This window comes from Miscanthus floridulus, chromosome 1 (assembly GCF_019320115.1).
Source record: "Miscanthus floridulus cultivar M001 chromosome 1, ASM1932011v1, whole genome shotgun sequence".
NCBI classification, from domain to species: domain Eukaryota; kingdom Viridiplantae; phylum Streptophyta; class Magnoliopsida; order Poales; family Poaceae; genus Miscanthus; species Miscanthus floridulus.
In genome coordinates this window covers 45,968,419-46,040,507 of record NC_089580.1, presented here as the reverse complement: position 1 = coordinate 46,040,507, position 72,089 = coordinate 45,968,419, and the positions used below count along the sequence as shown (strand labels likewise).

Here is a 72,089-nt window from a genome sequence, read left to right as displayed (position 1 = left end):
CCCGGTGGGACGACATTCGGCTTGGTTGAAGGCGGGGCGATGTCCACTTCTGACCCAGGCTCTATGCCATCCATAGGCTGGGCGACGTCCCCCCAACGCACGCTTCTGGCCATGTCCTCACTGTGGGCATCCATCACCCACTGCGTAGAGACTTGCTCTACCACCAACCTTGCGTGTGGCAGCAAGCTCTCCCTGAGCGATTAGATGTCCTTCATGCTCAAGCCGTCAGCATACCCGCTGCAGATAGTGGCAAAGTCTAGGTTTGGGTGGTACGTCGCCACCAAAGTCAACACCCTCGATGCTCCGTAGAATAGCCCGTGTGTGATAAGGGCCCGGACCTCATTCGGGACCTCCACCAGCTAGATGGCAGGCGCATTGGTACCTGGCGCCGACCCAAAGACCTCCAAGATGATGAGTAGGGTAACATTGTGGATCTGGTCAAGTTCTCCCTTGAGAGCACATCGCTCTTCAAGGGACTTGGCCAACACCTCTGCATTTTGGCCAAAAGTTGCTTTGACCATCTCTAGTCCCGCTCCAATGACTTTACCTTTTCGCCTAGCTCTGGAAGAAGGGCGACAAGCTTAGAAACAAGCTAAAGGAAGAAACCAACACGACAAAAAACAGAAAAGGTACGTACCGAGGTGGAAGTTCTCGAGGACGGAGAATTCCTGCGCCTGCCGGGCCACCTGCTCATGTAGCCGGGCGTTCACCTCCTTCATCCCCATCACCTGGCCCCGAAGCGCGAGCACTTCCTGGTCTACCTCTGACCAGGCCTTTTGCTCTGACTCTAGGGCCTTTTGGGCTGACTCCAGGGGGTTCTGCTCCGACTCATGGGTCTCTAGGGATTTTTGGAGCGCTGCCTCAGTGTCCGCTAGGGATTTCCATAGCCCTGCCTTGGTCTTTGCCTAGCGGGCCTTCGCCACCTCAAGCCCTCACTCGGCGGTGGTCGCTCGCTCTGCCGCACGCTGCTCCTCCACCCACATCGCGGTCACCTCGGCCGCCTAGTCCTGGGACTCACGGCTATGGGATCCTCTAACTCAAGCTCTGACTTGACGTCGCTCCTTCTTTCCCCAGCCTTCACACGCCGGGTGACCTCCTTCTCCTTCTCATGCTTCCGTTGAGCCTCCTCGGCTTTCTTCTTCTTCCTAGCATCTGCCGCCTCCTTCTAGGTGGCCTACCGAGCCATGCCCTCTGGCCCCTTCAGGAGGTGTGACCCAGGACTTGTAAGCATCAAGTCCCTACAAAAATAGGCAACTCAAAATAAAAAAAAGCAGGAAAGCAGAGGGGAAAAGAACATGGAGTAAAGAGAGGAGAGCATACCAGTTTAGACACCACCGAGGTATTGAGAGGTCCAGGCTTTCCATCAACCCTCTCTTTGGGCTTCAACTGCAGCACCCAGTCGAGGTGACTCTAGACCTCATCATTCAGCAGCTCCTCCGGTGATGCACGATCAGGGTCTGATGGGCCGCCGTACCTCCACATCGGCCATGTCCTCTCCGCCAATGGAGCAACCCAGCGGTGATAGAAGGTGTGGAACACCTGCGCCCCATCAAGGCCACGCCGCATGAGCTTCTGGAGCTCCTCCTCAACGATCTCCACCTTCTTCTTCTCTCGACAGGAAGGGCCCCATGACCAACTATCCCGCTTCTCTGGCCTCTCGCCGATGAACGCTGGGAACGGTGCCTCCACTAGGTTCCTAATATAAAACCACTCCCCGTGCCACCCACGGTTGGAGTCATAGGGGATGTATGCAGGATACAAGCCTCCCACGCTCAGTTTTCTCAGCAGGGTGAAGCCCCCCACCGGCGTGACCTCGGGTGGATTCCCCACCGGCAAAGCTCGCCTAGAGAACAGCCGCCAGAAGAAGTCTGCGTGCGGCTCCATCTTGAGGAAGGCCTCACAGACAGTGATGAAACTAGTGATATGTAGCACCCCCATCAAATTGAGGAGCCCACGCAGGAACCAGTGCACGGGCTATCCTAACCCGCGCTCATGGAAGGCAAGAAAGTAAACCACCTCGCTGGGCTAAGGTTGCGGGAACTCCTCCCTCCCGGGAGCCCTCCAGTGCGCCACCTCCTTCGGTGGCAGAAACCCCTTCACGGTGAAGGCCTTTAGCACTGACTCCTTCATAGTGGATGACCTCCAATCCAACATCTCCCTCCGGATTCATGAAAGGATTTGTGAGTTTTCTCTTCTCCCTCGCTCTCTCCCTTTTCTTTCCTAGGAACCGCCATGGCTCTCACAAACGCTCTCGGCAAGAAGGAAAATGAGAGGAGGCGGCAAATGAGGAATAGGCAAAGGAATAGGGTGAAAACCTTCTCCCATCTCCTACTTAAGGAAAAGGGTGCAATAGTTAGGGAAGGCACGCCGATCAGGAAAGTTGAAATGATGGAGCGAAAATCCTCTCCCTTTCCATTTAATGCAGATGGAATACAATGGGACACGCCCTGACCGATGAGACATGCCCTACCCGACGGAACGGCACTGATGAGACATGCCTTGGTTGTCTCTAGGTCCCACTCTAGCACCTCCACTTTTTTTGCCCAGCTCTGTGAGAAGAGCAACAAGCTCAGAAACAGGCTAAGGGAAAAGCCAACACAACAAAAAACAAAAAGGGGACATACCAACATGAGAAGCCTCAAGGGTGGAGAGATCCTCTGCTTGCCAAGCCACCTGCTTGTGCAGCTGGGCCACCTGCTCATGCAGCCGGGCACTTGCGTCCTTTGTCTCCACCTGGCCCCAGAGCACGTGCATCTCTTAATCTGCCTCTGACTGGCCCTCCGCTCCACCTCCAAGGCCTTCTCCACCGACTCCAGGGTGGCGCACTCTGGATCAAGGGCCGCTAAGGCCTCCTGAAGCGCCACCTTGGTGTTCGCCAGGGACGCCCGCAACTCCGCCTCAGTCTCTGCCTGGTGGGCCCTTACCGCCTCGAGCCCTTGCTCGGCCGCAGTCACCCGCTCCTCCGCACGCTGCCCCTCTGCCCTCGCCATGGCCACCTCGGTCACCCGGTCCTAGGACTCACGGTAAGTGGACTCTGCCTGATGCTCTAGCTCGGCCATCCGGCATACTCCGACCGGAGGAAGTGGGACTTGCGGACGACGTCTTCCTTATCTCCTATGAAAGGTAAGCATGCTAAAAACAGCCGACGAGGGATTCAGGGGTAAAAGACAAGTACCAGAAACTCACCTCCGCCGCGAGCTACATGTCACCCTCAACCAACTGCTGGGCGAACAAAGCCTGCCTCCGGGCGCTTTCAAGCTACGCAGTCAGCTTGGTGAGTTCTGATACCGTGACATGCCCTTGCCCTCCGAAGATGTCCCAGAGCTGACGCTCCCGGGAGTCCTGAAGGACGAACCACATGCTCGCTAGGTGCTCAGGGCAGGGCCATTCTAGGTCACCCTCTAGCACTTTGCTGGAGAGCCCAGCCTCCAACCGTGCCACCACCAAGTCCTACGGTGACACCATCGGCCCGCCAGAGGTCCTAGCCACCGACCAGACCACCGCCAGGCTCCGCGACGGCACCAACGGCTCTGCCGTAACATCGCCGGCGGGTTGCTGCAACGGCACCGACGGCTCCGCCGGGACATTCGCCTCGTCATCAGATGGGATCTCCACCACCTCATCGACCTGGGCCACCACCGGGCATCTCGACCCTAGCCCGGCCACGTCTTCCCTTGGTGCCTTTGGCTCCGATGGCAAGGGTGAGCCGCGCGACCCTCTACCTAGCAAGGCAGGAAGCTCGGTTTCCCTTGCCTCCGCCGTGAGAGTCACCTCCGATGCCACCGCTGCCATCGGCACCAGGATTGCTGCTAACACCGATGCCACAGCCACCGCCTCCTCGACAGCCGAGCCGGAGGGCACCATCCCTAGAACGGAAGGTCTTGCCACCGTGACACACTGCAGAATGGGCTTCCAGGTCTCCTGCACGGCAGTCGGGGCAATACTCATCCCCGGCATCCCCAAGCCATTGACAGAAGGTATGGGTCAGTCACACTCCAACAAAAAGCTTAGCCAGCAAAAAACCAAAAGAAAACAGAGAAAGACATACCGGCTGGCGAGCGGCACAACTCTAAAGGCCGACCCCGACCTCAATGCGCCCATAGGACGAGGACCGCTCTCAGACTGCGACCCACACCCCCTCACTTCGGATGGGGTCAGGGCCGACCCAACCTGCTCTTACCTAGCCTGTGGATCACCATGACCTCCGACTCGGGGCTCCCCGACCGGAGCAGCGACCAGGGCATTCCCCGACTGTGAGTCGTGCGTTGACCAGGCGCCAGTCTGCCCCTTAGACTGCCTAGACTGTTCAACCGCATTCACGATAGCCGGGGCCTCCTCCGGCCACAAGTTCGGTGTTGGCACCAGTCCCGCCACCGCACATTCACTGGGCCACCCCTCAAACCGCTTGGCTCGTCCCGCTGCATCTGCCACAGGTGACGGTGGAGCTGGCAACATCGCCAAGGGGCGTGGTGACTGCATCCGCTTCACCGCTCGCTCGCCAACGGCATCCACACTGGCTGCACGCTTCCTCGACATAGGAACCTCCACGTGCCACGTGGCCTCCTGCTCCTCGCCAGCAAACGTCGCCATAGGGTCATGACGCACCGCTGAGGTCACAATGACCTCCCAACTCTCCTCCTCATCAGAAAAGGCCATGTCATCCAGATCCGTAGGATCATCCGATGCGAGTTCCGACTCAACATCGCTCACATGTTCCCTAACCCTCACGTGTCGGGCGACCTCCTTCTTCTTCTCTTCCTTCCGCTGAACCTCTTTGGTTTTCTTCTTCTTCTTCTGGGCGTATGCCGCCTCCTTCTGGGTGGCCTGCCAGGCTTGGCCCACCGCCCTCTTGGGAAGGTACAGCTAGGACTTATACCTCCCAAGCCCCTACAGAACAAATGAACCAAAATCAAAAAAGAAGAGGGGAAGAGGAAAAAGCACGAGCAAAGTGAGGGAGCATACCAGCGAGGGCACGATCGAGGCATTAAACGGTATGGGTTTTCCCACCACCGTCTCGTTAGGCCTCAGCTACAGCACTCGGCCGATGCGACTCTAGATCTCATCGTCCGGTAGCTCCTCCGGCGATGCGTGGTCGGGGTCTGACCGGCCATCATACTTCCACATCGGGTGCGTCCTCTCCGCCAACGGCACGACCCGGTGGCGGTAAAGGGTGTGGAACACCCACACCATGTCAAGGCCATCCCTTATGAGCTTTCGGAGCTCCTCCTCGATGACCTCCACCTTGTGCCTCTCTGTGTGGGCGCACCCCCATGACCAACTCTTCTGCTTCACCGGCCTCCCATCGGTAAACGCTAGAAACAGCACCCCCACCAGATTCCTAATGTAGAACCACTCCCCATGCCATCCCTGGTTGGAATCACATGGGGAGTACACGGGATACGAGCCTCCCACGTGTGGCTTCCTCTACAGGGCAAAGCCTTCGACCGGAGCAATCTTGGCCGAACTCCAGTCCGCCATCGCTCTCCCGGAGAAGAAGAGCCAGAAGAGGTCCACGTGCGGCTCCATCTCGAGGAAAGCCTTGTAGACGATGATGAAGCCAGCGATGTGCAGTACCCCCATCGGATTGAGGTGATGTAGTTCTAGACCCCACTCGTTGAGGAGCCCGCACAGGAACCAATGCGCGGGGTATCCTAACCCGCGCTTGTGGAAGGTAAGGAAAGACACCACCTCATCGGGACGAGGTTGTGGGAACTCCTCCTCCTTCCTGGGAAGCCTCCAGTGCACCACCTCCCGTGGCGGTAGGAACCCTTTCGCGACGAATGCCTCCAGCACCGACACCCTCATGGTGGACGACCTCCAGTCCAACATTTCGGTGAGTTCTCCTCTTCTCCCTCGCTCTCTCCCCCTTCCTTTCCTAGAAACCTCCGTAGCTCTCAAGAACACTCTCAACGAGGAGGAAAAGGAAAGGCGGCGGTGGTAGATGACGAACAGGCAAAAGAATGAGGCGAACACCCTCTCTCTTCTCCTAATTAAAGGAAAGGGAGCAGCGGTTAGGAAAGGGCATGTCGATCAGGAAGGCAAAGTGGTGGGGCGAGAAACTCTCTCTCTCTTTTCATTTAATGTAGATGGGACGCCCCCTGATCGATGAGATATGCCCAGCGTGACGAAATGGCTCCTAATAAGACGAGACACGACCGGGACATGGCCCACCACTACCACATGACCAGCCACTACCGCACGCCGGGCATGAAAACCAAAGCATCACCACACACGGACAGCTCCCCATCTCCCTAGGCATGACCTAGAGAGATCCAACAGTGAAGTCTCCGCCAGGAGAGACCAACCGGCCTCCTGAGTTGATCGATTCACTCAGGATAAACACCTGAGATACAAGTCCCGATCGGATGGCTCCGACTAGAGCTCTTCGAACCCCGTCTCTCAGGTCACCAAGGTGAGCATGTGTTCATTAATACATACAGTTCACACAAGGGCTAACCCATGATTGACGAGTGCAGGTACCGGTCAGACGTCTCTGACTAGAGCTCTCTGAACTTCGTCACTCCAATCATGCAGGCGCCACCACATGAAATCTCCACTAAGAGACAACCAGACCTCCCTGAGTTGATCGAGTCACCCAGGATAGATCAACCGGCCTCTTGAGTCGATCGATTCACTCAGGACAAGCACCTGAGATACAGGAAGGAAGCGAAGGGACGTCCCATGCGGGCCATGTCGACTCCATCTCGAATGATGAGCACGGGTCTTGGTCGGACATTTTTGACTAAAGCTCTCCGAACCCCGTCTCTCAGGTCATCGAGGTAAGCATGTGTTCATTAAATACAAAACTGTTCACACGAGAGCTAACCCACGATTGATAAGCGCAGGTCTCGGACGGGCATTTCTGACTGGAGCTCTTCGAACCCCGTTGCTCCAATCTTTTGGGTAAAACACTATCAAAGCCCCTCTATTTCAATTTAAAGCATTCATACATCCATACGCGCATTCATCTCATACGCCTAAACCCCCCAGACGGTTAGGACATGAACCGCCCGGGGGCTCGGGAACTAAGCATCACACGTACAACGAAATGCACCAAAATGCTCTGTGTTGCGCCATGAAGCGATGGCTTGCCTCATTCGACATGAGCAACCAAACAGAGCTAGGGGAGAAAACTATAGATGAGCACCGTGCGGCCTTCGCCCGGTCTGACAAATCGGGTCATCTCAACCTTCTCGTTCGATCCTAAACCTCTCGCCAAGCCCACAGAATCTCCATCGAGGGAGAGGCCATCAGGCCACCTAGGTCGGTCTATGGAACGACCTAGGCATCTATCGGGCTATAGGTAAAGGAGTAGTGGAATGTCACAAGAGGACTATGGCGACCCCATCACGAACGATGGACCTGGATTCCACTCGATCACACCCGTTAGCGAGCTCACCGAGCTAGTCTTCGATCCCGAGCGATCAGGATAGGCGACGAAACTCAGCCCCTCTGGTTGTGAGGAACCGGATGGGGTAGCGCAAAAACTACTCAGCCCCCACAAAGGCCCGATAGGGCACGGGGGTTTAAATGACATGGGACCATGACTCCGAATTTGCATCGACGGGATAGGCAACATCTGGCTATAGCTTGGGACCGCGACTCCTTAACTCGCGTCAACGGGATAGGCGACATCTGGCTACGTCTTGGGTCCACGACTCCTTAATTCATGTCGACAGGATAGGCGACATCCGGCTACGGCTTGGGACCGTGACTCCTTAACTCACGTAACGGCTTCAGACGGCTTCACTAACTAAAACTAACTCTTTTGATCCACGGTGAGCACCGACGCCTGGGTCTACTCGTGACTCCACCTTACCTAATCCCACGGCATGCACCGACGCCAAAGATCGAACTCTGTTGCATCCAAAACTAAGTTATTTCTGTTTACAGCGCGCACCGATGCCAGGGCTTGTTTCAAAAACTAAAAACTTCCTCGTCCGATCCTCGGCGCGCACCAACGCCGGGATCATTAAGTTCTGTCTCAATCCAATCCCCGTGCTTAAAAACACCTCGGCTGCACAATGACGCCATGGTTAAAATTCCGTCTCAAACTAAAAAACATGCATACACGCCCGCTGAGACAACACCCCCAACCGGTTTGGCCCGAACCGCCTGGGGCTCTCTGTCTGAATCGCCCGGGGGCTCGGGGGCTCCTGTCGGGTTCATAAACCTGGGGTCCCTCGGGGATCGGCTTCCACGCCAAGGCTCCGCCCAGAAGAATGGCCTTTTCTTCTTCTGGACTGGCCCAAGAGTCTGAACTCAACAGACTAGAGCACTCGCTTTAGGCCCAGGCCACCTTCGGCCCATCTCTCCGACCGGAGCACTAGCTCAGGCTCAGGCTAGCTCCGAACGGCCTCCCCAATCGGAGTGCTAGCGTTAGGCCACGGCCGCCTCCGCACGGCCTCCACTCGAAAAGCCTGATCCGAGGACCGCCTCCGACTTCGACCCCGTGTCTTTGACCAGGATTCATAGAAAACCCTGCTCATCGCTATTCTCCAATAGGGGACCATCCGACTGGGGATGCCCGCTCAGAAAGAACCAGAAGGTGTGCGAAGAAAGGCAAGGCATGGCTCACAAGTCAAAACCACTGTACCAGGGACCATACCCTGCACGAAATAGTGCTCTACAGCCACTCTGATATAAAGTATTGTAGGGGCCGCTAGAAACTCCCATATGGTAAGCCCCCTCCGCGTGTCTCTGGACACCGATTGTGGTATGGGCTCTAGGATTTGCCATACCGGGTGAACATAGCACAACTCCTCACATGCCACTAGGCATCTAGAAGTATTTGTAGGTACCGGCATCCATCCTTCCTAAAGAAGATAGCTCGACCCCCCATGCACATCTGACATCCTACAGCGACATCGATAGTATTGGGAGGCTTCAACCATTATCCAGTTTTCATCACCATAGGCAACAAGGCTTAGAAATATCTGTACTCTCTCCCTCTCACCTGTAAAGAGCCATCCCCTTCATCTATAAAAGGGGATACACTCCCTTCAACTAGGGGAGATCGACTTCTTCAAGCTCAGATTCACTAGATTGACACCAACCCCTTACAACCGCAGCACTGCAAAGTTCCGACCGCGACCCTTCTGGTTAGAGCCGACCGAACCTCTTGTACACCCCCTTCCTCCTCCTTCTTGTTTGTACCCCCACTACAGACTTTGAGCACCTAGGCTCAAGAATAAAGTCGCCGATTGACCCTGACTGGACGTAGGGCACGTTGCCTAAACCAGTATAAATCATGAGTCATTGAGTGCTAGGCCACCTCTGATCACAACGTACAGCAAAACTACAAATATTTACTAGTTGATCACTTTCTACACCGACATCATGGATGCACCCTGTATTCTGGAAAGTGGTAGATCGTGTGAGTGACATAAGTTCTATATAGCATGTACCATATAGCTTCATTGATCCTTTGTAGTCCACCTCTCATCTGTAGGAGCACATAGGACGCGGTTATGAAGGAAAGCATCCTCTGCTAGTGTCATTCCCTAGTAATATCCCTAGTTGAATAGTAGAAGACATAAGCTTACCCAAGTTAGAACTAGAGAACCTTCGTAATCCTCTCTATGCTCCTATTTATCTTAACCTTGTTGCTACACCTAGTTAAGTTAGACCATAGTTAGTCTCACACGTTTCCATATGGATACGATACTTGGAATACCTCAGGCGAAAGCTACAGCGGTATCCGTGCTCCTGTGGATTTATCTGTGTGCGTTAAATATATCAATAAGCTTTCTAACGCCGTTGCTGGAGACATGGTTGTGAATTAACTTTGAGCCTAGCTTAACATTTTATCTTTTATTCTTTGTTTTGTTTTACTTTTCCTTTTAGCATGGATTCCACTCCTATCTATCAATATGCTAAACCCACGAGTGCACGCCTAGAGCCACCAAAATCTTTAGAACCTATCATAACACCTGGCTATGAGCAGTGCCCGTGTTTTATAAAATTGATTCGGGAACAATTCTTCTTGGGAGAAGGCGATGAAAACCCATAGTCACACCTATTGGAGTTTGAATAGACATGTGCATGCTTGCGTATCGCTAGCATGTCTAAAAAAACCTTAAGATGGAAGTTGTTTCCGTTCTCTTTTGAAGGGAAGAGCTAAACATTGGTACAGTCAAACCGTAGGAAGTATGCAAGGATATTGGGAAACATTATGCTCTAAATTTTATTTATGTTTATTTCCCATCTCTAAAGTAGTCAGCCTTCAAAAAGAGGTTCCAAATTTTAGACAACTAGAAGAAGAATCCCTTGGTACATCGTGGGATCATTTTAATGAACTCATCATCACTGGCCCGAACCTTGCCATTCAAGACCCTGTACTTCTTCAACATTTTTACATGGGTCTTAGCAAGGATTCAAGGGAATCCCTTGATGCAGCCTCTAGAGGAGCATTCCTTTATTTGTCTGCTAGTGAAGCAAGGGCGATGCTTGATAAAATTAGTGGAAAGACTCCTTGCACTAGCATTCATAATAAACTCCTCAAAGAAGAGAAGGAATCCTCTCCTGAACAAGAAGAGGAAGTTTTGATAGCCAAATCACAACCACTCTGATCCTAAGATTTAGCTATCAATCCTGAACCACCAATACCCAAAAAACGCTCCAAGAGGAGGAATTCCACCTTTGGAAATCCCTGTTAAAATTAAGGAAGACCTCTTTGGTGCTGATTTTGGGAGAACATTAAATTCTCATAAGAGACCTTCGAGTGAATATAATTCAAATCCTCTCAAGAAGGGATTTGTTAGGAAGCGTCCTTATTCCCATATAGAACATTGGGAAGAATTTAAGGATGGCATGTCAAGTGATGCCATAGAAGGAGAGCCAAGCCATTTAGAAGCCACTCCTATTCCCTCCCCTTCTATGCCCACATTTGATGTCTTATCTAAACCCATCTCTTAACCCATCATTGACCCCGATGATCCCTCGTATGCTCTTTCTCCTAAGTCTCATGATGACCCTAGAAATCCACTAAGACAACCAAAGCATAGGAATCATGAAGACCAAAAGGATGACCAAGAAATGCAACGACAATGGCTGGAATGTATGAAGAACTCATGTGCCATTGCTAAAGAATGGATGGACAAGGACAAAGCCTTATGGATAGAATCCAAACTTGGCCTAGATTCAAACGGTGAGTTTAACTCAATTCCTTTTGCAAACATGACTCGTCCAAGTTTGGAGAAAGCCTTAGACAAGATCAACCCAAGAACCCCCCATCCATGGGAACTCCTAGACAATAAAACATCCAATGAATGTCATAGGCATGGAATGATGGAGACAATGCTGTCACCTATAGACATTCATGAAGAATCAACCCAAGAGCTTGAAAAGGAAGATTACATCAGCGAGCATGAAAGCTATTTCATTAACACATCATCAAATCCTTGCTCACATGAGAAATCTCCTGAAGCAATTGGTCTCTCCAACATTGCCACACATAAGATCTTCAACCCCCTCATGCTTCATGTTCATAAAGACTTTGGAAGGGTGGTTGTAGATGCATATGTTTATCATAAATATTACAGATCTCATTGTGTGAATCTTGAGATAGGTACACAAAGGTTGAAGTTGGAGGAGAAACCACTTCACCAAGTTGAAGCAAAGGTTTCCCAAGGACGAGCTTTTGTCCTAAAGCAAGCACCTTTGGAAGATAATATGAGTTTTCACCTTCCGCTGTGATACCATTGTGAAATAAGCATAGAAGCATAGTTGTGAAAATATACCTTTAGGCATTTTTGTCACTAACCATTGCAGGATTGAAGCAAAAAGAATCCTTGCTGGTATGTCTCTGTTCTCGTTCTCCTCTTGTGGGGGTGGTTTTCTTTTTCTGTGTCTCTGGTGTTGTCACAAACGCAAGGAGTGCATAGAGTGTTGGGGGCATCAGTGGAGGAGCTAACATGTACAGTAAAAAACCAGTTGTTGACGATCACTGACAACAATTATAAACCGTCAACATAACTTGCATATATATTTAATTCCATCACCAAGCACAGGTCTATTGGTTTAAACTAATAAAATCCACGAGTTTTGGTGAATCTGTGTTTTCAGCAGGGTTTATCTAGAAAACCATCAAGAGGAACCTATTCGTCAAAGGAAATTACGGAATTCCGCTGCATAAATAGCATGGGAAGATTCTAGAAGACTCTAGGAGGAGGCTCCCGCTAGCTAGATGGACGGTGCAGATAGCCCATGTAACACCCTAGGCCCGGCACACGGCCCTGGCCCACTATACCGAGGGGTGAGCCCCACCTACGTAGCAACTCGCTTGCACTTTCGTCCTCGCTTCGCACAAAACGGTTAACCGAAGGTTACTATGCGTCCTTGGTCTGACTATTTAAGCTGGTCCTGTCGTCCCTCAGTTCCAAGTATGGTACTAAATCTCAGGTGAACAGTGCTCCGTGATGATATAGTAGCCCACATGTACAGTTTTCGAGCTACAGTGACCGATTGTGGCCCCGGTCGAACCCGGCGCTACTGTGCTCACGGTTACAGTACCCCCAACTACAGCCGTGACCCAACACTATTCAATTCGGCCTAGCTCGACCCATTTAGGCGGAGATGTTACATCCCGCACAGCCACATACACAAGCGGCGAGGCTTTTCCCCTGAACATACGTGTAAGTGGTGTACATGCACACACCTGGCGGGCGGTTGCAACTGACCAATGATCCGTCCGATCAACTGATATCTAGAACACTGATCACAGCGCGACCACCTAGCTGACAGCACTGCACTACATCTCCACTAGAGACATCGACGACTGATAGCCAGCCATGGAGGCCCTCCTCAGTAGGAAGTTCTTGTTGGCAGTGTGTTTTTGAATTGTCGCTGGCAGCCAGAGAGCATCATCGTCCAAGAAGCTGGTAATGGTACATATTGCAAGGAGGGCCATCCCCTTGTCTATATATCTTTCACATCGTCTTCATCAGTTAATGAATCCGTACATGCATGCCGGCCTGCAGGGACTTTAGAGGAGAAGGAATTCAAGCCTACGACGCCATCAAGATTGAGTACGACGTTGCTCGGGGAAGCTTTGTTGGCCTTCACAGCCACCTCCATGAGGTGCTGGCGAGACTGTGGATGGCATCCCAGTCCTAGTTGACCAGTGCTCTCTGGGTCGCCCCCTACGTGGATCCTCATCACGATCACCAACGGGAGTGCCAAGGTGACGGCCGCCGTATGCAACGACTAGGGATGGATCTAGGGGGCTCAAGCCCCCTACCACCGCTGGTTTCATGGAGGACCCTGGACACGTTGATGTGCCTAGCTCCCATTTTGTACGCGTTGGTAGGATCTCGCCGCTCGTCTAGGATACGATAGCTAGAGTTGTCGATGATGTCGACAGTTGTCATGAGTGTAGACCTACAGATCATATAATCCAAAAAAAAATGATAAGTACGATTGTAGCGTGTTTTCTTTTCTTCGATTGCTGCCTAGTTTAATTAGTTAGTGGGCAGGCTCCCTGGGCCTTCTTACTTGATTGCGGCGGGACTCCAGCTCTGATGCAGCCTCTTCAACAGGATGGCTGCACCGCTAACATGTGGCACTGCCATTATATATAGTGCATGACTTTATGGTGCCCGACTTGAACCTGGGTGGACATGTTCCACCATAAGAAACCCAACAACGTACTCAGACGATGGCCTTCACAGCCACCTCCATGAGGTGCTGGCGAGACTGTGGATGGCATCTTGGTCCTGGTTGCCCAGCGCTCTCTGGGTCGCCCCCTACGTGGATCCTCATTACGATCACCAGCGGGACTGCCAAGATGACGACTATCGTCCACAACGACTAGGGACGGATATTGGAGGCTCAAGCCCCCCTACCATCGCTGGTCTCATGGAGGACTTCGGACACGTTGATGTGCCCGGCTCCCATTTTGTACGTGTTGGCAGGATCTCCCTGCTCATCTAGGATACGATGGCCGGAGTTGTCGACGATGTTGACCGTTGTCATGAGCGCAAACCTGCAAATCATAGAATCCAAAAAATGATCAGTACGATTGTAGCGTTTTTCTTTTCTTCGATTGCTGCCTAGTTTAGTTAGTGGGCAGACTCCCTAGGCCTTCTTACTTGATCGCGATGGGACTCCAGCTCTGATGCAACCTCTTCAACATGATGCCTAGTTTAGTTAGTGGGCAGACTCCCTAGGCCTTCTTACTTGATCACGGCGGGACTCCAGCTCCGATGCAGCCTCTTTCAACAGGATGGTTGCATGGCTAACATGTGGCACTGTCGTTGAGGTGCCCGACCTGAACCTGGGTGAACAGGTTCCACCATAAAAAACCCAACAGCATACTCAGTTTTGTGTATGATATTGTATTTAATTGGGTATCATTACATACTGCAGCTTAGTTTTATAGCGTTGCTCACGTTTATATGCAAAGATTGAGGTGTTTAGAATTTTTTTGCATGACACTGAGTGAATTTTTAGAATTAGGCGTTGAAAATCGCTGCCATTTTGTAGGACACTATGTGAATATTTAGGATTAGTTATTTAAAAAGTGGGACTTTTGCCACGCAAATATATCGCTCAATACTGTGGTGAATCCTTATAAAAAAATACTGTGACGAATGGAGGTTTCACCCTAGCAAAAATGTTGTGGCACATCGTTCTTAGCAAATATATCTATTATCTCAGTATATATATATTTTTCAAATCACATATGTTTCTCTTATCTTGGCAAATCATGATTTGCATAGACAGAAGTTACTTTCTCAACTGAAAGTGATAAAAGGAAACATTTATATATATTTATATTTTTTTCTCTAAATGTTTGAAAAGTGAAAAATGAACCTAAGTACAGTGTATGGTCTTCTACCCAGAAAGGCAGAAACGTAGGAGCAAAAGTCGTCAAGATTGGGGGGAGGGGGGGGGGGGGGGGGGGGGGGGGGGAGAATTTAAAGGAGGTTCCGGCACTATATATAAATTAATTCCACTCGATGCTGGTCTGTGCCTTAGCTGCAAGTTCTCACTTCTCAGATAGGAGTAGCATTTGATGATGGATCCGCATGTTGGACCGCCGGCGCGACCTGCGCCGCTGAGGACGGCAGGGCGTCGCTCCTCCCTCCCCACTCCCTCACCCTCTCTTCGGCCCGCATAGCCTGCACCGCCATCCAAAGTCCACACAGTTTAATTTCTTCGTCAGATAGATAATAAACTCTCTTAAGTTTTTTGAATATACGTAATTGACAGTGACGTTAATGAGCGTCGTTGGTTAGTGTAGTGTAGTACTGCACCAACCTGTTTCTCCCACTTGGTCCTGTATGAAATGAACACGAGGATAGCCGTCTGAAGCAGAGTTCCCAGCGTCATGCCCAACCAAATCCCCTGCAACAGATTTCATCTAATCAGAATTTCATGTAATTATGCAGACATGTTACAGCTACATTAATCAGAATGTACATTCGATTTGGTTCACGTACCATCGCGTCCATGCTGAGCTTGAAGCCGAAGAGCGCCGCGAGCGGGATGCCGACGAAGTAGTAGCTGCCGATGTTGACGAAGGCGACGAGCGCCTGCCACCCTGCTCCGATGGCCACGCCCGAGAGCACCGGCTGGACGCTGTTGAGGAAGATGGAGCCCGCGAGGAGGTAGCCCAGCCTGGAGGCCTGCCTCAGCACGTCGTCGTCCTCGCTGAAGAAGCGCGGCAGCCCCGTCCTCCAGGCGAGGAAGACGACGAGGAAGACGGCGCCGACGGAGCCCGACGTCAGCACCGCCACGATCACCGAGAACTTGGCTGCCTTGGGCCGGTTCGCGCCCAGCTCGTTGGACACCCTCACGCTGTAACAAATCCCATGCATTGGTTAAGCGTCAGTGTCAGCTTAATCGGTTGCATTGGGCGTCATCAGTGAATTTGGAAATTGGAATTGGATGAGTAGTCAGTCCATGGTGTCCTTGAGTTGAGTGAGTTGTTAGTTACCTCACTGCTGCGTTGAAGCCCAGTGCAACCATGAGCGTCCACAGCTGGTAATTGATGCTGTCAGATTTATCAATTCAGTGGTTAGTGAAAAAATGTGATAATCTCAGAAATAATACTGGCTAATTGATGCATGGGTTTCTTAATTAGTTAATTAATTACCAAATGGACATGACGTCAATCTGAAGCTGTGCGTTCTTTAGGAAACCCACAAGGATGAGCACCGCAGTGTAGTACCACAGCTCCAAGCTGCAAGAACAGAGTATTTTGCGATCGAGTTATTAATTACATCATCAACATGTAGAGAATTAATTAGAGACAATTAGGTGTAGGAAGCATGCAATACGGTAGCAAACTAGCAACCAAGCATACCAGAGCATGACGGCGGACGCGAGCGACAGCTTGACGAAGGCGGAGAGGTTGTTGAACGCGAGCCTGGAGAACCCTTGCCACGCCTCCGGAAAACACCCAGAGACGAGGTACCCCACCTGCGCGACGATGATGAGCCACCAGGTGACGTTCCCGACGACGGCGGCGGCGAGGAGTCCGTGGCCCAACCGCGCGACGAAGACGTAGTTGAGGACCACGTGGACGGCGAGCCCGGCGCCCGAGATGGCGGTGACCATCCACACCCGGCTCTGCGACTGGAAGAACTTCTGCAGCGGGAAGTTGGCGGCGTACGCGAACAGCTGAGGGACCACCCAGCGGCAGTACGTTCCGGCGACGTCCGCGATGTCGCTGGGTTGCCGGAGTGCGCGGAGGATAGGCGCCGTGAAGAGGTACGTCGGGGTGAGGACCACCGCGGTGGCGCCGCAGATGAGCCAGGACCGCTGGATGTACACGCCTAGCATGGACGCCTGGCCAGCCCCCACCGCCTGCCCGCACAGCGTCTCCAGCGCGCTGCCCATGCCCAGCTGGTGCCATTGCCATGGATCACACGGCGCGTCACTTGTTAGTTTAGTTTGTGGCTTTGAGCGCGCTCGCGCGGGAAAGTTCAAACGTCGGCCGCAATAAGTTCAAATCCGATTAAATCTTACTAGTAGTCTTGTAGAATTTTTTTCTTCTTCTTTCCATCACTAAATTTTACTATCCTTTTTGGACACTTAAATTTTCCCAGCTGACTTGACTATGAGTCACCTGTATACGTGTTTCATGACGGGCACATAATAATAGCAACGAACTTGTGAATCTATTTAATTTATTAGTTTGCTGTATGTATGCATGAAACAAGTCTGGGATGGACAAATGAAGTGATGATGAAGCTTCCGTGTGTTTCCTATCTGCTACGCATGGTTTACGTAGCTAATGTCATGTCATAGTCACATAGTCTAGGGTCTCGAACGTGAAACCCATATCCATGTCCAAAACATCGCTATTAGTATTTCGTAAGGAGATAGGTAAATGTAGTACATATATTGATCGGTGCTCACGGATCATGACGGTACCCTAGCTAGCTAGCCGACAGAGCGCAAAATGCCACGGGGGGGCTCTTACAAGTTACAACTGGTACTGGTTTGTTTGTTTGTTTTTCCCTCTTGCAATGCAAAGGAACAAAAAAAATGAATGCATGGTTGCCATACTTTTGCAACAACAACAATATCGTGCAGCGCGTGGAGAGATGGTCAAAGAAATGAGAAATGCTAGCACCTTTGCATCGTTGCGGCGGCAAGAACGCCACCACGCACTTTTATTTGTCATGTCAGTGGATGGAGCCGAGACAGACGTAGAGACAGAGGTCGCCTAGTTCTCATCGGATTCAATTCATCTCCGATCCGGCACCTAACGATCGAAAACGACCACCGGGAAGCTGGAAAGCATGGCGTTTCTCGACGTGTCGTCGCCATCGATGGATATCGGATCCGATGCTTGCATTGTTGGTCAATGCGACACGAATTCTTCGTCGCCTTTCATTTTGGTTGATGCTAGCTAACAGAGACACGCCAGCTACTCAGCTCGCTACCAGATGAGACTATGAGATGACGTACGCCACAACTGGCTGGGCAGAGGTAGCTAGCTATACCTTGTTTTTAAATCAAATCATTTTATATACAAATATATAAGTGTCATGAGATTCATCACAAATACGATGTTTCTAATAAATTTGGTGGAATTTAAATTGGCAAACCTAATAAAATATTAGTTATTTGTATGATGGATGGAGTAATGATTAACTTTGTGTGCTAACTAATGCTAGGATAGTACGTACTCTGTATCTAGTACCCTTATACAAAAGAATGTAATATAATGTCTCTAACTAGGTGTACAACGAAAATATATTTCCTATTGATCTAATGATATTTATTTTGTCATAAATATTAATATCTTTTCATATAACTTTGATCAAATTTTAAATTGTTTGACTCTTGGCAAAAATTTTGAACGGAAAGAGTTAGTTTGGAGGGAGACAAGTGTACCACCGCGTGCTGTTTGCTTCTAACAGCTTATTGCACCGTACCAACTTCCAGCAAGCGTTGAGACAGCTAGTAGAAAATTGTACACGGGTGGTGTGAGTTGTGTGCGTGTGTTGTGTAAGCGTACGTGTGTATGAACAGATTCTACAATTGTACCCAGATGAGAGGCAATAAAAAAAAAGCTAGTAGAAAATTTGGCCGGAGCGCAACGCACTCATCTCTACATGTTGCTTCCTTTTTCAGTTTTGGCCTTTGTTGTGGTTTGCCTTTACTAGTTACACATGACACGTGTGCTGCGATGTCTGCCATCACCACCGGCTCTCTACTTACGTGCTAGGTTTTTACTACTTGGCGTTCCATCTGATGCCACACATGTACATATGCATGTCACGGACTAGCTAGCTAGCCGTCCATGTATGCTATATATGGTTTTCTCATTAGCTTTATTCTGAGAATAAATAATGTGATCCCTAGCTAGCAGCTATACTGATGACTTAGTTTAATTTATTTCGTTCGTCCTAATAATAATAATAGAATCGACATTATCTTTTGACCAAAACAGAATGAGGAGAAGATTAGATTCACCAACACTAGCAGTGTGTGGCTCAATCGATGGCTTCATATTAGCTATACACTTGGCCCGTAGCTATCTGATCCACCGAAGAAGATAGATGGATCGGACCCATTAATTTCAATTCAAAGTGTGGTGGAAACCATACACGCGTGCACGGACAAATTGAAGTGACATGTAGGTTCGTGAAAACTAAAGCACATATAATACATATATTGGAGCACAAGAATTTCCCCTGCTCCTGTCCTGTCCTGGATAACCCTCCATGCATGGGAAGGAACAAATCCTAGTTAGTTGTATATAGACGTGAGAACGAGCTAGCTATTAGCGACGACGGGGACGTGCAAACCACACACCATTCTTCATCGATCGATCTTCCAGATTTATTTATTTATTATCCTTGTTTTAATCCGACCAAAGTCGATCGTTGTGTTTAATTAATTTTCTAATGAAACGAAACTAATAAAAACGTATACTAGTAGTTTTCTTTCCCGCTAAAACCGATGGAGGATGGGAGTTGCATGATGGGTATGTATGTACCAGGACCCCGTAGGCGAAGCCCTCGATGACGTTCTCGACGACGGTGACGGCGGCGAGCTCGACGGAGCCGATGTGGCCCACGAAGCCGACGGTGACGAAGCCGATGGAGAACTGGAAGACGGCGGTCAGGATGGCCGGGAAGGCGATGTGCCACAGCAGCTTCGACTCCTGCCAGCTCTTGCTCAACGCCGCCTTCCCCATCCCCATGGACGACGACGACATGGAGCTAAGCTATATATATGGATGGATCGATCGATCACCTGCACTTAGCTAGCTTTCTCTTGATCTATATATCTATGTATGGAGATAGGGGCAGGGAGGACGCTTGCGATGGATCGAGGAGGACGCTTGGAAGCAGCCAAGCCAGCGGACACAAGTTGTTAGCTGGAGCTCTCAGCTCTACCAGCGGCTACTTAGGCTGGGCTGGGTGGTTATATATAGGCCTCTCTCTCTCTCTCTCTCTCTCTGCTGGAGTACTTACAAGTGTATGTAAAGGAAGAGGCACCAGATATATAAATGCTGGTATTAGTACAAGGGTAAGGTTGGGTGGTCCTGTACATGTACAACAGGAAAGATCGCATGAAAATTTCAGTTGCTAGCTACGCCGCGCCGCGGGGAGATCTGGCCAGGGCCCAGGCGAGTGTGAAGTTGGTGGGGGAAACTGGTGGTTCAGGTCAGGACTCACTGCATGCACTGGGGACTGGCTCCGGACCGCCACAGCCCACACAGCCTACATGCGGACGCTTGGTTAGGTAGGAATCTCCGGCCCACACACTGCAGTATACGAGTAGCGGCACCTACTCCATTCTTTCCTGTATGTGTTAGGCCAAATCCATGGGAACGCCGTCCTACCCGTACCCGTACCCGTACGTGCTGCTGCTGGTGCCGGCCGTCGTCGCACCACCGCCGTCATTGTTGATGATCGATTCTGTGCTTCTTCTCCGCCTGCACTGTACGTACGGCTTGCATGCCATTGGACATTGGTGGGTGGTGGGTTGGGCGGAATCCGGCACCGTTCCGGTGATCAGGAGCGGCCGGAGTTTTGACACTGTCTGCAGCGCCCCTGTCCCTGTCCGGCCGGCGGTGGTCACCACAGCGAGACTGGCCGAAACAAGAGGCGGAGGCGCTGTGCCTGTGCGTAGCCGAGCCTCTCTTCTCAAGTGTTCAATCCAAAAAGGCAAGCTAGTGAAACCAAAGCTTAGCACAATGTGCCGTGCTAACACATACGGGTACGGCTTCGTGTCTGGGCCAACAGATACGTGTGCAAGTGCTTAATCATGTACCGGACCTTCTTGAGAATGGATCGGCCCGGTGGGAAGCATCAGATCGAAATATGGGTTGGGGGTTGTTGGGTTGGGCCAGAACATGCGGCTTCTCATGAAAATATTTGTATGCGCTCATCATTCGACCCGACTCATCGTATTCCAATTTTTCTCCTCAAATTTTAAAACCGGATATCTTACCCACTGAACTCGTAAAACCGTCCAAATTACTATCCTGATTTGAAGTGGTTTTGACGCCAGTTTTGTTGTCTTTAGTTAAAAGAATTCGGTAAATACTTGACAAGGTTTTTAAACCACAGAAAATGTCCCTAACCTTCCAAAAAATCTGGAAAAAAATCGTAAGGATAGATTGGGATACGAAAAATTCCAAGTTAAATATCTAGGGTCTTAAATATTTTTCGAGTGCCAAATTAAAGCTCCAAGTTTACACATGGTCTTGCAATTTAAGATCCTTTTACTCATGGATAAGTTTATGTTGTTTGCGGTGTACAAGAAAAACAAGAGGAGCAGATTGGAAAATTCTACCATTAGTTATTGTCGGTGTTTCAAACCACTGACGGATAAATTTGTATCTGCGCGTCTGGCCCCGATGGTGCGATCGGAGGACACAAGGATTATACCGGTTCGGGCGGAACGTCCCTACATCCAGTTTGAGGCTGCTCGTGTTACCGGCGCTTGGTTTGTAGTAGGGGTTACAAACGGGTGAGAGAGGAAGAATGTCTCAAGTCTCTTGGTGAAAAGATCGAATGGAGTTGAGTCTTGTTGAGCTCGTTCAGCCGTGTGCTCATGCGTGTGCGTGCTTGCCCCCCCATAGGGTGTCCTGCTTCCCCTTTTATAGATGAAGGGGAAGGCGCAGGTTACAGAGAGACAAAGAGAGAGAAAAGGAGAAAAGCGATGGAGAAGAAGGCCTCCAGGGCGGGGACAGCTCCACGTCGCGGCCCTGTTCGTCACTGGCACCATACGCAGGCGTCGTCAGCCGGTCGCGGCGCTCCACTCCGTTTCGGCGGGCGGCGTGGTCAACAGGTACTCCTGTCAGAAGTCGTACGGGGATTAGGCAGCACAACGCCGGCACGCCCGACACTGTTGGCGACGTGAGCCCCCAGGTATGGTCTGTCGTGGCCACGGGTCACGTTGAGATGTGCCCGCTTCCCTCCCGGTGTCAGAAGTTTGATCCTTGGGTCGTACCCTTAGACCCGTAGTGGTTGGAGGTGGTATGGACCCCGTCAGGCGAGACGGAATCCGCTCTCGAGGGGTCAGGCGAGGCGGAGTCCCCGTCGAGGGGTCGAGAGAGATGGAGCCCGCACCCTTGGGGTCGGGCGATACAAAGCCCGCGCCCGAGGGGTCGGGCGACATGAGGCTCGCGCCCTTAATGTTGGGTGACATGGGGCCCGACTCCAAGGGTCTGGCGAGACGGGGCCCGCGCCCTCGTGATTTGGCGAGACGGAGCTCGTGCCCTCGGGGTTGGGCGAGATCTTAAATACGTATTGGACCATCTAGGCGAATTAACGTTCGTGGCCGTTAACTTTCTTCCTCCGGGTATCCCTAATATCGATACCCGACAGTAGCCCCGAGCCTGCGGAGGAGTAGAATACTCTTTTGAAGGCTTTTTTCAGGCAGGAGGACTCTAAGGGCCTCGGTCTCCCTTTGTAGCCCGCAGGGTGTCTTGGTAGGGTTGCGATTCCCTTTTGTCGCGATCGGACTCCTTGGGAACATGTAGCTGTGGGATTCGGAGGGCTGGAGAGGATTTCTCTTAATTCTGACCCCTCGGATCGATCCATCATGGCCATGCGACCACGTATTCAGTCTCTTTGCGAGTCCAATTTCTCCTGAGCCTCCACACGTAGCATGGAACCAGTCGAGGGGTCAGCTCATCTTGTAATCGTCCTCATTCAAGGGTTTTTTTGATAAAATGGAGGGGTTGAGCCGTGCCATGTTTTCCTCGATGGTCAAATCATGGAGCTCGGTGAGCTGTTAATGGGCTGGTCCGAGTGGGGCCTCGGCGTCCCATTCACGGGGGTCCGGCATGGATCAGCTGGTGACTGACTCTAGATTTCTAGTGGCTAGTCCATATAGTTCTTGGGTATGTTCAACCGGTCCCAAGGGCTCACTGCCTTTCTTCAAGGAAAACCCATGGACTGTGAACCGACCAAGACTCAAACGTGGGCCAGGATACCTGCGGTGCCCATGCACCTGAGTACTGGCCGCTAGCGGGCCCATCCCTTTCCACCCCTCACTCTAAAGACGCCTTGGAGCGGTTGTGAACCCATCGGTGGGTCAACCTTCGAACCCCTAGGCCTAAATGGGTCGTGGGAGCGTTTTTAGCTTCGTATCCCTTCCTTACCTACGATGATAAGCCAAGGCTTCGCGCCCAGCTACTCTGACGCTGAGCTAGAGGACATCGAGAAGGAGGTGGCCCGGCATAGGACTTATCTGCCAAGATAGAGGATGAGATCACCGACCAAAAAAATAATTAGTTGGATAAACGAAGTGATGGTCTTGTAATAAATGAACAAGTTTTAGTTCTTTTGTGTTATGAAAAGGTTATTGTATTCTGACCCTTTTCCATTGTTAAGGCTACAAAGCTTAAGACGCGGATGAAAGAACCCTGATCACGCTGGTGAGCAAGAACGCCATAGCCGCTGGGGCGTAGGTTCCTTGCAGTCCGACCAACTTTACTCAGTGTTCGTTTGCACAGCTCTCGCTTTTAGATCCTAACGTAAGAAGGGGTTAGGCACAGTGATTGTTTCTGAATGGGTATGCTCTTATCAGCCCCCCGAGTGAGGCCCGACCCCTTGCCGTTGCTAGGGTCGGGTGTCACTAAGGATTGAGGATGAGATAGCGAGAAAGCATTTTTTGTATTTTAGAAACACCGTTCTTAGTTTCCATGGGCCGAGCTACCACTGGGGTGGCTCGGGTTAAAGAAGACAACTATAGAAATAAGTGAAGCAAGAGGGTTAGGAGGATGGGACTTATCTTGGTTTTTGTTGTTGGAGAGGTAGGCCGGCAAAGGAGGTCGGTAGGCGGGCCTTGGCTCGGGAGATGACACTTTCTAGGCGGATGGCTCGGTGATGGCATTCCCTCATGGGGAAAGGTCAAAACTCACCTCGATCAGGTCAACCCCTTCTAGGGGGGTGAACGCCTAGATGGAGGGGCCAGCTAAGCCATCGCTGCCACCAGAGGTCATGACCGCCTTGCCGATTCTCGGTTGGTTGAGCACCGCCACTGCCTTGGTTGCTTCCTCCACCGATGCCCTTCCTATGTTGTGGACAGGGCAGTCGGGAGCATAGGGGGCGACGAGCGTAGCCGCTTAGATGATGCAGTCTTGCTCGTAGTGGTAGGCTTGCTCAAATCTACCCTCGATAGTGATGACCCCCTTTGGGCCGGGCATCTTGAGCTTGAGGTAGGTGTAGTTGGGGACAGCCATGAACTTCACATAGTATGGACATCCCAGGATGGCGTGGCAGGTCCCATGGAACCCAACCACCTCGAAGGTAAGGGTCTCTGTCCTGTAATTGGTCGGATTCCCAAAGGTGACGGGTAGATCGATCTACCCGAGCGGCATGACCTGCTTTCTAGGCACAATGCCATGGAAAGGCAACCCGGTTGGCTAGATGCGTGATCGGGTGATGCCAACGGTGTCAAGCGTCTCAGCATACATGATGTCAAGGCCACTGCCTCCATCCATCAGCACCTTGGTGAGCCGCTTCGTGCCGACGATTGGGTCGACCATGGGCGAGTATCTTTCTGGTTGCGAGACGCTTTTCGGTTGGTCGGTTCGATCAAAGGTGATGGTGGACTCCAACCACTAGAAAAAGGAAGGCATGGCCAGCTCGGCCGTATAGTCCTCATGGCGCACAAGCTTCTGGCGGCGCTTAGAGTCATAGGCTGCTGACCCCTCGACGATCATGAGGCAGCCATCCAGCATTGGAAAGTTGCTATCCTTCGCCTTGGTGTCGTCTGCTGCTAGCTTGGGCTCCTTCCTATGCTCCCTTATTGGAGCCACCGGACAGGAACTGCTTCATAAGGGAATAGTCTTTGTATAGGTGCTTGACGGAGAAGGCATGGTTCGAGCATGACCCTTCGAGCAACTTCTCAAAGTGGTCTGGGGTGCCCTCGGCGGGCTTTCTATCCTCCTTATGGTTGGCAGCGGCCATAAGCGAGCCCTCGCGCCGCTTCTTGTTCTTCTTCTTACTGGGGCGGTTGGAGGCACCTTCACCGGCGTCCTCGTCCCGCTTCACCTTGCCCTTGGAACGGTCAAAAATTGCTCTGATTGCCTCCTTGCTAGAGGCATGGCTGGTGGTGATGTCGAGGATCTCCTTGGTGGTTCATGGGCCCTTGCATTCTAGCTTGTGAACCAAGGACTCACAGGTGGTCTCGGACAGGAAGGCTCCTATAACGTCGGCGTCGGCGATGTCGGACAGCTCATTGCATAGCCAGGAGAAGCGTTGGATGTACTTATGTAGAGTTTCCCCAGACTTCTATTGGCAGTTTCTAAGATCCCACAGGTTCTCAGGACGCGCGTAGGTGCCCTAGAAGTTTCCCACGAAAATCTCCTTTAGGTCCGCCCAACTTTGAATCCAATTGGGCGGAAGGTGCTCCAACCATGTTCACGCCGAATCAGCCAGGAACAATGGGAGGTTGCAGATAATGAAACTGTCACTATCTACTCCACCAGCTTAGCAAGGTGGAATCCACACTCGAGGGGTTAGGCGTGGTGGAGTCCCCATCGAGGGGTCAGGCGAGACGGAGCCCGCACCCTTGGCATCGGGCGATACGAAATCTTAGAAAGTCCCTGTCAAGGTTGCATTTGTGATTAGAAATCTTAGAAAGTTTATGAAGAAGAAAAACAACCACAAAACCTATGGTGATGGAAAGAGAAGGTTTAAAAAGAAATTTTGCTATGGATGTGGTCAAACCGGTCACTTCATAGCTGATTGTCCTAATAAGAAAAAGAAGCACAAGCATGACAAGGATGAAGACAAGAAGAACAAAGGCAAGAAGAGAGGTGAAGCTCATCTTGGGGAAGAATGGGAGTCAAGTGATAGTGACTCAAGTGATGATGAGAAGAAGAAGAAAGGAGTCGCAAACATCGCCATCCACCACTCTTCTTCACCGACCATGATCTTCCCCGACTCAACTTCACCACCAAAACTCTTCTCCAACCTATCTTCACCACCGAGGCTCTTCTCCAACCTCATCGACAACAACTACTATACCCTAACTTGTCTCATGGCAAAAGGGGAGAAGGTACATACTACACCCATTTCCTCTAGTGATGAGAATGATAGTGTGATGAGAACATAGAAGAAATTGAAGCAACTATGATAAAGAAATTTGGTAAAAAAGGCTTTCTCTAAAATAAAAATGCTAATGAAGAAATTAGAAAAGAGGGATAGATGCTTAGAGATGCAAGGAGATATAATCACTCAAGAGAGAGAGAAAAATCTTACACTTGAAGCATCTATCGCCGAGGAAAAGATGAAGGTTGAGAAGTTAACCGTAGAATTGTCTTTAGCCAATAACTCAATAGAGAAATTGACTAAGGAACATTCCTCGGTTAATGATCAAGTAGCTAGCCTCATGAATGAGAAGAGTATAGCTCAAAAAAGCCTCACAAGCTTGGAAGAAAAATATCAAAATCTTGAGCTAAACTATAGTACTCTTTGGGCTAGCACTTCAACTTCTCCTAAGGCAACCGAAGACTCTAATGTCTCCACTAGTGATGGTTGTAAAAGATGTTATAAAATTGATGTGAATGCATATACAACTAACTTTGTTGAGTTAGAGAAGAAAGAAAAGGAGAAGTCCTCGGTTTGGGTAAAATCGCTATATCAAATGATAATTCCATTTCTAATGTTTTACTTATGAATTCGTTGAGATACAATTTGTTGTCCGTTTCACAACTTTGTGAGATGGGTTACAATTGTCTCTTTATGAATAAGGGTGTAGAAGTCTATAGAAGGGAGGATTCCTCTATTGCATTTACGGGTCATTTAAAAGGGAAACTCTATTTAGTTGATTTCACATCAAATAGAGTAAATCCTGAGACTTGTCTAATGGCAAAATCTAGCATGAGTTGGTTATGGCATCACCGACTTGCCCATGTTGGGATGAGGAACTTGGCCAAACTTCAAAAGGGCAAACACATTCTTGGACTAACAAATGTTTCTTTTGAGAAAGATAGGATTTATAGCGCATGCCAAGCGGGAAAACAAGTTGGAGCTAAACATCCCATCAAGAATGTTGTGACAACTGAAAGGTCATTGGAGTTGCTTCACATGGACATATTTGGACCCGTCACTTACATAAGCATTGGTGGTAACAAATATGGTTTTGTAATTATTGATGATTATTCTCGTTTTACTTGGGTATTCTTTTTGCATGAAAAGAGTGAAGTCCAAGTTATCTTCAAGAAGTTTGCAAGAAGAGCCCAAAATGAGTTTGATGTCAAAATCAAGAGAGTTAGAAGTGACAATAGGACGGAGTTCAAGAACACCAACATTGAAGAGTTTCTTGATAAAGAAGGAATCAAGCATGAGTTTTTGATTCCATACACTCCACAACAAAATGGTGTTGTGGAGAGGAAGAACCGAATGTTCATAGAAGCCGCAAGAGCAATGTTGGATGAATACAAGACTCCAACCAACTATTGGGTGGAAGCGGTCAACATGGCATGCCATGCTATCAACCGCTTATATCTTCACAAGAAAAGAGAAAAGACCGCCTACGAACTTCTAACCGGTAAAAAGCCTAAGATGCACTACTTTAGAGTTTTTGGATCTAAGTATTTCATACTTAACAAGAAATCCAAAAGCTCTAAGTTTGCACCAAAGGTTGATGAAGGTTTCATGCTTGGTTATGGTACTAACAAACATGGATATCGTGTTTTCAATAAAACCACCGGTTTGATTGAAATCACGGTAGACGTGACTTTTGATGAAACCAACGGCTCTCAAAAGGAGCAAGTCAATGTTGAGAATATAGGGAATGAAGAAGCTCCACACAAAGCAATTAGGAAGCTTGCCATTGGTGAAGTAAAGCTCGTCGAAGATGAAGATGAAGATCATGTTGTGCATGACGATCTTGATCCAACCATTCATCATGTTTCATCCAATGAACATGGTGAAGCTTCCGCAACAAGAAAAAAATCAAGATGGGAGATCAAATGAAGCACAAGGTCATTCTTATGAAGATGGTTTCAACAATGAGCAAGTTCACCCTCAAGTCATCAATGAAGAACTAAGTGAAGTCAACCCTCCACAAGCTCATGATTATGATCTTCCTATCGATCATGACCATGATGATGGCCCTATCCAAAGATCAACTCAAGTGCCACATCCTAGAGTGCATCAAACCATTCAATGGGATCATCCCGTTGATAACATATTATGGAGCATTTGGCAAGGGGTAACTACACGTTCCCGTTTAGCAAGTTTTTATGAATATTACTCGTTTGTTTCTCCTTTGGAACCTCGTAGGGTGAAAGAGGCACTTGATGATCTGGATTGGATGATAGCCATGCAAGAGGAGTTGAATAACTTCACTCAGAATGAAGTCTGGTCCTTGGTGGAAAGGCCTAAGCAAAATGTGATTGGAACCAAGTAGGTCTTCCGCAACAAGCGAGATGAGCATGGGGTGGTAACAAGGAACAAGGCAAGGTTGGTGGCTCAATGATTCACTCAAATTGAAGGCTTAGATTTTGGGGAGACCTATGCACTGGTGGCTAGGCTAGAATCAATTCGTATTCTACTTGCCTATGCCGCTCATTATGATTTCAAGTTATACCAAATGGACGTGAAGAGTGTATTTCTCAATGGCCCCCTATCTGAGTTGGTGTATGTAGAGCAACCACCGGGCTTTGAGGACCCCAAGTATCCAAACCACGTCTACAAGCTCGATAAGGCGCTCTATGGGCTCAAACAAGCCCCTAGAGCTTGGTATGGTTGTTTGAAGGATTTCCTACTCAAACAAGGTTTTGAGATAGGAAAGACCGATGCTACTTTGTTTACTCGCAAAGTCAATAATGATATCTTTGTTTGCCAAATATATGTCGATGACATAATATTTGGTAGTACTAATGTGGTTTTTATGAGGAATTTAGTATGATTATGACAAATAGGTTTGAGATGTCCATGATGAGAGAGTTGAAGTTTTTTCTTGGATTTCAAATCAAGCAACTCAAGGATGACACGTTCATAAGTCAAACCAAGTACACCAACGACATATTGAACAAATTTAACTTGGACAAGGCCAAGCCCATCAAGACACCCATGCCAACCAATGGACATCTTGATCTTGATCAAGGAGGAAAGGACGTCGATCAAAAGGTATATCGCTCCATGATTAGATCACTTCTTTACCTTTGTGCATCTAGGCCCGATATTATGCTTAGCGTATGCATGTGTGCAAGATTTCAAGCTAATCCGAAAGAATGTCATTTGATGGTCGTTAAGAGAATTGTTTGGTATTTAGTGCACACTCCTAATCTTGGCTTATGGTATCCTAAGGGCTCAACTTTTGAGTTACTTGGCTATTTCGATTCGGATTATGCCGGTTGTAAAGTAACCCTAAAGAGTACTACCGGGACTTGCTAATTTATTGGTCGATCCTTGGTGTTGTGGAGCTCTAAGAAGCAAAATTCTGTTGCTTTATCCACCGCCAAGGCCGAGTATGTGGCGGCCAGCGCTTGCTGTGCCCAACTACTTTGGATGAAGCAAACACTAAAGGACTTTGGATGTGAGTTAACCAAGATTCCACTTTTGTGTGACAATGAGAGTGCCATTAAGTTGGCAAACAACCCTATAAATCACTCTCGAACAAAGCACATAGACATCCGACATTATTTTTTAAGAGACCATGAAGCCAAAGGAGATATCGCCATTCATCATGTGAGCACCGAAAGGCAATTAGCCAATATCTTCACAAAGCCCCTAGATGAGTCAAGATTTTGTGCTTTGAGGAGTGAACTAAATATCATTGATTCTCGTAACATGGCTTGATCCCTTGCACACACATTTTGTTTGATCTAGTTAGGAGAATGAATTAAGAAAACATTGTGTGACACTTTCAAAATCTATTTTGTAATTTTCATGAGTGACTATTGCTTTGTGTTGGTTGAATGAAATCTAGTCACTTGTGAAAATGTTAGTGTCCATCATACTTTTGCCCCACATGGTGTAGTGAGTTCAAGTTTGAGGGGTTTTCAGTTTCCCTACGTCGGAAGTCTCGACATAGATCGGAAGTCCCGACGGCCGAAAGTCCCGACGTACGTCGGGAGTCCCGACATAGATCTGACTTTTTGACCGCGCCGAGTCGGTTGCCCTATTTATTTTTACCTAGCCCGGTCCCTCTCTCCTCCCCTCCTGTCACCCTCATTCTCTCTCCACGTACCACCATTGCCTCTCCTTGTGCTGCCCTCGCTCCTCCTCACGCCGCCACGTCATGCTCTGCCTGCACCTCCACCCTACTGGGAGCTCCGGCCCCCATTCCTTCTCCTTGTGCCGCTGGAGGCCTTGCCGGTAGTACCGACCTCCCCACTCCCGTTCCACCACTCGTGCCCTATTTTTTTCCTCAGATCGTGGTGGACATTTAGTTTGTGTGGTGGAGATTCTGTTGGTGGAGGTGTTCGTGGTCATCGATTTCTTCGTGGCCTGCGAATTTAGTTCCTCTTCATCTCCTTCCTTTCTCGATTCAAGGTACTACCGTGGCGTCCTAACCCTAACTCCAATGTACCTTGCATTTTGAATCTCTTCCTTCTTCCTTTCTACTCCTCTATCTTCCTTGTATGAATGTATGTCGTGATTTGAAGCCCCATGAATGGGATGGTCGCCTTGGGCGTCGGAGGTCCTGGAGACCGTCGGAGATTTTGACCGTTGGAACTCCCAACGCCAGGCCGAAACTCTCGGCTGTCGGAAGTCCTTACTATGGCTAGAACTCCCGACCCTAGGGTGACCACTCCATTCCTATTTCTTCACTTCTCGATATTCGTTTGCATCTCCTTGTATTATTTCTTAAGTTCCACTTCGTGTTCTTTGTAGTCATGGATGGTGGAAGTCCTTCACATCATCAGGAGAAGTGTTCCAAGAAGAACCAGGACTGTGCCACTGTCCCTAGACCGTCTGGTCACACCAAGGCGTCATATCAGCGTGGTGGTGCTGGTGGTTCCTATGCTGCCTGTTGCCGTGATGATCAAGGGTCATCGGCTGCCGCTCCTCCTCCTGCCCTAGCCTTTGTTGGGGATGTGCTGATTGTTGATGAAGAAGAGGAAGCTCTTGAGCATGTCGGCCGCACCATTATTGCTCCACCTGTTCACACCCTGTCTACTAGACCAGGCTTCGTCTCTCAGCTTGCTCCCTTCTCGGGTGTGTCGCCGATCATGCGGGAGCCCGCCATGGCTCCCAATCTGGCTGGTTGTTGGACTCCTCCTCTACCAGTGGACTATCATCACTGGGTTAAGGACATCAGGTCCATGAGGGGCAGGAACCTTTATGCTAAGGACAAGAAGGATCTACGACTTGAGTATCATTTCTAGCACCCCTTCCATTATGACTTTTATGATTCAATTCTATATCGGAAGTTTTTGAAGAAGAGGGAGCTACCGGTCCTTCAGATGAAGTGCATTGATGCATACTCTCTTGGCAAGTACAAGGAACCCAAGCTAAAGTAGATGGTTCAGAATATACACTCAATGGGGTTGTCCTACCTGCTAGAGTTTAGGAAGCATTAGAACAACGAGCTAATCTATCAGTTTTATGCTTTTTATCATCATGAGCGAGACCCTATTGATGCTGTTGACATTATTCATTGGACCACTGAAGGCAAGCATTATAAGGTGGACTTCATCACTTTCTCTCGCCTTCTTAGTTTGAGTCACAATGACCACACTGCTACTGAGTTGACTGAGTATGAGGATCTCGCTTTGGAGGAGTACCAACATATGTATCTTGATGGACACACAGCTGATAGCTAGACAGTGTTTCTGAAGCCCTACTATTATGTTCTGAACAACATCTTGCAATAGATCTTGTATCTAAAGGTAGATGACTCCACCTACCTTCGTGATGATTCATAGAAGGTGCTTCAGCGATTTGGTGATGAGTTTTAGAAAATTTTCATCAGCAGATACATTTGGAACAAGATACATGATGCTACTGAGGATCTGGTAAAGCATCTTCCCTATGCACCGTACATTATGCATGTCATTGAGCAAGTATCTGGCATCCAATTTCCCTATGACACTCAGCAAAAGCTCCTCAAGATATCCAACAAGACCTCCATCATTGCTGCTAGAGAACTGAGGGAGAAAGCTAATGCAGCCAAAGCTAAAGGGAAAGGTGCTTTGGGTTCTCGCTCTCACCGTGGTGCTTCAACACCTACTGCTGTTGCTCACTCTTCTAGTGTCGAGCCTCTCTCTTTGTCCTCCTATGGAAAGAAGCCCAACAAGTTTAAGTTCCTAATGACATACATGTTTGGACAGTGTTGTGCTAGTGCTCAACATGAGTACGACATGCAAGAGAGGCTATATCGGTTGGAACAGCATGTAGGGATTGTCTCTTCTCCTCCACCACCATTTGTGCCTCCCCATGATCCATTGGCTCTATATGATGAGGCTTGTGCGGCCTACGAAGATGATGTGACTTCTCGCCCTCATGGCAAGGGCAAGGCAACGAAAGCAGATGAGGATTACATCGAGGACGATGATGATGAAGACGACGATGGTGACCACGATGAGGATGATGACTATGAGGATGAGTAGTTGGTTTTTTATGCGGCCTACCCCTTTTGGCACTTGTTGACAAAGGGGGAGTGTTAGGCTTTGATATCTTGTAATAAGTTAGTTGGTTATTTTATTTCGAGACTTTTAAAACCCTTAGCATGTAAGCACTTTGTCATGTGGTGGCCACTTTGTGATGGACAAATATCTATATATGTTTGTGATGAATGATTGTAGGATAAGCCATGATTATCTATCTAGCTTATTAACTTGTCTTGTCTCTACTTGTGATGGTGCATGTATTTTGATGGCCATGTGTTGCTTCAAATTTCTACTTTGAAATGTTGGCCATCGTATTCTTTTTATTTGTTGTGTGAAATAACATGTCATATTGCAATTTCTTTTCACGGATATCTATTTGTTCACACACACTTATTGCACCCCACGGATTGCAAAATTTAGGGGGAGCTTTTGTCTTGAGGTATGCAAATCATGTATAGATGATTCAAATTGATATTCAAATTCATGCATACATCAAGGGGGAGCTCTTCATAAATTTTGGGGTTCAAAAGCTTTAAATTCTTTCATTCTTATAAAAGCCTAAGTTGGTTGTCATCAATTACCAAAAAAGGGGAGATTGAAAGTGCATTTGCCCCCTATGTGGGTTTTGGTGTATTGATGACATCCAAATTAGGGACTAATGTGATCTTAATGAGATATGTCGTAGCTATTAGTCCCATGAAAGAATCAAAGAGTCGATAAAGATAAAATAGTATCCTTTAATTCTTGAAGTTGAAAAGGTGGACAAATTCAAAACGCTCTCCAAAGGTTTTAATTTTGTTTTTGAGTTTAGAATCTGTCGCACTATAAAGAGGGATGCAAATTTAGTTGGTCTGAGGAAGATAGAATGCTCAAGCATTAAAATAAAATCAAAAGAGAGACACTCTAGCACTCCACGAGCACATAGATTATTTTTTTGTGACTGTCGGTGTCGAAAGTCTCGATGTAAGCCGGAACTCCCAACTGTCGAAAGTCATGACTCTTGCCAGAAGTTCTGACTCTCAGTCACTTAGCCTGCGTGGTGATTGTGGACGTCAGAAGTCCCGACATGAGTCAGAACTTCCGACAGTCGAAAGTCCTGACCCAAGACAGGAGTCTTGACATCGGTGGTTCTACTGGCCAGCCGTCTGCGCTCGTCGGAACTCCCAAAGTACGTCAGAAGTTTTGATTGTCAGAAGTCCCGGCCCAAGCTGGAAGTCCCGGCATCAGCGGTGCTGGCTGGTTGTTTAACTGCGCACGTTGGAAGTCCCGACATTCGTCGGAAGTTCCAACCGTCGAAAGTCCCGACGTTTGCCGAGAGTTTCAACATTGACTTTCTCGCATGGACTTCTGACCCTTTGTGAATAGTGTTTTCTATTAACGTCGGAAGTCCCAAGATCTACGTCGAAACTTCTGATGTAGATCTGAATGGTTAGATTTTCACTTGGAGTATAAATACCCCTCTCTTCACTTCTAATCGTGGAAGGGACTCATTCATAGCTGACCCACTTCATGCTCAACAGCTCCCAAGCAACTAAAGCACCCGTCTCCTTCCCTCTTTGCTCTAATCTTCGATTCCCTTAGGGTTTGAGTGAAAGGAGAGTGGATTAAGTGAGAGCATCACTTTGGCAAGCTTGAGCACTTGATTTCTTCGTTAAGCCAGTTGATTTTGCATCTATTACTCTTAGGGCTTTGCCCCTAGCTGGCTAGGCGTTGCCCAAGAGCTTCCATCTTGTGGAAGAGCCTTGGAAAGTTTGTATCACCCTTTGATTTCTTAGTGGAAAGCTCAAGTGACCTTTGTCGTCGCTTTGAGAGAGGCAAGGAGGTGGAAGAGACTCCGACCTTGGTGGTCAACTCAACAAGGACGTAGGAGCTCCTTTGTGGGGTTGCTGAACCTCGGGATAAATCCTTGTGTCCCGCGTGCTTGTTGTTGTTGTTGTTGTTGTGATTGCTAAAGATTACTTGTATTTGTTTGTCTCTTTCTCTCTCAAACTTCCATTTTAGGGTTTGGACTCAATCTATGGTTTGGAGGTATTACGACGTCAAGGGAGTGACTCAATATCTTCACCAAACCACTAGGAAGTGAGGTTGTAAGATTATTTATCCGCAAAGTTAGATTTGGCACTGCTTTTGTAGTTCACGTAGGCATTGAAACTGCTGACGTTTGCACCAGAACTTCTAACAACGTCAGGAGTTCCGACCCAAACGCCGGGACTTCTGACATTGACTGACATATTTGAATTAGCATTTGCAGTAAATTTTTAGATACGCCTATTCACCCTCCTCTAGGCATTGTTAGATCCTTTTAGTAAGGCAGCGTAGCTCCTCTTAGGACGACTGGGGTCCTAGGAGGGCGTCGAGTTGGCGCTCTAGCCTCCCATACTCGAAGCCGAGGAGCCGGTCGCTCCTGGGGGCATAGGCCTTCGACACGTGCAGCTGCAGCTCCTCAAGCGCCTCGACGATCACGTCGAGGCTGACGAAGTGGAGAGGCTGGATGGCGGCGAGAGCCTGCGCCAACTCTCTCCGTTGTGATGATGAAGTCCAGGCTCCTAAAGCGCACTCGCGCACCCGGGACCTAGCTGATGCCGTGACTAGCCATTCGAGGCCTGATGTGGATGTCAAGACGAGCAAAAGACCCCTACCTGGTGCGCTAACTGTCGGTGTTTCGAACCGTCGACGAGTAAATTTGTATCTACGCGTCTGGCCCAGATGTCGCTCGGAGGACACAAGGATTATACTGATTCAAACAGAGCGTCTCTACGTCTAGTTTGAGACTGCTCGTGTTACCAGCGCTTGGTTTATAGTAGGGGTTACAAACAGGCGAGAGAGAGAAGGTGCCAAGTCTCTTGGTGAAAAGATCGAACGGAGTTGAGTCTTGTTGAACTCGTTCAGCCGTGTGCTCGTGCGTGTGCATGCTTGCCCCCTCATGGAGCGTCCTGCTTTCCCTTTTATAGATAAAGGGGAAGGCGCATGTTACAGAAAAGAGAAAGAGAGATAAAAAGAGAAAAGCGAGGGAGAAGAAGGCCTCCAGGGTCGCGGCGTCCTTCATCTCCTTTATGCAGGTCCCGCCGATCCTGTAGATAATGACGGGGATGGCTCCACGTCGTGGCCTTGTTCGTCACAGGTGCCATACGCAGGCGTCGTCAGCCGGTCGCGGCGCTCCACTCTGTTCCGGCGGGCGGCGTGGTTAACAGGTACTCCTATCAGAAGCCGTACAAAGCCCGCGGCCGAGGTGTCGAGCAACATGAGGCTCGCACCCTTGGGGTCGGGCGACACGAGGCCCGACCCGAGGGGTCTGGCGAGACGGATCCCGCGCCTGAGGGGTCTGGCGAGATGGGGCCTGCGGCCTCAGGGTCGGGTGAGACGGAGCTCGCGCCCTCAGGGTCGGACGAGACCTTAAATACATCTTGGACCATCCGGACGAATTAACGTTCGTGGCCGGGTATCCCTAATATTGATACCCAATAGTTATAGTTTCCCATTTTAGTTCCATATGATTTCGGGTAGTAATAGCATTGACAATTCACATCCCAATATAGATGTGCTCAACATTACATATATAGCTCATGTTAATTGCATATAAACCAAGTTACAAAGCTTCCAACATGAGCCAACATATGTAGTGATGCTTTTATCTTCACAATGCACAAATTCATTCCACATTCTACTACCAAAACACATTCATACAAACAAACAAATATTGTGCCGAAAATTCCCTACTAGAATCATTCTATTTATCTACTCCTAAGTCAGCCACGTTCAAGCATACTCCCCTCCCCACCGCCCACAAAAATGCAATTCTTGTTTTCATAGAGTCAAATAATTTCAAATTTAGCTAAATTCATATAAAAAATATAAACATTTATGATGCCGAATAAGTATAATTAGATTATTTATAAATATTTTATAGTAAATTCATTTAGAGTCATAATTGTTGATATTACTTAATACAAACTTAATCTTTTTTTTTAAAACGACTTGTCTTAAATCTAGAATCGTATTTTTTTTTTGACGTAGCGGTTTGCTTTTTTCAATACAAAATCAGTATGTATATATATACCTGAGAAAATAGAGGGGGGAAAATGGTCGCAGCACAAGGCGTCGAAGGACGTGATAACAGGAGAACAAAAGAGGGAAAGAAATGCTCCTGATAAAAAATCAAAGCGCGTGTTTAGTTTCATGAAGTTGAAATTAGGGGCTACTGTAGCACTTTCATTTTTATTTGACAATTAATATTTAATCATAGACTAATTAGGCTCAAAAAGTTCGTCTCGTAATTTCCCACCAAACTATATAATTAGTTTTTTTTTCATCTATATTTAATGCTCTGACGCACTTTTTTAGAATTTGAACAAACACGAAGACGGCTACCGGAACCTTCCTCCGGCGGCCGGCCACAACGAGCCTCGGGCACCGCGCAGCAAATCCTACCCGTCGAATCGTGCGTCTCGCCGAGCCTCGATCCGATCCCCGCCACGCCGATCCCGCGTCGGTCGTCCGAATCCGGTGGATTATCTCCATCGCCGGGCGTTCATTTAGGCCGGGGGAGCCGGGGGGTGGGGGTGGGTATTTTTGGTGCCGTGAGTTGCTGCTCCCGCCCGTCGATGCTTGGTTAGCAGAGGCGGCGGCGGTACCATGTTGCAGTGCCTGGATGGAGTGAAGCACCTACTTGGCGTGCTCCTCAAGTGCTGCGACATCGACCTCAAGCAGCCCAAGTGCCTAGAGGATCCGGAGGTGCTTGCTAGGGAGACCGTGTGTACGTCCAAGCTGCTTCCCCGTCTCCGTTGCTGCCATCAATTCTTCGTTCGTAGTACCATAATCAACTGTCTTCTGTTTGTCTTACTCCCTGGTCTGCTTGTAAAACTTTACCTGCAGTTAGCGTGAGCGAGGTCGAGGCGTTGTATGAGCTGTTCAAGAAGATCAGCAGTGCCGTTATTGATGATGGACTGATCAACAAGATCAACAAGGTTAGTGGGTCAATACCGCTATTTTATTTCTTCTTTGAGGAAAAAGAATACAACGTTCTTGCTCTATGTGTACACACATGATCGTGATGAGTAATCTGGGTTGTGGTGCTCATGTCCTGACTGCAGGAGGAGTTTCAGTTGGCGTTGTTCAAGACTAACAAGAAGGAGAGTTTGTTTGCTGATCGTGTAAGGCTACTTTGCATGCTGTTTGCATTTTGTAGTTGTGCAATGAAAAATATTGTAGCACTATTAGTGGTATTCAGTCATGATCAAGTATTTGTTGATTGAAGCTATAATATCAACAACATAGGGCTGTACCCTTTTAACTGTCCCTTTTCTACAAAGACACAGTTCATACTCACAATCACTTGCATTCAAACCATCTGAACCCACCTATTCTCTGCTTTACTACACGTGCCAATCAGAACTTTTAATAATGAAATAATCATTTATGCCTGCTGTGTTCACATGTCACTAACTGTGTCCAATGAAAAATAGTCAAGTGAGATCCTGTGGATGCATACTTTTGTTCAGTTAGTATGACAGCGTTTTGCTATAGCCATTGTCATTGTTCTTGCAGGTATTTGACTTGTTTGATACAAAACACAATGGAATTCTTGGATTTTAAGAATTTGCCCGGGCGCTCTCAGTATTTCATCCCAATGCTCCCCTAGATGAGAAGATTGAGTGTAAGTTTGTGATACTTAGGGCATATGCACAGTTTGTTTGATTCCAAAACAAGGCATGAACATAACAGCAGACTATGTTGATGTGGTAAAAATGAATAGTATAGTTCAAAAATAAATAAGTGCAAGATGATACAGTGTTACAAATGACACTTCCTATTTCATAGTTTCTTAAGCGAACTTATGAGAGTAGAAATAGACTTAACATTATTATTGCATAAATATCTATGTTCTGTACTAAGAGATATAACTTGAAGGTTACTGGTACATGGTTTTGTAAAGAACCACTTTGATATTCACCACCTCTATCCAGAAGTTCTGCTAATTGGCTCCTAATAGTGCCATGCCAAACTGTGGCAACTAATTTTAATGCCACAACTCATGAGATTAACATCATAATGTGTTACAACTTACAACTACCTACTGTGTTTTTTTCGCTGCAGCATTTAGTATGCGCCAGTCTTAGATATAGGTGGCCTAGGTAAGTTTGAATTAGTCTGCAATTAGATGTCATTTGGGCTTTTCCCCAAATTTCCCTGTGATTCCTTATTTGTAGTGATGGTAGACAGAAATTTGGTGAAAACTATGTCAAAAAGAAACTATTAAGCACTGTTTGGCAGAGCTGTATCTGTAGCTCTAGGAAATCCTGGATCTGGAGCTACAGGCATGTCAAGTGCATTTACATGACTCATTCCGTTTATAGTTTAGATTAGATATAAATATTTAAACCACTTTAATTTAGTCTATAAACTGCAGATCCAGCATAGATCTCAGAGTTGGAGCTGTGCAAACAGACCCTAATTCCTCCTGTATGCATTAAGCTACCATGGCATGCACAATTAAATCAGATTGGAGGAGTAATAAGTGTTATGAAGTTACTTGTATTGACTCAGATTGTGATCCTTCTATAGATTTGTGTACTTTGGATGCCATCTGATGACTAGTGGTCATTCACGGGGGAATGTCAATATGGGTTGTAACTCTCTTGTTGTTTAGTAGTGCACAGTGATGCATAAGCAATTTCATTAATTTGTTTTAGCATATGCCCATTTTCTTTCTTTCTTCTGCGTTATGCCTGCTTTTAATCTTTATTTTTGTATTTGAGAGAAAAATATCCCTGCTGACTTTACAATCCTTGCAGTTTCATTCCAACTATATGACCTCAAGCAACAAGGCTTCATTGAAAGACAGGAGGTATCTAACTAATCTATGTGCTGTGTTGGAACTTAGCATGTTTGTAGAGTTATATGGTTTTGTTTTAACAAATGTTTTACAATCCTGACAATGGCTGGTATAATCAAATTGGCTAGTTTCCAGTTGTTTTCTTATCCAATCATTTGCCTTCACTTTTCCTTCATGTTTAAGTTCTTTGTTATTCCATTTTTCTTCCCTTATAACTAATGGTCACATATCTTCAGAATTAATGTATTGCCAAACCCAGTTCCAGCTGGCTAAATGCTATCATACCATCACCCTGAAAAGAATCTGGATTACCATCTCTTTCTGGTTTCCATTTGTAGGATAGTTCGATTTTCATATATTTAGTTCACTTGAATCATAGTTGCCCTCAAATTTGTACTGAGCCATTTTGTGGCTGCATGCTGTAGTTCTCAACCACATTCTTTGTATATTGTTTTGACTTGTTAACAAAAAGACCCATATTCTACATCCATAAGTTTGGATTGCTTTGTTGCTGGTTAAGAGAGATTTTGTGCCAATTGATCTATATGTTAGAAGGATTTACGCTAACTTGAGTATGTTCGGTGGTGCTGCAAACAGACAGCCACAAATTTACATCATATGATCCCTTGCTTGTGCTTATTAGATTATTAGATAAGGCTGAAGCCATCGGCATAAACTTACACCAACATCCTTTGATCCTAGGGTTTTCAACATCAACATTTCTGTGATTCTTATTAAAGCCAGATAATTAACTGTGATACTTTTTATGCTCGTTTACTAAAAAAATGCATTGATATTAATGCATTCCGTATCTAATAATTTCCTTGTTTTGTTATTTTAGGTAAAGCAAATGGTTGTTGCTACACTTGCGGAGTCAGGAATGAATCTTTCAGATGAGGTCATAGAGAGCATCATTGATAAGGTGCGCTAAGATATTTGTATCGACATACTTGTCTGGCTATATCTTTTCCATGTAGAGCCCTTGTGGACTTATATATTGAAAATCATGAAAACAGTGTGTGGAGCCAATTAAGAGCCCATAGTTTCTTAGGAAGGCTTGAGATTATAATCAGGGAGTCTGGAGAGCAGCCATAACTAACAGTATGGCAGAACCTGTGGCTAGGCAACAGTGAGATAGACGAATGGGTCCAACTTAGTTGGGATTTGGAAGCACTGTGGATGTGCAGTCACTGGCTGGCCAGCTGGGTAGCAGTTCCAAAGGAAGCATGTTACAAAGCAGTGGCAACAAGGTGCCTCGTATGCTGTCCAATTTGGTGAGAGAGGTTTAGTTTTTTTTTCTTCTCTCAAACATGCAGGAGAGCTGCAAATCTTTATACTAAAGAGAAAATGAGGGGAAAGAAACCCCATACAAGGCAACCTACTTACCTCCACTAGGAGAGCTGCAAATCTTATACTGAAGTTTCCGAGCTTCGGCAAAACACAACATCCGCAGCTCTTCATTGAAAAACTATTGGGCAGCCGGCAAGGATGGAGAGACACCATCAAAGATGCATATATTCCTGAGATTCCATAGGGTCCAAGCTCCCAAGACCACAACACTGCTGAACCCTTTTCTCTGAGGCCTTCCAATTTTTTGGCTAGATTTCCTCCACAATCAGCAAAGCACTTATCATGGTGTCCAGGTGCAGTGTGTTAGGACAGTAGGGGCCAGCAAATGATGCTACAATTGCCTAGCAAAAACACAGCTAGTAAGAATATGTTGCACTATCTCCTCTTGATCACAAAGAACACACTGTTCAGGATGTGCAAGCCCCCATTTTGCTAACCAATCTACTGTCCAGCACTTGTTTTGAATCGCAAGACATAGGAAAACCATGCACTTGGGAGGACCCATGATTTCCAGAGATGTTTCCAAGAATGATATGGCACCATAGAAGAAGGCCATATAAGTAGACTTGGAAGTGAAGGTTCCACTCCCCTCATGCCGCCAGGCGCCAGTAGTACCCATCTTCATCATGGGAAAGAACAAAGTCTTCCAAAGAGTCCTAAACTTGCAAGTACTGAACCAAGCCCTCTAAAGAGAGATCCCCTTGAGTATCCATTATCCAAGCTAGTAAAGACCGAGACACCATGAAGTTGGTTTGTGTCTTAGTAATATTTCATATTATCATGGAAATCTTGGTACAAGCACTGTTTAAAGTCAAAGTCATAGGGTCTCATTCAGTTATTGCTTTGTATAATGGTTTCTGTTATGCTGCTTCGGTTAGTTAAAGAATAAATCAACTATTCTTCCCCTAATTTTCTATCAATATCAATTCCTACTACCTGAATCTCCTTGAAGCAATGGCATGCCACCTGGCCTTCCTTGTTACAGTAGCTGTCTGCTATCATATTTGGAAATTAAGTTTGATAACAGAATCTTTGCAAACATCACTGTGCATTGAAGTTGTCACTCATAATATGTCTGTCCCCTTGTTGAATCAAGTTTGTTGATACCTTACATATGTAACCTTTCCTATATGTAAGGATCAAGATACCCCAGGGGTTGAATTGGGCTTATGAAAATTTTCACAAGAATTCAAACCTATTACTTAGTCAAATTCACCTATGTGCCTAGGAAACGAAAGCGTGACCATCCTATGCACAAAAGCACCTAGTAATTAATTATTTTAGTTAATACAATAAATATAGTTGTTTTTGTAATAAACAAGAAAATGTATATAGCTATAGCTATTATCAATAGTATCCTTTTTGTGCTGATTGATGCACTGTGCTGCACTTATTACTCAAGTCAATACTCCAAACAAGTGAAAATGTGACAAGTTGGTCCGCCTGTATGTGCTATTTGAATCTTCTTATTAAGTTTTTTCTTTTTCTAAAAGACTTTTGAGGAGGCAGACACAGAGCATGATGGGAAAATTGACAAAGAAGAATGGCGCAATTTAGTAGTGAGACATCCCTCCTTATTGAAGAACATGACACTACAATATCTCAAGTAAGATATTCTGATCCTTTGTGTACACTGTTAACTCTGTTTACCTGGAAATAACAAATACAACATTAAATACCACGATTTATTTAGATAATAGCAGAGCATATGAGATTATCCTGAATGAGCTAGTATTGTAAATCGTGGTTCTATTTCAACCAAATCAATTTACGGTTCTAATCATGCCAACTTTGTGCAGGGACATCACCACTACATTTCCGAGCTTTGTCTTCCATTCCCAGGTCGATGATACCTGAACTTCTGAAAACTAATGAATATCAGAAGGTGGACTGCTTGCTTTGCTAAGCAAACTTCTCAGTGCTTGTTTGATGGTTCAGCAAATCCCAGCGTCCTGAAGGCATCAAACCATTGTTTGTTGTTAATAACCTTTTTTTCTTTTTTCTTTTAATTTTGAAAAATTCTTGCTGAATTCTGTGTGAATCCCCCTTCTCTTTTTTTCCCTCCATTGTTCTTTTATTCTATTTCGGTTTTGATGGCCAGTAGGCAGTAGCGACCGAGTCAGTTGATGTGTGTACAAAGCTGCAGCTGATGCTGCCTGTCAGTGAATTGTATGTTATGTGAGGAAGATTTCAATTGTATTTGCAACTTCTGTGGCCACAATAGTTGCACATATTTCTACTTTCCTTTCGAATCTCTCTCTGTTATATTTCCTTTCCAATATAGTCAGGTTCTTGAACTGAAACTTTATTACTCATGACATGGATAAATTTAGGTTAGATAGACGATGATGTTTTTTCCCTAGTAATCAGCAAGATATATTTTCCATGTTTTACTTTAAATTACCAGGGTTCAATTTACTTTTGTAGACACGTACATGTTACCTAACATTCATGACACTAAGGTGCATGCATTTGTATTTCAAATGTTATTGGAAAATTGCATTGTCCAAATCCCACTGGACTCAGAGAAAAACAATGTAGACTGCAGTAGCTAGGACTATAAAAGGCTAAAAGACTTAGGTCATGTTTGGATGCAAAGTATTTTTAAAGTATTGGAGAAATACTATGGTTTTATAAAATACTTTGATTTTTAAAAGCTATACTAGGGATGCAACAAATCTTATAGTCTCTAAAACCTCTCTAAAACTATGGTTTTGTCAAAACTGTAATCGTTTTAGAATTTTAGAAACTCCACTCATAACTTTTTTTAAAACTCTAAAACCTCTCTAAAACTATGGTTTTGTCAAAACTATAGTCGTTTTAGAATTTTAGAAACTCCACTCATAACTTTTTTTTTTTAACCACGGTTCGGTGTCTTTTGACTTCTAAAACCACGTCAGGAGTCATCCTCAGCCGTCAGCCCCCAGGTGGCAGGTGATGGAATCGACCTCGGCACCTCGCGCATTTGTTTGACGCCCGCCCGCCGCCCCGCTGCTCGTCTTCCTCATTCCACACCACCCCACGACCGCCAAGCGTCCCTAACTCCCTATTCAATCCAGCCCAAGTGCGGCCCACAAGGAGAGGCCTGCAAGGATCCAGCTCCACCCGCGCCTGCGGTCAACCAAGAGAAGCGCGAGCGCTCCTGAGCCGCCGTCCACCGAATCCCCGACCGCGCCCGGCGCCACTCGACCTCCGTTCTCCGTGGCGGCGTGCCGGCCATCCGCCCTCCGCCCTCGCCCGTCCCGTCGACGACCTCGTCTGCTCCGTCCTCGGGCCTCGGCTAGATCCTGCTGGGCGCTGGGTAGCGGGTTCGTCGGTGCTGTGCAGATCCACCCGCGCCCCGCCTTGTTCTGTGCTGCCGCTTGGCGCTGCGTCACTGACCAAGTGCGCCCCTGCCAGCCGGCCGACGGCCGGCACCACGGTTTGCAGGGCCGCTGGTTCTCTGTCTTGGCTGGCAGCAGCAGCAGCAGCACATTGTGGAGTCGCCCCAGCCCCCTGCCCCTGCTGCACAGTGAGTCAGTGTGAGTGCTTGATTTCTAAGTTTTGTTCCACCTTATGCGGATACTGTTTTGTTAGCTTCGTCAGTTGCACATATTCTCAATTTATCCTCCTTATTAAGTGTGAAGTCAGGAATCCATTTGTGACTCCTTAAATTTGTAGCGAACTTGTAACTTGTTTAATATTCAAAACCAATTTGGCACAAAATTTACTCTGTTGCTCAAGTGCATCATTTAGTTCTACCTATATATATGCATGTGATTAATTTTTATTATATGTTAGATTTACTTCATCACCAATTTTGCGTGATTATATTTTTTTGAGTTACTCTCATGTTGTAACTTGTAAGCATATATACATGTGGCCTAAATATCTATGCTTTGGCTTAGCATTATGAAGTTAAAGAGTATATTCAGTGCCCTTCTTGCTGCCTTTCAGGTCTGCCACTGCCCCTCGCTGTTGCTGTGGGCAAGGAACGAAGCGCTCTTTCGTTCTCAATGGGGCACAGTTTCTTTTCGATGCACCGGATAGCCTCTCGCTCGGTGAGACATCAGCTATTCGATTGTTTATTGCTTCCAAGGATTTTCCCTCACTTCTCCCCTAATTATCCTGTGCAAAATTGCAGTTTTTTCCTTGCCCATCCCTCCTGACTGTTCCGATAATCCAGAACCATTGCATTTCCCCTCCAATTTTCTAGCTTATAATCGCCCTTTTTGCCTAGGGTTTGCTTGGTAGGAGATGGTACAGCTCTGCTGCGAAGGGGGGGCCTTCGATTGCCGGCGTAGGCGACATCATTGCTGTCGCATCAGGAAAAGGCGGCGTAGGCAAGTCCACCACTGCAGGTTTACATTTCTCTTAACACTAGAATAGCTCGCATTTGTCCAATTCTTTTTCAGATTTGATATTGGTGCAGATGGCTTTAAGGATGATGTGTTGTGATTGTAGAGCTTGAATCTTTTAGATCTGTTTGGAGGTATATTGAAACCAAAAGTTGGGCTTTGCTAAAGATACTTCCTAGTTCTTATTAGCTATCTTGAAGCAGGAATGGTTCTTAACTTGAGTCTAGGGGATAGATGCCAATGATTTAGGTGCATAATTTATGTTTTAACTTTTAAACAATGATGGAAATATAAAGCTAGCGGTTGTCTTCAAGTCATATTTCTTGAGTTCCTGCTCCATTTTTGTTTCTTTCTGTTCACTAGAGTTTAAATTCCTCCTTCATATTGGCAATTGTATTCGTGCAGTTAACATTGCTGTAGCACTTGCCAAGGAGTTTAAGCTTCAGGTTGGTTTGCTAGATGCTGACATATATGGACCATCCATTCCCACAATGATGAATCTCCATGCCAAGCCTGAAGTAAGTGAAGGTATCTGTTGGATCGCTTTCAGCACATACCATGGTGCACACCATATGCCTTCTTATATATGTTAAAACTCGTCAGTCTATACACCTAGGACTTTGGTTGTCTTGTTTAGATTTTTTTAGATTTCTCTTTTATCATGTACTGTTGCATATCAAAATTTGATTTGTGTAAATTGAATTATATCAGAAAAAATAAAGAAATATTTACAGGACACAACCTTGCTAAATTAAAAGTACAAGTCCAAACACTATGCTGAGAGAACCAAAGATAAGCTTGTTTTTAGAACTTGGTTGCTCATTTTTCCCTGATATCTTTTCTCTTGCTACATGATTAAACAAAACTATTCATGTTCTTTTCATGGCTGCGCCATTTTTTTTAACTAAATGGTGCTTAACTTGTTTAGGGCTTGTTTGGTTCAGTGGGGATTGGAGGGGGATTAAAGGGGATTAAATCCCTTGCAAGTTAAAAGCCCTCTCATCCCCTCCAGTCCCCTTGGGGAGGGGATTAAGTGAACAAGGTCTTGGCCCTTGGCTAGACTACAATGATAGTTTCAGTTTTAAGGTGATCGAATTTAATTAAATGAACAGCAATTAATTGGCCACTGCACTAGTTTTAGTTTGGTTCAGTTGAAACCGTAAACCATCAAACTTATTACCTTTTGACCAAGTGATAAACACCAGGCAGTCCAAAATTAACATGGGAAAGCGTTCTGCACTGGTCGCAATTTTAATCTATGTCTAGCTGAGCAGTGAGCTAAATATAGCTATTTAGAAATGTAATTCTTCACTATTCTTTAATACATGTACGCCGGTTACCCTGCCAAGCCTGTTTAACCTCTGTTAAATAATTCCTGGATACTAGCATACCTATAACCTTTTTTTAACTACAATTACATTTGCTGTTTCTTTGTGGGTTTATACCGATTTTTTAATTACATATATTTTTTTGCAGACATGAAGATGATTCCAGTTGAGAACCATGGTGTGCGATGCATGTCCATTGGTTTTCTTGTAGACAAAGACGCACCAATTGTTTGGAGAGGTCCTATGGTTTGTCTTTGCATGTTCTTATCATCTTATGTTAACTTCTCCTTTGAAGTGTCTATAAATCCTTTGGGCATTTATCATGTCAAACATTTCCTTTTCTATTGCATGTTTAGCTCATAAAAACATAAACTGAAATGTAAACATGCATATTATTGTGAAAACATGTTAATATGGAAACAAACTCAAAACTGTTGCAGCTTTGGTTACTTTCGTTCTTGCATCTTTAATGCAACAAAATTGGTCTAGGGTTAGGATCATGAAGGGCTGTTGTATGTGAACACTTTTATTTTATATTTTCACTCCATGCAGGTGATGTTACAATTAAATCTTATAGATGGTGAAATGGCTAATTTGAAATTTCTTTGAATTACTCCTCGAAGAAAACAAGTTTTTATTGCAGTTGATTGTAATATGTAATGATGGTTAATTGGCTTTTGCTATATTCGAATGAGTTACCATGGGTAATCCTTTACATAGATATAATGCTGTAGTTTCATATTTACGATTTGTGTTCTTTTGTCAAGTTCTATGTTGTTAATACTACTTTTCTCTTGGTATATCAGGTAATGAGTGCTCTTGAGAAGATGACAAGGGGAGTTGCTTGGGGGGACCTTGATATTCTTGTTGTTGATATGCCCCCAGGCACTGGTGATGCTCAACTATCGATGTCCCAAAGGCTTCGGTTATCTGGTATTTATACATCTGCCTATGAAGCTGCAAATGCTGATTGGATACAGATTTTAAATTTTAGTTTTTACATATTGTTTCTGCAGGTGCTTTAATTGTTTCAACTCCTCAAGATATTGCTCTTATTGATGCTAGAAGAGGAGCCAACATGTTCCGCAAAGTTCAAGTTCCTGTACAGTCTGTTTAACTTAATCTATCTTTTTGTCTCCATAACTGTTTGTCTGTATCACATTTTAAATTTCTATTTCAAGTTATAATTCTTTAGTTTATTCTCTTAATTTTGTTTTTTTCTTTCCTAAACTTCGTCAGTTACTGTGTTGTAGTTGATTGTATGTCAACCCTGAAAATAAGGGTATCACTTATCCACCTTAAGAATATGCACATTTCATTTTACTGATTCAAAATTCTTCATTATGCCTTTCCCATTCTCTAGTATATCTAGTTTTCACATGACAGCTGAGTATTTTGGTTTCACAGATTCTGGGATTGGTAGAGAATATGAGTTGCTTTAAGTGCCCAAAATGTGGTGAGAAATCTTACATCTTCGGGGAAGGTGGAGCACAGAGAACTGCAGAGGAAATGGACATGAAATTACTTGGTGATGTGAGTGAATCTTGTCGTAATTGATTTCAATTGGCACCAATTCTTAAGTTGTGATGATTATGCTTGTCTCTTTTATGTCTGAGAAAGGATGAATCTTTTTTCGAAGATTAGACTGTTACTTCAATTTCTAGATATCATGAATTTCAGATGTAGAGAACATTCTGTTAGGAATGAACACCCTAAATTTGGTTTTACTGCAGATGGATAATTGGCATATCAGTTTTATATATGTTTTATTTACATATACATATGAGCTTATGCTACACAGCGGTTGTTTTTCTTCAATAGGTACCTCTTGAAATCAGCATCAGAACAGGTTCAGACGAAGGCAAGCCTATCGTTGTATCATCACCAGACTCTGCATGTGCGCAAGCGTACATAAATGTTGCTGAGAAGGTGACTCAAAGGCTCAATGAGCTGGCAGAGGAGCGACGGATGGGCCCAGAAATCTTGCTTTGAGAAATTCAGGCCGCTTTTGTACACACCTTCCCTGTTTCACGCTAGGGCAGCAAAGAAATTATATCTACTGATAAGTAGATTGTTGTTGGGAGTAAACTTTAAATTTTATCAGTTGGGCTGGAAATTTACTCAAATAAACCTCTGCTGGCAACCTTGTCTTTGTCATGCATGTCCTTTGTCGAGTCTCTGCGCTCTGCATGACTCGTTGAGTGATAATTATATATAATATTATTATGTGGACTGTGCTTTTGGCATGCATGTATTATAATTTTTCCACCTGTGAACACTCATGTTTATTTGGCATCTAGGGCTGCTGCCTAGTTTTTTTTTTTTTTTTTTGAGGGGAAGGGCTGCTGCCTAGCAGTGTGTACAGGCCCGAAGAGAGGTCATAGGGGTGTTAGCGGGCCGACACTGGGCTGATGCTATTCTAGCGGGCTGGGCCATCATGTGTCTGAGGAGTGGCCCAAGCATGGCCCTGGTCATCATCGGTCTGTGTTGGCTCGGGTAAGTCCTGCTTTTGCTTTGGCTGGGCCAAAAATCTGGGCTTGATGCAGAGCCACTGGACCGCCGGCTTGCTGTACATAGGTAATTAGTCCACAGGTATATTAATATGAGCAACTTAAGCCATGGAGGTGAAAATGGTTTGGATATGTTACATAGACATGCCATTGAGTCATCAGACTAGGTGGAGAAGATCAAGGCTTAGCATCAATGGACCGGTTGCAAGTATGAATGGCAAGTTGGAGGCTTTGGAGTGATGCACAACACGTGGCAGAGAAGCTTGAGCAATGACTTGGTGTCGATGGACAAGGGCAACTGTGAAGAGCTATCGAGGTTGCGATCGATGAACTAAAGGTCACATGATGATATGAAGTGAATCATATCATTTGGTGATGTTGGTTGGTGCTTGTGTAGCATAACATTGGAGAAAATAGAATGGAATACGCAAGGCAAATGTATTATTGTAGGACATTTCATTTTCACCGGTCAAAAGTTGGGTAGAGAAGTGCATGACCGGGTTTAGGATAGATGGCCATACTATCAACAGGGGTGAACTTGTTTGCATATCAGTCATCTAGTGCCACTTGAGCGATCTAACTTTGTATGCGTGTTAGGATCGAGTGGCGTGGTAAAAAGATAGAAAATTCCTTTAGAAAAAATGTTTGTGAAATGCTAACATACTTGCACAATATGGTGTATACTTGGTGATGTTGGCACATTTGAAAAAGGAGACGAAGAAGTGCTCTTGGTGCACCCGTTTAGCGTGCACTAGTTGTGTCAGGTGCACACCTGCTATGATGAACCGGATACGGTAGAGGGTAGGTGCATTCACGGCTTTGTATATGTGCAAGTCATATATAGCACCTACGTGTCCAGTGTGCACTGGATGAGAGGCACCGGATAGGGTATATATAGAGGCTATGGCCCCGTTCGCTGGTCTGAAACTTAGCTGAAACTGGCTGAAAACACTGTTCTGGCTGAATTGTTGTCAGAGAAAAACACTGTTTCGGTTGAAAAAAGAAGTCGAACAAACCAAATATGGGGTAAGCTGAACATGGCCTATATATACACCGGACATATACGACGTGGCACCGGATACCACACTGGATAGGGTATATATAGAGGCTATATATACACTAGACATATTCAGTGTGGCACTAGATACCGCATTGGATAGGGATTCCGGAGAGGTTGTTTTCTTGGCACATGAAGTCATATATACACCTGACATGTCCGGTGTTGTGCGGTGCACCTGATCTCTAACTACGTGTAACGACTAGTTTTTCGAATGTTGGATATAGCTGTTATATATGCACCTGACATGTTCGGTGCAGGGGTTACGTGTACACCTGACATGTTTGGTGTACACGTGACTAGGCAACTTTTTGTCCAACGGCTAGTTGGCCTTTGTGGGCTATAAAAGGAGATGGTGGCCGACCCTTTGAGAGGTTGAGCACCTTGGGGACTTAGTGTCTGTGCTTGGAGAATGTTTGGGAGCCCTCTAACTCACTTGTTCTTGCAAGAGTGCGATCTGATTACGAAGTGAGCGATTTCTAGTGCGTTGCATTGAGTGGTTGCATCGAGTGGCACTAGATAATCGAATTGCAAGCCGGTGATGCTTATTACTCTTGGAGGTTGCCACTTCCTAGATGGCTTGGTGGCGTGTCTCCGTCATGAAGCCCGCAAGAAGCTTGTGCGGTGCTCCGGAGAAGTGCTTTGTGAGGGCTGTTGTGCTCGCCCCACGGGAGACACGAAGAGCAACTCTAGCTGAGCGAGACGTGAAGAGCATCAAGTGGTTCATCCACGTCAAGTGCTAGAGTGCGTGGTGAGCACTCCATGTGGGAGAGTGTGATTTGTGGGTCACCACTAGCAAGAGGACCAGCGACAACCTTGAGCTTGTCTCAACGGCAATTAAGTGGTTGGCAAACCACCAAACCTTGGGATAAAAATCATCGTGTCATCATCTTTCTGTTGGTTTGCAATCTCCATACATAAGCTTGTATTTACTTGTTGATATATTGTGCTTATGTTGTTGTTGCTCATGTGTAGCTAGTTTGTTTTTGTAGCAAAGCATTTGCACTCTTGTGTAACTAGTTGGCTTGTGTAGCCTTGCTAGTTACATTGCTTAGTTTGCGTAGCTAAGTAATTTGAGCTCTCTAGTTTGGCTTGTGTAGCCTTGCTATTGAGCATTGCTAGTGAGCTTAGACTTTGTGCGCTTTGCATATTAGCATGTGTAGGAGCTCCTCGTTTGCTTAATTACTAGTTGCATAGGTTTGTGTGATCTTGCTAACTAGAATTATTTAGGTGAGCTCTACCTAGACCAACACGTACCTTAGTGGCTCATATTAGGATCTTTATAAGGTGCTTGAGAATTTAGATAGAGGGGTATAGTCTTGGCTAGACCGATAGATTTAATTCCGTATTTGTTTCGGTTGGCATGTGTGATTAATTTTTAGAAAGGACTGTTCACCTTTTCTCTAGTCCGCCATCTCGACCCTACAACGGTGCCGGGAAAAGGGTCCAAATCTAGATTTTTGGCGCCCAAGAGTATAAATATGAAATTTTTATGCAAAAGGGCTAAATTGCAAAATCAGCCCTACCCAAATCCTACCGTCAAAAGCGAGCCACTTCCCCACACAACCATAGACCAATCGCTTCGCAAGGTGGTTGTGCTTTCAATGGAGACGATCGATGAGCACTTCGAGGGAGAGGGCTTGCTGAATCTGTAGATCCACGTCGACCACAACACCCCCCTCACCGACGCCCTTGAGATGAGATCAACCACCGCATGCAAGCGGGCCTCAGGGGCCCCACGCGTTCTAGGTGTTCAATCCAGAGGTTGTCGCTAACAAGGTGGAGGCAGAAGCGGCGGTTTGAGGCACTGTGAACCAGATCAACGTCAAGATCAACGACGCCAATCAGGAAATCGAGGCGACCTAGGACCTGCTCGTAGCTGTCTAGTTTGCGCTTTCGCACGGTCTCGACATCATCCGCGTTGGACCTTCAATCAATCGCCATGCGGTAGCCAAGACAAGTTATTTCCCCAGTACGTGTGGGAATGTTTGCTGTTTGCTTCTATACGAGCTATTTCCTGAGATAATTCTAATAGATTCGGTTTGTTTGGATGTGGTACTGGTGAGAATGTGTGCTATTATTTTTGTCAAAAACTTGGGTAGAACCGTATTATCAGATTGGGGAGGGTAGGCTAGATGTGGAAAGTTTTTAGTAATGATTTTGGGGGCTAGGAAAATTTTGGTATAAGTTTGAGTAAATGATTGGTTTGATTGGTTCAATCACTCTGTTTGGGATGTTGTTTTGGTCGAGATTTCTAGGATTATTATTATTTATGATGGGTTTGATTTGTATTTTGGTAGAATCATGTGGGTTTGCAGGTTTGGCGGGAATGTCTTGGATTATTCGATGAAAATTCAGCACAGTTTGTGTAGTCATATGATCGGATGGGTAAGTTGTGTAAATTAAAATTTTGAATGATTTCTTTATTGGAATTCCTTGGATATAAGTGTGGGTACAGTGATTTGTTTGATTTGCAATTGTAACGATGGGTAGTAAGTCAGATTGGAACTAATTCAGGGTTTGGCTTAGAACGATGAATCGGTTAGGATCGTGTTGGGACTGGTTTGGGTTAGTAACTTACATTCTAATGGTATTGCTATGCTACAAATGTTACTAACCTTGGGATTTGTGAGAATAAGATGCTCCATTAGTGGAGATAACCATATATATATAGATAGCCTTTTGGGCCATTGTAACACCCTCGGTGTTACATTGTACAGTTCTTGTTAAAACACTGCATGAGCATCATACTTGAGAGTAAATGTGTGTGTTATAGAGTATAAATCAATATTCGGGAATTGCAACATTCAGTTGAAACATGAAACGGATCTATATTTCGTGTCGCGTATTATCACTTAGGATTCTAAATGGATTTTTATCAGACAAAAATGCTACGGAACGCATCGGCGGAACGTAGTAAAGTTGGTAGCCCGAACTTCGTAGGCGATGATGAAATATGTGCAGTCGAGGACGAGGTTCACTAGCTAGTATATCAAGTAGGTCGGAATTGGAATTTGAAGTGAAACTGTTCGAGGATTAGCCATTCCACGTCTGTAAATGGGTCGACGAAGCCATGTTCGGCAATTTTTGTAGAGCGATCGGCTTAAGAAGTGGCGAGATGTCGGGGCTTAGGTCGATAGCCCTACATACCCTCTTGAGTATAGAAGAATTGGTATGGCGTTTGGACCATTGGGTAGGATTTTTCAACAGCTTTAAAAAGCGTGCATGTCACATAGCGAATCCAGCATTGGTCATGGTCACCGCCTCTGCTCGGCTGGCACCGTTGCTGGCCGCCAGTGAGCACTGCCGCGCCAGCCTTGTCGCACTGCCATGCGTGTGTGAAAGGTCCTAATATGGCTAGAGGGGGGTGAATAGCCTATTTAAAAATCTACAAATTAACTAGAGCAATTTGATTAGTATGACAAATAGCAAAATGCAAACTTGCTCTAGCTCTACAAGGGTTGCAAGCCACCTATCCAACAATTCTAGTAGCAATGATTACTAGGCACACAACTTGCAAAGTTACTACTCACTAAGAGCTCTCAATCTTACTATATTAAAGAGCTCCACTAGATGAACTTAAATAACAAATCAAGCTCTCAATTCTAGTTACACTAAAGAGCTTGCTATAACTAGTTTGCAAGAATATAAAAGAGTGAGTAAGATAATTATACCGCCGTATAGAGGGATGAATCAATCATAAGATGAAGATTAAGCCAATCACCGGGAGAATGCAAATGACAAGAGACAACCGATTTTCCTCCCGAGGTTCACGTGCTTGCCAACACGCTAGTCCCCATTGTGTCGACCAACACTTGGTGGTTCGGCGGCTAAGAGGTGTTTTACAAACCTCGTCCACACGATTGGACACCGCAAGAACCTACCCACAAGTGAGGTAACTCAATGACACGAGCAATTTACTAGAGTTACCTTTCGACACTCCGTCGGGGAAGGTACACTCCCCTCACAATCACCGGAGACGGCCATGAACAATCACCAACTCGTGCCGATCCTCCACCGCTGCACCGAGCCATCTAGGTGGTGGCAACCACCAAGAGTAACGAGTGAAATCCACAGCGCAATATGAATACTAAGTGCCTCTAGATGCAATCACTCAAGCAATGCACTTGGATTCTCTCCCAATCTCACAAAGATGATGGATCAATGATGGAGATGAGTGGGAGGGCTTTGGCTAAGCTCACAAGGTTGCTATGTCAATAAAAATGTGCAAGAGTGAGCTTGATCCGGCCATGGGGCTTAAATAGAACCCCCCCACGAAATAGAGTCGTTGGCTCAAATATTTGGCTGACTGCGCATCGACCGGACGCTCTGGTCACAATGCAGCGGACGCAGCACCAGACGCTCTGATCGTGAATATCGGACGTGTCCGGTCAGCCTACCGGACGTGTCCAGTAGCTTCCAGACTGCCACGTGTCCTATTCAAACCAGCCTAGCCGTTGCTGCTCATTTTGCCGATGACCAGACGCTCATACCGGACACACAAGATCAATTGACCGGATGCTGAGCCGCCGAGTCCGATCGAGTCCAGTAAGCCACTAGGGCCAACCGGACGCGTCTGTTAGAAACTGACCGAACACTGAACCTCAGCGTCCGATTGAGTACAGTAAGCACCCACGGACGACCGGACGCGTCCGGTCACACCGGACCAGACACTGCCAGCGTCCGATCGACTGCACTGCCGAACACTGTTTTTTCTGATTCACACCGGACGTGTTCGGTGTGGTGACCGGATGCGTCCGGTCGCTGAGTTTGTCACCGAATACCGGACGTGTTCGGTCACCATACCGGACGTGTCCGGTCACCATACCAGACGCGTCCGGTCACTCTGTAACCAGCACGACTAACTCCTTTTCGACTCTATCTCCTTCACCCTCGCTCAAATGTGCCAACCACCAAGTGTATCACCTTGTGCACATGTGTTAGCATATTTTCACAAACATTTTCAAGGGTGTTAGTACCCCACTAGATCCTAAATGCATATGCAATGAATTAGAGCATCTAGTGGCACTTTGATAACCACATTTCGATACGAGTTTCACTCCTCTTAATAGTACGGCTATCTATCCTAAATGTGATCACACTCGCTAAGTGTCTTGATCACCGAAATAAAATGGCTCCTATCATTTTACCTTTGCCTTGAGCCTTTTGTTTTTCTCTTTCTTCTTTTCCAAGTTTAAGCATTTGACCATCACCATGCCATCACCATTGTCATGATCTTCGCCATTGCTTCATCACTTGGAGTAGTGCAACATATCTCTTAATCACTTTTATAAACTAGGTTAGCACTTAGGGTTTCATCAATTAACCAAAACTAAACTAGAGCTTTTAATCTCCCCCTTTTTGGTAATTGATGACAACCCATTCACAAAGATATGAATTGAGATTTAATTGAATTCATGTTGCTTGCCCAAGCATATCTACCATGTGTAAAAGAGTATGGACAAGTTTCATGAACTCCAAATGGTATTAATTGCTCCCCCTACATATGTGCTAAGAGTTTGGATTGTAGCTTGCACATATGCTTAGATAGGAAATATAGGAGTCAATTTCTACCAAATGATGCTAAGGTATAAGAGATGGACCTTTGAAGCGTGATACCAATCGGAGTGCACCAATATACCATCCTTAGCATTATTAGTAACTAGACATACACAAAAACTAGAATACCCCGTGAGATCAACATTACATGCAAGGGTCTAGTTTCCATAGAATGAACATAAGTCTAGTTACTTTAGCCTATGCATGCTAGTTTTTCATTTCATCATTCAAACATATAACTAGCATACACCACACAAGCATGGATATTGAAAAATTAGAACTTGTACCATGCAAGCAAATGTATGAAATGTTCATTCAAATGCATCATACAAGTTTATGAGCTTGCTCCCCCTACTTGTGTGATCAAAATTTTAATGGGTCCCTTTCCTTTATCATATCTCTCCCCTTATGTCAAATACTCCCCTATCACTCATATCTTTGTTTCTCTCCCCCTTTGTCAACAATTAGCACAAAAGGTGAGCTTAAATTATAGATAGGTTGGAGTGAAACCATGTGAAATGAGGATCATTTTCCCAATTTGGTTCAATCTAGATTACTTGCAAAAGATATTTAACTCGGTTTGATCCAAGGACAAGCTTCTTCACACCTCCAAATATGGGTTATCTTGTACCATGTTGAGTTAAACACTTATAGCTCATTTTCTAAATCAAACACTAGGTTTACAAGCCCACAAATATGTCATATGCTACCACTAGATCATTTCAAACATACAAGCAATAGTGGTACCATACAAGTATCAAATTCATTTGATTTTCATGAATGAGCCTAGGACATGATAGGAATGACTAGATGCACTAAACAAGTCCTTAGTAATGGATGGATGACATGTCAATCAACTTTACCTTGCTTGGCTCGAAGGAGAGGCATGTCATATAGTGGGGGTACATCAACACATATTGGAAAAGTCAAGTATGTTCAATTTATTCCTTAGCTTGCAAAACCTCTTCTCATCAAGTGGCTTGGTGAATATGTCGGCAAGTTGATCTTCGGTGCCCACACTCTCTATGCAAATGTCCCCTTTTTGTTGGTGATCTCTTATGAAGTGATGACGGACATCTATATGCTTTGTTCTTGAGTGTTGAACCGGGTTGTTGGTGAGCTTTACGGCACTCTCATTGTCACATAGCAATGGCACTTGCTTGAATCTAATTCCAAAGTCACTCAAAGTAGCCTTCATCCAAAGTAATTGAGCACAATAACTACCGGCTGAAATGTACTCTGCTTCGGTGGTTGAAAGTGCTACACTATTTTGCTTCTTTGATGACCAAGATACAAGTGATCTTCCCAATAGTTGACATGTGCCCGATGTGCTCTTTCTCTCAACTTTGCATCCCGCATAATCGGAATCCGAATATCCAATCAACTCAAATCTTGCTCCTTTGGGATACCATAATCCAACATGTTGTGTATGCTTCAAGTACCTCAATATTCTCTTAGTTGCCTTTAAATGACTTTCTCTTGGTGAGGCTTAAAATCTAGCACACATGCATACACTAAACATCACATCCAGTCTTGATGCGGTCACATAGAGTAGGCTTCCAATCATAGACTGATACATCTTTTGATCCACTATGTTGCCACTAGCATCACTATCCAAGCTTCCACTTATCCCCATTGGTGTACTAATAGCTTTACTCTCATCCATTTCAAACTTCTTGAGCATGTCCTTGATATACTTGCCTTGACTCACAAAGGTGACATTCTTCATTTGCTTGATTTGAAGACCAAGGAAGTAACTAAGCTCTCCAATCATAGACATCTCAAACTCACTTGCCATCACCTTGCCAAACTCCTCACAAAATTCTTGATTTGTTGATCCAAAGATGATATCATCAACATAGATTTGCATTACAAACAAGTCATTTCCAAGCTTCTTGGTGAAGAGACTGGTGTCAACCTTTCCCATCTTGAATCCCTTAGAGAGTAGGAAATCACTCAATCTCTCATACCATGCTCTAGGTGCTTGCTTCAATCCATACAAAGCCTTTCTCAACTTGTAAACATGGTTGGGTTTCTTTTCATCTTCAAAACCAGGAGGTTGCTCAACATACACAAGCTCATTGATGTACCCATTGAGAAATGCACTTTTCACATCCATTTAGTACAACTTGATGTTGTGGGCACAAGCATAAGCTAGCAAGATCCTAATTGCTTCCAATCTTGCAACCAGGGCATATGTTTCTCCAAAGTCAAGACCTTCAACTTGAGTGTAACCTTGAGCCACTAATCTTGCTTTGTTCCTTATTACTATCCCATCTTGATCTTGCTTGTTCTGAAAGACCCACTTAGTTCCAATCACATTATGATCCTTAGGCCTCTCAACTAAATCCCATACTTGGTTTCTTGTGAAGTTGTTTAGCTCTTCATGCATAGCATTGATCCAATCAACATCCCTCAAAGCTTCATCTATCTTCTTGGGTTCAATGGATGACACAAATGAGAAATGCTCACAAAATGAAGCCAATCTTGATCTTGTTTGCACACCTCTTGAAATATCACCAATAATAGTGTCCAATGGATGATCTCTTGCAACATTGGTTGGTTGAAGCACTTGCACTTGATTGCTAGCATTTGATTGATCACTTGATTGAGATAATGAACTAGCCATTTGTTGATCTTGCACATTGCCATTACTAGTGCTTGCTTGGATTTGATCATGAGAACCACTAGCTTGCACATTTGAGTTAGAGAGCACTTGGTTCTTGTCATCTTCAATATCAATCACCTCTCTAGGCCTTATATCACCAATGTCCATGTTCTTCATTGCATTGACTAATTGAGTGCCTTTTACATCATCTAGATTCTCATCTTCCTCTTGGGAACCATTTGTTTTATCAAATTCCACATCATGAACCTCCTCAAGAGTACCACTAGCCAAATTCCAAACTATATAAGCCTTGCTAGTAGTGGAGTAACCAAGCAAGAAACCTTCATCACATTTCTTTTCAAACTTGCTCAATCTAGTGCCTTTCTTCAATATATATCATTTACAACCAAAAACCCGAAAGTATGCTATGTTGGGCTTTCTTCCATTCAATAGCTCATAAGGTGTTTTCTCCATCATAGGGTGACAATAGAGTCGATTGCTATAGTAGCAAGCCATGTTGATTGCTTCGGCCCAAAATGAATGACTCACATTGTACTCACTCAACATTGATCTTGCCATATCAATCAAGGTTCTATTCTTTCTTTCAACTAGCCCATTTGATTGAGGAGTATACTTGGCCGAGAATTGATGTCTAATTCCAAATTCATCACACAACTCATCAATTCTAGTGTTCTTGAACTCACTTCCATTGTCACTTCTAACTTTCTTGATTGTTGTTTCAAACTCATTGTGAATACCTTTGACAAATGATTTGAATGTTGCAAACACATCACTCTTGTCAACAAGAAAGAACACCTATGTGTATCTAGTGAAATCATCCATAATCACAAATCCATATTTGTTTCTACCAATGCTAGTGTATGTGGTTGGTCCAAACAAGTTCATGTGCATCAACTCAAATGCCTTGGATGTGCTCATCATGCTCTTCTTAGGATGTGTATTACCAACTTGCTTTCCGGCTTGACATGCACTACATAGCTTATCCTTCTCAAATGTGACATCTTTCAAGCCTCTAACTAAGTCATGCTTAATCAATTTGTTCAATTGTTTCATTCCAACATGACGAAGCCTTCTATGCCATAACCAACCCATGCTAGACTTAGTGATCAAACATGTTGACAATTGAGCTTCTCTAGCATTGAAATCAACTAAGTATAGATTCTCATATCTAAATCCTTTGAATATCAAGTTAGAGCCATCTACACTTATGATCTCTACATCATCCACACCAAATATGCACTTGAAACCAAGATCACACAATTGAGCTACCAACAATAGGTCGAAGTTCAAGCTCTCTACTAGTAGCACATTGGAAATGCTCAAATCATTGGATATTGTAATCTTACCAAGCCCTTTGACCTTGCCTTTGCCATTGTCACCAAAGGTGATACTATCAAACCCATTGCTCTTGTTTTCATTGATTGAATTGAACATTCTTGGATCACCGGTCATGTGTTGTGTGCACCCACTATCAAGCACCCAATGCCTTCCCCTAGCTTTATAATTGACCTACAAAAGAGGATCAATTCCTTTTAGGTACCCAAACTTGCTTGGGTCCTTGAAGGTTAGTTACCAAGGTCTTTGGTACCCAAATGGCCTTCTTCTTTGGGCCCACAATTGGTGTACCAATGAACTTAGCCTTCACACTATTTGCACCCTTATAAAGCATATAACAAGAATCAAATTTAATTGAGGATACATTAGGTAGCTTGTTCTTGTTAGTTTTGTAATTTTGCTCTATATGCCCAACTTGCTTGCATCTATTACAAAACCGACCATTGCCCTTCACAAAGCTAACTTTGGGAGTGACAAAGGCCGCCTTGCCTTTCTTGGGGGTATAGCCTAATCCCTCTTTGTTGAGAGAAAACCTTTGGCTACCCAAGCACTTTAGCAAGCGGGCATCTCCACCATAGGCATTGCCTAAGGCACGAGTGAGCTCATTCACCTCTTTCTTGAGGGTCTCATTTTCCACTTTTAGTGAGTTTTCACAAGTGAGACCATCGCTCAAGGGTGAAGTGGAAGTGGTAGTGCTACAAGAAGTGTTAGTGGGAGCAACAAAAATAGATTCATCAATAAGATCACATGTTAGTCCCACATCACATGATATGATCACTTGCTCCTTCTTGGCTTCCTCCACTTTGACTTGCTCAATAAGAGAAGAGTGAGCCTTCAAGCTTAGAGTGAGCTTTGCCAAGCTTCTCATGGGCTTCCATTAGCCTCTCATGAGTAGCATTGAGCTCATCAAAGGATTGCTCAAGAAATTTTACTTTCTTGCGCAATTCTTTGCACTCTTTTCTCTTCATCTCATTGCAAGCGTGCACTTGCTCACACATGTCCAAGAGCTCCTCCTTGGTGTACTCCTCATCCTCATCATCATCATTCCTACAAGAGTCACTTTCACATTCATCATCATCACTCTCATCATATTTTACCTTGGTAGGCTTTGCCATGAGACATGTCGATGGAGTGTCGAAGATGGAGAGCTTCTTGTTGATAGCGATGCTTGCTAGTGCTCTCTTGATAGATTTCTTGTTATCATCACTAGAGCTATCACCATCCGAGGAACCATCACTATCCCAAGTGACTACATAGCCTCCACCCTTCTTCTTCTTTTGGAAGGTCATTCTCTTCTCCTTCTTCTCCTTCTTTTCATTCTTATCTTTTTTGTGCTTCTTCTTCTCATCTTCATTATTATCACTATTGTAGGGACAATTTGCTACAACATGATTGGGGCTCTTGCAATTGTAGCATCTTATCACATACTCTTTGCTCTTGGTGTGATCTCTTCTCTTTCTTGCACCATAGCCCTTCTTCTTCATGAATTTTCCCATCTTGCAGACAAATAGGGCCATAGCTTCATCATCAATATCACTAAGATCATCATCATCGCTTGATTCTTTCTTGGACTTGCCCTTGTTCTTGGATGATGATGAGCTAGCCTTGAATGATATACTCTTCTTCTTCTTGTCTTCTTCTTCCTTCTTGTCATCCTTGTCACCCTCTCCCTTTCCACACGGTATGTCTCTTGGGTCATGACATCACCTAGTACTTGGTTGGGGGTAATCTCCTTCAATCCTTCTCTTATGATGAGCAATCTCAACATCTCAAATCTTAGAGGTAGGCACATCAAGAATTGATGAGAGACATCATCATCCTTGATCTTCTCTCCCAATGCCTTTAAATCATTGACAATCACTTGCAACCGATGGAACATCTCCGGAATGCTCTCATCTTCCTTCATCTTGAAGCTTGTCAATTTATCCTTGAGGATATACAACTTGGCACTCTTCACCGCCGGTGTGCCCTCATATGTTTCCTCCAATCTCTTCCACACCTCATTTGCTCTTTCACAATCCTTGATTTGCTCAAACACCTTGGAATCAATGGCATTGTATATGGTGTTGAGAGCCATTGTATTGCATTGCTTGTTGATCTTATCTTAGTTGGTTGGATCATCGGGATCAATGATAGCATAGTCATTCTCGGTCACTTCCCATACTTGATCATTGATTGAACCAAGATACATCCTCTTTCTCTTCCAATAATCATAGCATGTGCCATCAAAGAACGGTGGTTTGCCCCCCCCCACATGGTTGAACACAACTTGAGCCATAATTTGACACCGAGGTTGTTAAGCCTTTAATTAAACGGTGACCATAGCTCCGATACCACTTGAAAGGTCCTAATATGTCTAGAGGGGGAGTGAATAGCCTATTTAAAAATCTACAAATCAACTAGAGCAATTTGAATAGTATGACAAAGAGCAAAATGCAAACTTTCTCTAGCTCTACAAGGGTTGCAAGCCACCTATCCAACAATTCTAGTAGCAATGATTACTAGGCACACAACTTGCAAAGTTACTACTCACTAAGAGCTCTCAATCTTGCTACACTAAAGAGCTCCACTAGATGAACTTAAATAACAAATCAAGCTCTCAATTCTAGTTACACTAAAGAGCTTGCCACAACTAGTTTGCAAGAATATAAAAGAGTGAGTAAGATGATTATACCGCCGTGTAGAGGGATGAACCAATCACAAGATGAAGATTAAGCCAATCACTGGGAGAATGCAAATGACAAGAGACAACCGATTTTCCTCCTGAGGTTCACGTGCTTGTCAACACGCTAGTCCCCGTTGTGTCGACCAACACTTGGTGGTTCGGTGGCTAAGAGGTGTTTCACAAACCTTGTCCACACGATTGGACACCACAAGAACATACCCACAAGTGAGGTAACTCAATGACATGAGCAATTTACTAGAGTTACCTTTTGACACTCTACCGGGGAAGGTACAACTCCCCTCATAATCACCGGAGACGGCCACGAACAATCACCAACTCGCGCCGATCCTCCACCGCTGCACCGAGCCATCTAGGTGGTGGCAACCACCAAGAGTAACGAGCGAAATCCACAGCACAACACGAATACCAAGTGCCTCTAGATGCAATCACTCAAGCAATGCACTTGGATTCTCTTCCAATCTCACAAAGATGATGGATCAATGATGGAGATGAGTGGGAGGGCTTTGGCTAAGCTCACAAGGTTGCTATGTCAATGAAAATGTGCAAGAGTGAGCTTGAGCCAGCCATGGGGCTTAAATAAAAGCCCCCCACGAAATAGAGTCGTTGGCTCAAATATTTGGCTGACTGCGCATCGACCGGATGCTCCGATCATAATGCACCGGACGCTCCGGTCGTGAATACCGGAGGCGTCCGATCAGCCTACCGGACATGTCCGATAGCTCCTAGACTGCCATGTGTCCTATTCAAACCAGCCTAGCCGTTGCTGCTCATTTTGCCGATGACCGGACGCTCATATCGGACGCACAAGCTCAATTGACCGGACGCTGAGCCGTCGAGTCCGGTCGAGTCTAGTAAGCCACCAAGGCCGACCGGACACGTCTGTTAGAAACTGACCAGACGCTGAGCCTTAGTGTTTGGTCGAGTATAGTAAGCACCCATGGACGACTGGACGCATCTGGTCACACCAGACCAGACGCTGCTAGTGTCCGATCGACTGCACTACCGAACACTGCTTTTTCTGATTCACACCGGACGTGTCCGGTGTGGCGACTGGATGTGTCCGGTCGCTGAGTTTGTCGCCGAATACTGGACGTGTCCGGTCACCATACCGGACACGTCCGGTCACTCTGTAACCAGCGTGACTAACTCCTTTTCGACTCTATCTCCTTCACCCTCGCTCAAATGTGCCAACCACCAAGTGTATCACCTTGTGCACATGTGTTAGCATATTTTCACAAACATTTTCAAGGGTGTTAGTACCCCACTAGATCCTAAATGCATATGCAATGAATTAGAGCATCTAGTGACACTTTGATAAAAGCATTTCGATATGAGTTTCACTGCTCTTAATAGTATGGCTATCTATCCTAAATGTGATCACACTCGCTAAGTGTCTTGATCACCGAAACAAAATGGCTCCTACCATTTTACCTTTGCCTTGAGCCTTTTGTTTTTCTCTTTCTTCTTTTCTAAGTTTAAGCATTTGACCATCACCATGCCATCACCATTGTCATGATCTTTGCCATTGCTTCATCACTTGGAGTAGTGCTACCTATCTCATAATCACTTTGATAAACTAGGTTAGCACTTAGGGTTTCATCAATTAACCAAAACCAAACTAGAGCTTTCAGTGTGCGGGCATGCCACGCGAAGGCCGTCCCAACCACTGTCTTCGCCCTACCGCCGTGCTGCATTGCTGCCCTAGCATGCCGCATGCGCTCCTGCACTGGCTGCCATCGTGCCTGCATGCGCACACTCGCGCGTTGGCTCGGTGCTGCCGGCCAGGGTCTCCTGCTGCTGTGCACTAGCACACGACACGTGTGCAAGCTGGGCTTGGCCATGTTTGGCTGCTCTACCCCTCCTCTAGCATGTCCGCCCATGGTTGTTGCTCGTCGTCGTGTCGCGTCGTGTCGCTTGCACTGCGCACCGTCCGGTGCTGCTGTCCCGCTACTACTTCCATTGACATCGGCTGTGTGTGCGCGTGGGCTCATCTAGCTTGTCTCATCCTCATGCTTATGCTCAAGGCCATGCCAAAGGTGTCAGTCATGTCGCCTAGAAGGTTGCCGGCCGGCCAAGCCATGCCAAAGCCGAATCGAAGCGTTGGCCCCCTTTCTTTGTATCGAGCACGTTTGGTGGTCGAGTGGAAGGACGGTGTCGTGCCTAACCACTCACTGTGGTGGTGGTACAAGGGAGGGGCACCAATTTGAATTTTTGCCATTGCCAGCCACCATAAGTCTAAAGGTGTCGCTCCTACAATTGGCCTCACACACTCCACTGTTTTCCAATTAACTGTGCACACTACGAGCTTAGGTAGTTAGCTTTCGAGTGAAGTCATCCCGGCGTTCTTTTGGCCTACAGTGAGGTGAGGCAGGGCGTTCCCCTCGTGGCGGTCTGCCTTGGCCACTAGAGCGAGCGCTCGCCCAGGGCATCGCACTGTGTCCTATTGTTTAAATTGAGATGTGCCTTGCGTCGTGTTTGACTTGTTTTGCCTCGCCCATGTAGCGGTTTCACTGGCGGAGCAGTAGGTCACTGGAGACGCCATCGCTGTGCTCACAGGGAAATAGAATCACCCCATTTTCGTGGTCGACCATCTTGCCGAGCCTCATGCCTTCACCTAGTCCGTCCGTCACGTGCCTAGTGAGGCCCTCTTACTCCTAGGGTAGCCGATTGACTCAATTAGGGCCAAGGTTCACCGGCGCGCGTGGCCATCCCTGGTGGACATGGGTAGATGCTGTTTCTGTGACCGATGTGCTTGAGTGTAGTTGCGGCTCAATTAGGACTTCTACATTGTTTAACACAATCCGTAGATGGTTAAGGAGTAGCGGTGAAGGTGTTAGGCAAGGTTTATTCACTGGCATCGGCGCCACCATGGCTAAACACCACCGGGTGCATGGCCATGCGTCTGTGCATCACCAACCTAACTGTTTAGCACCTCTATCGGTTATGCTTGGGTTGAGGAGTGTCATGGTGGTATGAATCGGGGCCATGGAGGTGCGTGCTCGCTGGTGTTAGGCCGAGAGTCACGGTCTCTATTAAGTCCGACCAAGGACATCATGTTGTAAATTTGAAGCAAACCAAGGGGTTAAATGCTAGAGTCAGTGAGAGAAGGGAATAGTGAAATGGACTGCGTTGTCATTTGATGGGAATTCGAGGGCTCTTTTGCATGATGTGGCACGCACACGGGCTTCCCCCCCCCCCCCCCGTGGGCCACTGGCGCGCGTGGGCTGTGTCACGCTGGGCCGTGCCAGTGTTCTACACGAGTGCACGCGCGGGAATCAAGGGTTGGGCTAGGTCGCTCGCGTGGGCCGTGAAATAGAAACCAGTTTCATCTTTTCAGTGAAATTATTAATGCTTATTCAATTTAGTTTTCAAGCTAAACTTTGATAATTTGTAGTAAATTGTGTAGTGGTCCAAAAATAGTGAAACCAATTTTGTTAGGTTCACAAAAATACTATCTACTTGTTAGTGTAGTTTGATTACAGTTAGCTATAACAATGGTAGGGTCATAAATTCAAACTAAAGAGCTTAATATTATATAGATTATTTTTTGTAGGAATTCTTGTGGTAAATTGGTGTTAGCTATGGCTATGAAAGTTTTATAGTAGCCTCACTAGATTATTATGTACTTGTTGTACATTTTGTAGCCCTAGAGTAGGATGATAAATAGAGTAGCCATTATCCTTGCTTTATCATATATAGCGTAAATCAGTATTAGGAGTAAGAATACCTGTAGTTGCTATAATAATGAATGTCATACTTCAAACTTGTTATCGGTAACAATAGATAGCTTAGTACCGTGGTCAATAGCACTAGCTTAGTAGTTAAACAGATGTACTTTTATTTTAAGAGTTGTTGTTGTTATATTACCAAGCATTGCACCATCATTTCATGCATATAGATCACAAGCTGGTAGACTTTGTGCCCGTCGACGAACAGGAGTACGACGAAGTGATTGAGGAGTATGAGGAGGAGATCCTCATGTAGGAGGGAGCCCCAGAGCCTTTTGGTACTGACCTTACTGACCCGTGGCCTGCCCAAGGCAAGCCCCGGTGCATAACCCTTATTTTAAATGATCACTAAATATATATATGATGTGCATTTACGTTACATGCATTTTATGAAAACCACATGCATAAATATATCTACCTATGAATCCTACTAGTACAGGGCGAGTAGCCGCTATGCTCAGGATATCGGTAGCATGAGTAACCTGCCGTTACTCACAAGTAGGTGATAAATATGATCACTCATGGTAAAATGTTGTAAAGGTAAATGGTGATAGGGCAGGGATATGGTTTGGGTATTGGTGGGTGTAAGGGGTTGTGTCCTATGGCCAATAGGGCATAACTCGGTTACACTTTTTCCCTATCTGTGTCGATTAAGGACCGGTCATTGCATATGGCTCTAGGCAAGTCATAGATCTATTGTCCTGAGCACATACTTGGGTATGGGTGTAGGGAAGACTTGTTGCTCTCTTGTCATGAATCTAGCTCTTTCTGGACTGACTAATTGGAGTCGGAGATGGTGGAGGTCCATGCACCGCACTGAGTCCAAGACTCAGGAGTGGGGCCTTGGAGTCCAAGTTTGGACAGAGACCTAGACACCTAGGATAGGAGAGTGATGGGTTGGTCCTGCTTGTGCCTGAGGTAAAAGCGGGGCATGTGTCTTCGGGGCACCCAGCTGGGGGCATTGATTCACGAATCGCCGGTGTTTCGGTACGACTTGTCTGTGGTTTAGCATCGTAGTAAGAACTGAAAGTTGAAACTAGAAGAAATAGAACTAATTGCTCAACTCTTGCTTGAAAGTAGAACATGTGCTTATATAGAGTGGATAGCTAATAACTTAACGTGGCTAATAATAATAATATAAGTAAGGACTCACTATTAGTATTGCTTTCTGCCCAAAAGAAACTAGCAAACCATAAAGCTTATCATATTCCTTGGAGTCAGGAAATTATTCCCACTAGTCGGATAAGTCTTGCGAGTATATTGTGTACTTAGGGTTTATTTACCCCTGTTGTAGGTGATGCATGAAAAGTACCTTTGTGAGGAGGATTCTTCTGGTGGGCTCAGACGGAATCCTCGTTCCTATCGCTAGATGTTTATTTAAATTCCATTGTTTATCATTCTATACTCTGACATTTGGTAATGTAATAATGTACTTTTTAAGAACTTCTGATGTATGAAATGGACCTATATTATAACTCGTTCTCATTATTAGATCCTTGGGAAAAAATGTGGATCTTTTGGATTCTCCCTTGGGGTGTGGCCGACGGATACCGCTCGCTGTAGCCTATTTTCGGGGTGCTTAGTGTCTGGTGGGAGATGAGCACCTCCATAAGCATGCTATTTCGGGCGGTTCTACCACAGTTGATACCAGAGCCAATAATGGTTACGAGTTTCATCACTCTTTTTAAAAAATTTAAAAATTTGTCCAAGAAAAGTTTTGCAAAAAGTAGGATGTGATTAAGTTAGTTAAATAATTATAAGCCCTAGCAATATGGTCTATCTAGGATTGCAACACTGGTTTTATCTAATTAGTTTTCTATAGGTACACTGACTTACGTTGCGTAAGAATCACGTAGTATACGGAAGGCGAGTGTGCGATGTGCAAAAAATTTTGCGAATGCCGCTATATTCTGGCTTGAGTGAACATATAGGATGATACATGCACCATGGTAATAGCATTTTGCTTAAACTAAAATCCCCCCCCTACACGTATAATTGGATTAGTAAAGGGATAGGATTAAGGAAAAGAATGCTTTAATTGGATGTGCTGTCATTTCTCTAATCCCTTGCTTCTGATCGGGAAGGTTGTTCTAAACGAATGGTTCCTATCTCTTATAGATGAATCTAAGGTCCAGACGTGGGAGCACCAGTGCTGGGGCGGCTCATGGTCTTGGCGAGGGCCAAGGCGAGAGTGGCCAGGCCCATGAGCACAACGGGGAGAGCCATGGGGCTCCACTTCTGGCTCCTCCTCCTCTGCCATCGCCGCCTTCGATGACTCACGCTGAGATGATGGCGGAGCTGTTGGCTGCTCGCTGAGAGTCAGCCTGTGCCATAGAGATAATGGCACAAGCTGTCGCGGGCTTCGCCCGTGGAGGCCACGAGGGCAATGGTAGGAATGGGGGTGGTGCCCACCATCTTGAGGGACCCTCCTCATACTAGGACTTCCTCAAGACCCACCCACCCACCTTCACACTGATAGATGAGCCCCTGGATGCAGAGCACTAGCTTTGTATTCTAGAGCAGAAGTTTCTATTGCTCAACATGGCCGACGAGCAGAAAGTGCGCTTTGCAGCGCAACAACTATTGGGGTCCATAAGTGCATGGTGGGATACCTTCCATGCCATGCAGCAGCCTGATCATCCAGCAACCTTGCAGGAGTTCACCACAGCATTCAGAGAGTTCTATATCCCTGCTGGTGTCATCAACCGGAAGCTGACTGAGTTCCTAGAGCTGCGCTAGAGGAGTATGATAGTGATGGATTATGTTAATAAGTTCAATCACTTGTCCCAGTATGCTGGCATTTATGTGGACACTGACGATAAGAAGAAGGACAACTTCTTTCATGGTCTCTCTTCCATCCTTTAGGAGAAGCTGTACATGGCAAACTATCAGACCTTCAAGGCACTGATGAACGCCGCCATTGCCATGGAGGGTTTTCAGCGGGAGTCCCAGGCAGAGTGGAAGAGGAAACAAGTGGTTGTGGGGTCTTCCAACCACCCTCATACCCAGAAGGTATAGGTTATCCGACGGGTCACCCTGGGCATTCGGTCAGACCGAACTGATCGTTTCGGTTCCTCAGTCATATGGTCAGTTCAGTCATCAGAAACCTAGGATTGATCGGTCTTTGCAAAAAATAAAGACCGAGGAAGTTCGGTCTCGGTTAGTTTGGTTCAGTCTCGGTCACGACTGAACTAACTGAACCTGAGTAGCAGCCACAAACAATAGCAGAATCTATAGCAATTTTCAATAGCATGCTTGCTATTTGAAGGCAAAAAATAACAACACAATATATAAAACAAACCACACATTATTATGACAAGTTCTAGCACACAACTTTCTCAGTTATCACAAATCACAATCACACATAATGACATAATAGAAGTACAGAACAAGAACTACGATCAGTTCGGTCACTTTGGTTAACTGACACATATGACCGAACTTCTATCGGTTACTTTGGTTAGTTGGGAGCCAGGACCGAACTCATGACCGAACTTTTCAGTCTCGGTCTTTTCGGTCTCGGTCTTGGTCTTTTCGGTTCAGTCTTCGGTTAATTATGCCCAGAGTGACCAGTGGGGGCCCTATCAATCACCTGGCGGGCCTTTGTTTCAACAGCCCAAACAGATTTCTCAGACTTCGTCCACACAATACCATGCACCCACTCAGTAGGTGCAGCCCTAGCAGCCTTAGGGATAGTAGGTCCCACCTCACTAGGGATTTGGAAACAACCTAGTGCTTGCTTCAAGTGTGGCAAAGATGGCCACTATGCCCGAGCGTGTCCCTAGAACCAGTCCGCTCGGTCTGCTCAACCATCAGCGAACTCCAGGCTTGTCAGGAGGACCATAATCAAGGAAAAAGTGCCCAGTAGATCTAGACATGTGCATTTCATAGATGCTGAGCAGATATTGCAGCAGGAACCGATGATGGCTGGTATGTTTACCATCGATTCCCATCCAACCTATGTGTTGTTCGATTCTGGTGCATCACATTCCTTTATGAGCATGGGATTTGTAGATCGGCACAACTTACCACTTATGGCTATAACATATGTCTATAGAATATGTACTACGGGTTCACAAATGTTCATCAATACCTGAACAAACATAGTAAGCTTGGTATTAGTCACCCACATTTACCGCCTATAGTTCATGGTAATGCCTAGGTAGGGCATTGATGCTATTCTTGGAATGAACTGGTTGCGGGTGTATGGGGTAGTATTGGATATGAAGCGGAGAAGTGTTGAGTTGCGGCTTCCTTCTTCTGAGAATAGGATGTCTCTTCTAGTACCCTCAGATCTAGTCTTACCTGTTGCTACCCATGCTAAAGCCTCTCCTGATCTTACCCCCATCCCTGTGGTATGTGAGTTTCCAGATGTTTTTCCCAAAGATCTTCCTGGGTTGCCACCGGATAGAGAGGTAGAATTCTCTATTGAGCTAGAGCCTGGTACTGCCCCTATCTCCAGATGTCCATACCGCATGGCTCCAAGGGAATTGGCAAAAATGAAGAAGCAGCTAGAAGAGTTGATGGAAAAAGGTTTCATCCATCCTAGTTCTTCACTGTGGGGATGGCCAACCATTTTTGTGAAGAAGGATGGTACTCTATGGATGTGTGTGGATTACCGCCCTCTTAATGCGGTAACAGTTAAGAACAAGTATCCTTTGCCCCGCATAGATACTTTGTTTGATTAGCTAGCTAGTGCCAAGGTGTTCTCGAAGATTGATCTTCGATCAGGATATCATCAGATCAAGATCAGGCCACATGATATACCAAAGATAGCTTTCTCTACTAGGTAGGTATGGGATGTATGAGTACGTAGTGATGTCTTTTGGTCTCACCAATGCTCCTGTCTTCTTCATGTACTTAATGAATTCAATCTTTATGCCGGAGCTACACAAGTTTGTGGTAGTATTCATTGATGATATACTGATTTATTCCAAGAATGATGAAGAGCATGCCCAACAATTTCGGATAGTACTGTCTCGACTAAGGGAACACAAGCTTTATGCCAAATTCAGCAAGTGTGAATTTTGGTTAGATCAAGTATAGTTTTTGGGGCATGTGTTGATACCTGACGGCATTTCAATAGATCCCAACAAAGTGCAAGATGTGTTGGATTAGAAGTCTCCCAAATTTATGCACCAGATTCATCAGTTCCTTGGTCTCGCTGGGTACTATCGGTGTTTCATTCCGGATTTCTCCAAGATAGCCTAGCCAATGACCAAACTGCTCCAAAAAGAAGCTAAGTTTAATTGGAGTCCAGCCTGCGAAGAAGCCTTCCAAGCTCTGAAGACATTTCTGACCACTGCTCCAGTGCTGGGCCAACCAGATATTGACCAACCCTTTGATGTATATTGTGATGCCTCGAAGATGGGACTAGGGTGTGTGCTTATGCAAGATGGGCGTGTGATAGCCTATGCTTTGCGCCAACTGAAAAAGCACGAGGTGAATTACCCCACCCATGACTTAGAGCTGGCTACTGTGGTCCACGCCCTGAAGATTTGGAGGCACTATCTGTTGGGCAACAAAGTGCATATCTTTACAGATCACAAGAGCCTCAAGTATATTTTCACTCAGTCTGAGCTGAATATGAGGCAAATGAGATGGTTAGAATTGATAAAGGATTACAACTTGGAAGTCCATTACCATCCCGGAAAGGCTAATGTAGTAGCTGATGCTTTGAGCCGAAAGTCACACCAAGTTGAGGAAACACCTTTGTCTCTCAACCACGAAGAGATGTTGGCTCACATTGCATTGACCTCAGAATTGTTGGAGCAGATTATTCGGGAGCAAAAGGAAGACCCCGAAGAAATTCCCCACATCAAAAAATTGATTACCGAAGGGCGTGGGCCTCACTTTAGTGTTGATGAGCATGGTGTAGTAAGATACAAGGATAGTCTGGTGGTTGAAAGTGCATCTAGCCCTTTAGTGGGTTTTGGATGATTGAATGACAACGTGATTAAAGGACTAACCCATTTGCTAAGTGTGGACAGGTAATAGGTTATCTCATAGGTACTTAATGAAAGCCAAAATGATGTGTTGTTGTGTAAACAATCTAGTTCAAGCACAAGACAACAATACAAATGGAATTCATGCAAAGGCTTAATTATTGTGGGATTTCCATGTTCTATGTGAAAGCAAGCTTGTAAGAATTAATTAATGAGACATAAGGAATTGCATATGGATTAGTCTCATATTTGAAGCTTGCTAAATTGAAATGAAAATGATAACAATACATGAATGG

General features: G+C 45.8%; 2 protein-coding genes and 1 pseudogene across 3 annotated transcripts; 2 read left to right on the top strand and 1 right to left on the bottom strand.

The window, feature by feature from the left end:
• Positions 1-14,913: 14,913 nt before the first annotated feature.
• LOC136482440 (protein DETOXIFICATION 29-like) lies at positions 14,914-19,885 on the bottom strand. Its single transcript, XM_066479654.1, has 7 exons — positions 19,460-19,885; positions 16,310-16,851; positions 16,100-16,186; positions 15,941-15,997; positions 15,444-15,801; positions 15,262-15,348; positions 14,914-15,122 (listed from the first exon to the last, which is right to left on the bottom strand). The coding sequence occupies exons 1-7, from the start codon at positions 19,679-19,681 to the stop codon at positions 14,997-14,999; spliced, it is 1,479 nt and encodes a 492-aa protein (XP_066335751.1). The 5' UTR covers positions 19,682-19,885; the 3' UTR covers positions 14,914-14,996.
• Positions 19,886-36,850: 16,965 nt separating this feature from the next.
• On the top strand, positions 36,851-42,289 carry LOC136509201 (calcineurin B-like protein 3; annotated as a pseudogene).
• Positions 42,290-43,637: 1,348 nt separating this feature from the next.
• LOC136482427 (iron-sulfur protein required for NADH dehydrogenase, mitochondrial-like) lies at positions 43,638-48,570 on the top strand. 2 transcript variants are annotated; one of them, XM_066479639.1, is made up of 9 exons: positions 43,638-44,200; positions 44,616-44,719; positions 44,899-45,019; positions 45,422-45,544; positions 46,493-46,590; positions 47,151-47,277; positions 47,361-47,446; positions 47,752-47,877; positions 48,166-48,570. In XM_066479639.1, the coding sequence occupies exons 2-9, from the start codon at positions 44,675-44,677 to the stop codon at positions 48,334-48,336; spliced, it is 897 nt and encodes a 298-aa protein (XP_066335736.1). In that variant the 5' UTR covers positions 43,638-44,200; positions 44,616-44,674; the 3' UTR covers positions 48,337-48,570. The 2 variants fall into 2 exon arrangements, with proteins under 2 accessions (XP_066335736.1, XP_066335740.1); XM_066479643.1 differs by having other exon boundaries at positions 44,079-44,190.
• The last annotated feature ends 23,519 nt before the right edge of the window (positions 48,571-72,089 follow it).

Excerpts from the sequence above, each read along its gene's own strand:
- LOC136482440 (XM_066479654.1), bottom strand. The coding sequence starts at position 19,681 with ATGTCGTCGTCGTCCATGGGGATGGGGAAGGCGGCGTTGAGCAAGAGC. Across the intron at positions 16,187-16,309 it reads GCGTCCGCCGTCATGCTCTG|CTTGGAGCTGTGGTACTACA; the intron begins GTATGCTTGGTT and ends CTGTTCTTGCAG. Across the intron at positions 15,802-15,940 it reads GGCTTCAACGCAGCAGTGAG|CGTGAGGGTGTCCAACGAGC; the intron begins GTAACTAACAAC and ends GATTTGTTACAG.
- LOC136482427 (XM_066479639.1), top strand. The coding sequence starts at position 44,675 with ATGGGGCACAGTTTCTTTTCGATGCACCGGATAGCCTCTCGCTCG. Across the intron at positions 45,020-45,421 it reads AGGCAAGTCCACCACTGCAG|TTAACATTGCTGTAGCACTT; the intron begins GTTTACATTTCT and ends GTATTCGTGCAG. Across the intron at positions 46,591-47,150 it reads TTGTTTGGAGAGGTCCTATG|GTAATGAGTGCTCTTGAGAA; the intron begins GTTTGTCTTTGC and ends TTGGTATATCAG.